The sequence below is a fragment of the Symsagittifera roscoffensis genome, chromosome 1 (genome assembly GCF_963678635.1).
Source record: "Symsagittifera roscoffensis chromosome 1, txSymRosc1.1, whole genome shotgun sequence".
Classification (NCBI taxonomy): Eukaryota; Metazoa; Xenacoelomorpha; order Acoela; family Convolutidae; genus Symsagittifera; species Symsagittifera roscoffensis.
The window spans coordinates 35,283,443-35,355,531 of NC_087062.1; the positions used below are offsets into that span (position 1 = coordinate 35,283,443).

The 72,089-nt window shown below is 39.5% G+C and overlaps 1 protein-coding gene across 2 annotated transcripts; it reads left to right on the plus strand.

Annotated features, from left to right (window-relative positions):
* The first annotated feature begins 24,100 nt into the window (after window positions 1-24,100).
* LOC134843446 (uncharacterized) lies at window positions 24,101-57,194 on the plus strand. 2 transcript variants are annotated; one of them, XM_063859611.1, is made up of 8 exons: window positions 24,101-24,264; window positions 38,840-38,995; window positions 47,967-48,122; window positions 48,348-48,440; window positions 49,022-49,219; window positions 51,976-52,080; window positions 54,351-54,551; window positions 54,623-57,194. In XM_063859611.1, exons 1-8 carry the CDS (start codon window positions 24,214-24,216, stop codon window positions 56,975-56,977), a joined length of 3,315 nt encoding a protein of 1,104 aa, XP_063715681.1. In that variant the 5' UTR covers window positions 24,101-24,213; the 3' UTR covers window positions 56,978-57,194. The 2 variants fall into 2 exon arrangements, with proteins under 2 accessions (XP_063715681.1, XP_063715682.1); XM_063859612.1 differs by lacking the exon at window positions 24,101-24,264 and adding an exon at window positions 38,010-38,346.
* The last annotated feature ends 14,895 nt before the right edge of the window (window positions 57,195-72,089 follow it).

A 72,089-nucleotide genomic window follows, 5' to 3' on the forward strand; every position in this document is an offset into this window, starting at 1 on the left:
TAATTGGAACCCGGTACAGTTGGGACCACGAATAAAGAAAATTACTCGATAATTTTAGAGAACTGGAACAAGGTTTTTATAACGTTGTATATTTTCTTTTAAGAATTTGTTTCTACAAAATTTTTTTTATTCTTAGAATAGAATTGTATATAAAATAATATTGTAAATAAGAGCAATTGTAAATAGAAATAATGAGACGGAGTAGGGTACCGGTGCTTGAAAAAAGGTCAAGTGGATCAAACACGAAATATAACTCGTCGCTGCGTGGAACGACATCAAGGGGCCCAGGCAAAACAAAAAATAACTTTTCAGTTAGCATGGTCAGCACGAGAAGTGGCGCCGAGAGCAAGACGCGAGAAGATGCGAGGGAAAAACAGGTGGAGCCCACAATCGAAATCGACCTAGAGACACCAGACCAGAGCGTAGATGAAGTGGAGAAAAAGACAACGGAATCCACACCGATGCCCCATATGGAAGATCAAAATCCAAAAACCGTGGAGTTTTCGCCGATAGACGCGTTGGAAGACACAACAGGCGATCTTACCCGAGAAACGGTGACCAGCCGAGTGGGTCATCTTACCCGAGAAACGGTGAAAGATGACTCTCAAGTAAAGAAGACATCTTTTACAGAAAAGTTGGCGATGATGGTCGGAATGAAATCGAAAGACAACACGGCCGAGGAATCACAGACTGGAAGAGCACGAACATTTGGGACAGTGAGCACGAAGGCGACAGAAGCCGACCCAAAGGAAGAACAAGCCGGAAAGGAAGCGACAGCTGGAAACAAGACAACGGCTGATCATGAAACAGCTACACTTGAGCTTGGAGACCTGATGACAAAACTAAATCAGATCGACAAGAGACTGAAGTACAGTGAGGAAGATAGAGACTTAATAAGGAAAGAATTGAAATACAACAAACACGAGTATCTGGATAGTTATTTTAACCTGGCTAAAGGGGCAAACGGCAATCGACACCGTTGCCCTTAACCCGGGACACGGTGAGCATAGCACCAACAGCTGCTAAAACAATCATGAAGAATGGAACGTCAAGTACAACGACTGGCCCGGGGGACTCAACAGCTAACAGCAATGCAGGTCCGGATACTATGACATGGGCAAGCACTTGGGAGATGATGAACAGGACTCTAGAGGCCTTCGCCACGAGGAACACTGACTCGAGCGATAGGAGGGACGGAAAATCAAGAAAAACTTTCAAGAAGCCAAAGGAATTCAATGACGACTCCGATGGATGCATCGACACTTGGGTGGAAGTGATGAGATTACACCTAGAGCAAGATAACTTAAATGATGAAAGACAAGCATGCACGACCATACTCAGCAACTTAGAAGGCACGGCATTAAAATGCGTGGTCGCAAAGAAGGAAGAAGAACGCGACACCGCGGACAAGATCTTCGAGATTTTACTGAATCGATTCGGGTCAGGCATGAAGGGTCACCAAGCGATGATGCGATTTGAAAAGAGAAGGCAGAGGGACGACGAGTCAATAGATCGGTTCCTAGATGACCTCGAGAGCTTGAGAAGAAGGAGTGACCCAGAGGAGTCGACAAACAGAAGAAACTTCAGCATTGCCTCGAAGTTCATTGATGGGGTAAAAAGTGATGACTTAAGGACAATGTTAGCTACATACTACACATTGTCGAAAGACAGCGCACCAACCCCAGAGGAAATGAGACAGAAATCAAGGGAATACATGCTGATGAAGCCCAAGAAATACTCATATTCGGAAAACAGGAACACACAGGGGGGAAGCCAACCCCAGAGGTCATCATGGTACAAACCTAGAGATGATATGGATAAGCGCAGATCATGCGCGAACTGCGGGTCAGCGGACCACCACGTGGCTGACTGCACAACATACAAACAAGGCATGAAGAGCCTAGGATACGCACCGGATGAGGAGGACATGAGCCAGATGGAGGAACACGAGTACTATAATGGCTTAATCATCAAGATAGGCGCTAGATGCTTCTTCTGTAACCAGGAGGGGCACTTCAGAATGGATTGTCCCTTGTTCTGGGAAGCGGTCAAGGACCAGAGTCACCCCAAACATAAGTTGGCATTAGCGGCGGTGCAGAATCAGCGGAACAGGCAAAACGAGTTTGAATCGAGGAACTTAGGAACACCAAGCACGGAAATGCCAACGAAGACAGTGAAAGCTGTAACACATGTTAATGGTGCGATAGAATCCGCGGCAGGGAATTCTCTAGAGATAAATTATGAGAAAGCGGCGACGGAAGCAATTGCCAAAGTGAAACAGGATCTGGCTGCGAAAGAAATAGAGCAACGACTAAAGCTGGAGATCGAAAAACAGAATTTTAACGAAGCATTAACCGGATCGAACCCAACACCAGAGGCTGTACCAGGCTCAACAAAGACCGGGAATTGTAACACTGTAAAAATGGTGACAGGTAAGCCTTTTGGCATATCGAAAATCGGGGCAAGAATAATGTCGATAATCACAGTGGGCGGCCACGAGGTAACCAGAAACTTGAGCGAGCCGAGCGACCAGACAATAATGCACATTGACGTGTATGCAGACTATTTGAGTGGTATAAGCCCACAAACCACTTCTAGAGCACTGAGAGCACTACTCATGAGAGGGGGCAGCAAGTCGGTACGTGTTGATAGCAGATATTATGAAGCTTATGGTCCACACGAGGTGATGCTAAATATAGATGGGATTAAAATCTATACCAAGACGATGATAACATGTGACGAAGACCTAATTGGACAAATCTACGTCGGGAAAGAAGAATTGAAAGTGAGATCGATTGGAAACTGCGCCATGCTTGAAGAAGATGCAATGCACATCGGGACGGAGGCAGATGTGACAGGGCACGTGCTGGATATAAGTGGCAAAAAGACTCAGTTGCGTGGGTTGCTTGACACGGGAGCAGTCTTGAGCGTCATACCAATCGAAACTTGGGAGAGGATGGGCTTTGACAAAGGTGACTTGATAGACTCGAGAATACGGCTGTCAGCTGCAAACAAAGGGGCCCTTCGGGTGCTGGGCAGGACGCCGATAATAGCCCTCAATTTGGGGGAACGTAACCTGTGGATGAGCTTTATCGTGGTAGAAAACCTAGATGAATCTGACCAATTCATTTTGGGCAGAGACTTCATCAGGAATTTCGACGTAACGATTGATCTAAATAACGCAATGTTCAGGATACGGAACCCGGATAGGAGGTACGCAATCAAACCGGTAAATTTAATAATGGCAAATGAAAACAAAGCACCGGTATTCTTGAGTAGGAGGGTGAGGCTAAAAGCTAATGAAGCGGCAATCGTAAGCTTGAGGATGAAAAATTACAATGAACTAAGTGACAACAAGCAAGTGTGTATAGTTCCAAATCCTAATAGTCAAAGTGCTGCTGTTTTAGGAAGATCATTTTCGATAACGAAGAGCGGCCTCTGCGTCAGTGTCTTGTTGAATACCCTTGATATACCGATCACGATACAGAGAGGGAGGAAACTAGGATATGCTTTACCGGTTAAAACTCGATATGAAACAATTGAGAACTCAAAACAAAATGAAGTTGTTGATTGTCCCAATCACAGGGACAAAATTTGTATCTTGAGACGATTGCAGAAAATAAAAGATTCTTCAGGTCTTATTAAATCACTTAAGTCAGAAACGGATGATGGGCTGTCGAGCTGTTCGAACTTTCCAGAGCGACCCACACTAGATGAAATGCAAAATGAAAAACCGGTCCTGCCGGAGATTGAACATTTGAGGGGCAAACTCAAAGATGAACAGCTCGAAGCCATCAAGGACGTACTAGAGCGAAACGAGGAAGTTTTTTCGAGGCATAAGGCGGATATCGGGTGTTGTAATTTCGTTGAACATGAAATAGAACTTGAGGAAAACGCGGTACCACACAGGGAGGGGGCGAGGCGCATGACCCCACACAAATCGGACGCGTGTAGAAAAGAGATTGAGACGTTACTAGAGTATGACATGATAGAACCATCCAAGTCACCGTGGGCGTGTGGAGTAGTGATGGCCAAAAAGAAAGGCGACCAGTTGAGGTTTTGTTGTGACTTTCGATACCTGAACTCCGTCACGGTGAAGGATGCCTATCCCATACCTAGGATTGATGAGAGCCTCTCGAAGTTAGGTGATGCAAAATTTTTTACGACTCTTGATTTAGGCTCGGCCTTTTGGCAAGTACCACTAAGGAAGCAGGACAGGGAAAAGACAGGGTTTGCCTGCGAGTTGGGTCTGTTTCAATGGAAACGGATGCCGTTTGGACTTTGCAATGCCACAGCCACGTTTCAGCGGTTGATGGCACACGCGCTGATAGGCGTAACGAAGAAATATGGCAACCTGGTAATGTGCTACGTGGATGACGTGGTAATAGCGACGCCAACACTGGAAGACCACATTGAGAGACTAGACGAAGAGTTTGCATGCATGAAGAGGTCGGGGCTAAAGTGTAAACCATCAAAGTGCGAGATACTCAAGGACTCAATAAAATACTTGGGCAGGATGGTAGACAAGCATGGCATCAGACCTGATACGGACGCCGTGGAAGCAGTCCTGACCTGGAAATCACCGAAGACAGAGCACCAGTTGATGAGCTTCCTGGGTTTCGCTAACTATTATAGAGAATTCATCAAAGGCTATGCAGACAAGGTATACCCGATGCAACAATTAATGAGACACAAGGGCAAGAAGTTCACATGGAACAACGCAGCAGAAGAGTCATTCCAGAGAATAAAGAAAGAGCTATGTGAGGCACCAGTACTGGGTATGCCGACGGAGAAAGGGATGTACGTGCTGGACACGGATGCGTCGGTAGTCGCGATTTCTGGGATTCTCCACCAAGAACAGGAATGGAATGGGAAGACAGTCTTGAGACCAATAGCGTACGGGAGAAAAGTCCTGAGTGACACGGAAATGAAGTACGGAGCACCGAAAGCAGAGATGTTCGCGGTGGTTACCTTTGTCGAGAAATACAGGGCATACCTGGGCAGTGAGCCATTCAAGTTGCGAGTCGACAACAGAGCACTGAGCTGGCTGAAAACGTACTCAATGGACCAAAGTTACATTGGGAGGTGGATAGTTCGCCTAGACGGATACAACATGATAATTGAGCACAGAACGCGAGATAAACATCAGAATGCCGACAGCTTGAGTAAGAAGACGGAGTTCTATGAGAGACAAGAACAAAGAGAAGCAGACAGACCTGAAATCAAAGATGGCTTCTCATTCATGGACAAGGAAACGTACGACAGTCTTCCACTCACGAGATGGCTGGACAAGTCAGGCAAACCGATAGAAGATCATCCTAAATTGCCTAAAGAGCCTCCAGAGAAGACCATCTTGAAGAAGAGCAAGGGGATTCCGATTGAGATTATACTCAAGTCGAAGATCGTGAAGGAGACGCTCAAGGCAAAAGGCTATGATCTTAACCAAGTGGAAGCAGGAACTGCACAGATAGATGATGACTTAATGAGGTTGCTCGAGAAACTATCAGATGATAAGCCCGTGATCCAAGAGAAGGGTCAAGAGAAACCGGAATTCACTATACTTCGGAGAAAAGAGACAGTGAACGATACTGACTCATCAAGAGGAAGCGTCACTGACAGCAAAGACGTCGTGCGGTCACTAGTTGACAAAATCCCCGAAGACATTCTGGAGCAGACCAAGGTTAGGAAAAAGAAAGTGACGTTCAACGAAGATACTGAACACCTGGGACTAGGTCAAGAGTCCGGGGAGTGTTCCAGGTTCACGGAAGAAGGAACCGGAGAAGGAAAATTGTCCGGGGAGCGTGAAGGATGGGATGAAGACTCGAATGGGAGCAGCGAAAACCAAGACAGTCTGTGCATGATATTGGCGGAAGAGAAGACAAGGCACCACGACAGGGAGTTACAGACGGATCCATCTTCAGGAACATACAACATGGACATACAGGAGATGCGAGGTGGTGAGGAACTTGAGAAAATTGCGGTTGCAAGGAAACCATTCAGGGAACTATCATGCAACTCAAACATCAGAACGAATCTGGTGCCAGAAGATGATATGAAAATCGTGAAAAGGATGATATGCGTGAAACTGAGTGATGACATCCACAACCCTGGTGAGATGAATGGACAAATCGTGGCGCTAAAGGAGCATGTCAAGGCGAGATATAGGCTGTCAGACCTAATAAGAGCCCAGAAGAATGACAAAATGACAAGTAACCTCTCCAAATGGATCCAGTCGGGGGTCAAGGAGAAGGGGGAACTTGAGGAAGACAGCTACAAGATCTTGAGCCAGTTCTACAAAGAAAAGAAAGACTTACTTTATCACACAGCTGAGGGGGTGGTAGCGTGCAAGAGGAGAGATGAGGAAAAGATATTACACAAACACAACCTCATCATACTACCACAATTGTACCAGACGGAGGTGCTTTTCAGATCACACGACCAGATGGGCCACCAGGGGATAGACAAAGTACAACAAAGGATACTTCACAGGTTTGATTGGCCAGGAATGAGAAAAGCTTGCGAGAGATGGGTGAATGCCTGCCTGGCATGTCTCCAGGTAAAAGACCCAAGGAAGATGAAGTTTCCACTCAAGTCAGTTGAGAGCTCAGAGTTCAATGAAGTGGTGCAGATAGACCATCAAAAAATTTGCATGACAGAGTCGGGATATAATCAGATACTGGTTATAATAGATCACTTCACAAAGTTGGCGGAAGCGGTTCCGTGCCAGACAGCCTCGGCCGAAGAGACATGTGATCATCTGATAACGCATTGGATATCGCGGTATGGTTGTCCAATGACTTTCCAGTCGGACAACGGCAAAGCTTTCGTGGGGGACTTGACAAAAGAATTGATGAAGAGATCGCACATTGCTCAAGCACACTCGACGACCTATCATCCACAGACCAATGGGTTGGTAGAGAGACAAAACAGGACACTGGTCAACATGTTAAGGGTGTACTGCTCAAGATACATGACGGACTGGGACAAATACCTGCCACAGGTAGTAGGAGCCTACAACAGTACACAGCACTCAACTACGGGCATCAGTCCTTTCATGATGTTGACGGGCAGGGAGAGAGCAATGCCTCTGACATTCTTTTACCCGGAATATGAGGGGAAAAGGACGTCGCCTCAGTCATACGTGAAAGAAGCGATCAAAAGACAACAGGAGTTGAACGAGCTATGCAGGAGGAACACGGCGCAAGCGCAAATGAGGCAACGCAGGAAATATGACGAAAAAATATTACAAGCAAAGCCATATGAGGTGGGCCAATACGTGTGGGTCTTTCAAAATGTCATACCGCCCAAGGGAACGAAGAAACTACTCAAGAAGTAGAGGGGACCATTCATGATAACGGAAGTTCATCAACAAGGACGGTTTTACCGCTTGAGTACTGGGCGAGCAGCACATTATGAAAATCTGAAGCCTCACGTTCCGTCTCCGGAGGACTGGTGCATACCGAAGGACATGGGGGGTCTCGAGTACCTGGTGGTAGAGCCAGCGTGTGAAGTGAATGAAAAAGGCACCAGAGAGAAAAATGATGGTAATGAGAACTTGAGTTTGGACGACAATGAAAAGATAAAGGTGGAGTCTGAAGCAGGGTCGTTTGTAGAAGAAGACTGGCACGAACCGGAGCAAGATGAGGTGCCGAAGTGGATGGAGCCGGATCGACCAACACCACCGGAAACCAGGACTGGCAATCGCAAACGCACCGGCATGAGGTACAACAGGTACGGGGATGACTTCTTGATCGATAAGATACAGCCAGACAAATTGGGCGAGGAATTACTGAAGGCAGGCGAACTGGAAGCCGGAGAGGAATGGCAGGTCATTGACGATGGTGGTCATTATCCGCAGGATGATTACTCGACGCCAGAATTAGAAACGGATCTCGAACAGAGTGAGATAGAGAGGAGGGAGAACACGAACTTGAGGATTCTAGAGTGGATGCGTGATGTCAAAGACGAGAGCCGCGAAGGACAAAGCATTCAGCAAGTCGATGTATCAGCAGCAAATTACATGAAGACAGAGGACCCTCTTTTCGGATGGACGGCAACAGACAGGCCACTGGACATTCCTCAGGACAATTCAGACCCGACAACATCGACGGGGACGTCGATAAATATTTTTGTCCGGGGAGTGGGGGTAGGACTTACCCACACCGAAAATTTGATGATAAAGAAGCTCAAGGAAGTGAGAGAAACGAGCAAATTGGAACTGGAGGAAGAAGAGCCAGAGCCTATTATAGGTCGGAATTTCAAAACGAAATTCGAAATACCCAATGAATACTCGGAGAACATCATGATAACGGATAGCGACTTCATCCTGTCAAACAGGACCAGCGCGATCTGCATCACGGCGGACATGAGTTTCAAATCAAGATTGGAAGCTGACTTCAAAAGAGAGTACCAGAATGTAGAGTTTCTGTTCAGACAGAGACCAGGACTGGGAGGGATGGCAGCGCTTCCACCGTCAGTGGCACAAGTCCCGGGCAAATATCTGTGCTTCCTAGTAACGAGGGTCAATGACAGGAACACAATTGATCCCGAACACGTGATATTGGCACTAACGAGACTTCATGATTGAAAGAGGGATAACAGAGGTCTCAATGCCGGTGTATGACCCAAACAGGGGCAAACTGAGCCCAAGGGAATTGTACGCTATGCTACATGTGGTCTTTGCAGAAACTGAGATAATGGTGTATCTTCATAAGAAGTACTACTTGAGCATCGCCTGAGTCGGGTACACGGGGGTATCGAGTCGGGTGTGAGGGAGGAGTCTTGAGTTAGGTACTGGGGTGCGGCGCAGGTAAAGGGATCTTAAGATGTGATTGGCATGACAATTAAAATTTTAAAAAAGAAAGGAATTAACGGTGCTAAAACATAAAATGAATCTGCATGCTTTTAAGGAAATTCCAATTGAATTGTTTTAAGTGAAATGAGAATGATAAGATTTTAACCATACTGGTAGAAGGGGGGTCTCTAGGTTAGGAACGTGACATGCTAAGTTTTAATATGCTTTCTGTTTTCAGATCAAGTTTGAAAAACAAAGTTGAAAATCCAACTATACTCAAGCGAGAAACAGAAAGAGAAATCTTGATTGAACTCGCGATAATCCGCACCTACAGCAAGTATTTGCAAGGGAACATTTCTAGAGAATTCTTGAGTTGGGTAATACTTAAGTCGGTTAGGTAATTCTTGAGCTGGTTAACACATACCGATATACATCCCGAAGTCACGAAGAATGGCAGACCGATTCTGGAATTCCATGCCCGCGGCCCTGAAGAAGCCCACTCTTGATGAGCTGTACAGACGCCTGAGGGACCTGGACTATACCCAGATAGACGAGAGAATGGCAGTAATGCTGAATGCCATCCTCCAGTTGGAAGACCAGGGTGAGTGCAGGGAGTCTGCAACGGAGGCTGTCTTGATGATCGGGTACACCACCGAGGGTATATCAAACCAAGAACAGACCAGATGGTTGTCTTGGAACGTGGATGGAGGAGTAAGGGGCTTTGACTTGGCAAGGAATCCTGGCCTGAGCAACAACACTGAATATGGCGCAGGGGAGTTCCCACTACCGGCTAGGCCAACAGCAAGATCTACGAGCCAGGGTTCGAGTAGGGTGCCGTCGATGACGCGAGCGCAACAGAAGACCGAGGCATATCCGGATCTGGGTGTTCTAAAGAAAGAGCTCGAGAAGGCGCAGAAGGAAAGGAACAAGGCGAACCTCGATCGGGATCAGGCGAAGCTGGATCGGGAGAAGATTCAGCTGGAGAGAGACCAGGCAGTCAACGAGCGAGATCAGACTCTGAGGTTACTTGAGATGCTAAAAGTTGAACATCAGCAGGAACTAAGAGTGCGGGAGAGCGCCGCGAATCGTGATCAACTGAAGTCGGAGTTGGAGAGAATAGAACAGCGACAACGTGAGCTTGACGCACAGAAGGGAGCCAGGCCAAAGGAGCGAGTAGTGACCAGCTCGAGGCCAGAGTCGCGCATGGAGGTGGATGAAGCTCCCAGGGCAAGAGGACGGTTCAACCTTGACCGCGAGGCCAGAGAACACATGAGTGAAGGGTTGGAAGTCTGGATACCGAATGACGCAACGCCTTCCTTGCGTAGCCTAGAGACACAACCTGTACGTCCACTAAGGGATGTGGTGCTGCCGGGATATACCCCAACCTCGACCTCGAGCGACAGTCAGGTGAGTGGCGGCTCATCGCGCCTGAAAGAGCTAGGCGAGAAATTACAGCAGAAAAACCGTGAAAGATCTGCAAGACCGGAGCTTCCCCCAACTTGGAGGGAACAGCCGGTCAGGAGCGTCGTGATCTCGAGTTATAAAAAAAAATACAGAGGGGAGGTACCACAGGCACAATCGACTGGATTGGAGTGCGGAACAGGGAGCCAGGAGGGCCTGCTTCCATGATGCGGCCTGGGTGGAGTATCTCGCGCCACCTCGTGTGCCAGAGGGTGCAGTTCACCTAATCATAGGGGACAGCCTGGTGCGGGTGTTGACCCGGATCCAGTCGCATTGGCAGACAGGAATCTTGAGTTTCGCTGGAGCTGCCACGCCACAGATGTTGGCAACCCTGGACATGCTAGGGATGACTAAAGTATATACGGTGACCCTGATGATCGGGACCAACGATGTGTCAAGGGGAGAAGCGAGGAAAATAACGAGGCTGTACGACAAGATGAGCTGCCTTCTTGAGGAGCTGAGGATCCAGATGGACCCCGTCCTGCTGACGGTATGCACGGTCCCCTACAACATGATGTTTGATCAGCACGCCTTGGAGATGAACGAGAAGGTGCGGAACCTAAACAAGGTGATCCGAGACATACACCGGAGAGTGTGCTTCCTGTCAGACTGTTGGACATAGCGGAGCGCATGGAGAAAAAGGGATTCCCTGAAGACACCTCCAATGATGGAATCCATTTCGATAGGCCAAGGGGAGCGGAGTGGCTGAACGACGTCTTTCAGGAACACGTAAACACGCTAGAGTCGGATCTGCTAGAGACAGCCCAATTCACATTAGGACCACCTCCGAACCCACCATTCCTTGCCTCAAGGGCCTTGTCTGGTCGCTTGGGAACGAGAGTTGACACTAGAGACGGTTCGAGGAGCAACCAGACCCGATTGCAGAGTGCCACGCCAATGGAGTCTGAGGAGGTGACGTCATCAACACCTCCAGGCTCGGCGATATCCTCACTGGTAGTGGCAGAGAACAAGCGGGAAAAGAGGTCTATAGAGACCGCTCGCTTGAGATATCCTGAGAAGGTGAAAGAACTGGACCTAGGGAGTTTGGAATGCAGGCGAGAATTGGCGGAAACCCTGGGGATTGAACGAGTGTCGCACGAGGATTTGAATAGACATCATTGCGTGGACTGGTTGAAAGCTCATGAGGCGCACTTCTCGAGAACGAAATTGATGGAGACCACAGACCTGACTGGAATTCCCACAAAAGCGATCATGGGACCCATTAACTACCGACCTCTCAAGCTGCTGGGGAGTCCTGGATTTATAACAGAACCTCCCAAGCACCGAACGAGCATCGCCAGGATCAGGTTGGCGACCCCGGCACAGTTAAAAGTGGTAGACAAACTACTCAATCCAGGGTCGATGGAATTGCCGGATGCCGCTTACGAAGGCTCGAAATTGGCGGAAGATCCCAGGTACGGGAAGCCCTGTGGCAGCACCCAGCTGGCCAAAACCCTGGCAGTTTATGATAGAGCAGATCCGGCTGCTGCGAGAGTAGTCATTGTGGCGGGGTCGGACTTCGAAGGAACGTCTCCCAAGTTGTTCTGGCCGGAGACTCTGATATACTCTTTGCCAGGAGCTGAATTAAATCAGATGTTTACTCTGGTGGTGGCAATAAAGTCGGAGATGCCCTGTGAACCTGAGCTGCTATTGTTTGCAGGAATGAATGATCACCTTGCACGCGGTGGGACTTCTTGAGCAACTGAAGGGCGATGAAAATCCGCCATCGAGGAAAGATATGGGAAGCCATTTAGGCGTTGTTTGCGGCGATGAATGAAGTGCAAGAGAATGTTGTCTCGAGATTTGGGTCCAGAGACGAAGGTGGTGTTTACCACATCCCCTGGATACGCGAATATGCCACCCGCCCCTACAATTCGTGTACGCGGTCTTGATCCTGATAGCAGAAGGGAATGAATGGCGGATTCTAATGGCAGCCCCCAATCGGGGAGTTGGAGCCATCGAACCTGAGGCTTCGCAAGTCAGAATTGGCGGCGGCATGGGCGGACATATCTCATGCACTAAGGGGCTTTTATGGACTAGCCGACATCCTGATCGTATTAGATGAGGTGCTCTTGCTAGAGATATCGAACTTTGCCAGGCAACTCAAGTTCAGCCCAGTCATCAGAGACAATCACCCGGCGATAAGCCAATTGACGGCCAGATTGTGGTTTCGGAGTATGGATGTGAAGATCACCAAACTCCACCAGCAAGTCTAGAGGTCCCAGTAACGAGAGAAGAAAATGTGGCCGAGACGGAGAAGCAATTAGAATCGATGAAATATCGATTGACTCAAGAGAATGGCTGGTGGCCATTTTTGACACCAAGGCTGGAGAACGCCACGAACAAGACGAGGGAGGAAGCACCACCCCTCGTGAAACAAGTCTGGAGTTTTCTGGAGAAACAACTGGAGCTGGCCGAAACAAGAGACATGACGTTGGCTAGATTTGTCTCAGCCGCCAATGAAGTGACGATTGGAGGTTCTGGAGAGAGCACGCCAAGGGGTGAATTGAGGACTAGGAGGGATTATGAGATTCTCAAGTTCTTGAGTCCTTGCTGGAGAAGGAATTCATGGCAAGGAATGTTCGGCACCGCGGCGACTATCTTTGGAGGCCTTCGTGCAGGAGATACTGGGGCATGCCCATCAGCCTGCTCTTGGCCTTGTATTTGGTTTACCCCAGATACTTGTTCAACATGGGCCCCAGCATACATGTTTAGTCGAGGAGTGGAGACACTTCGAGTTGATGGGTACCTGGCACTATTACTCTTGACCCATGGGGAATTGGTGTCGTTTCATCGATTAATGGAATATGGAGAGCCTCTGTCTATGGGGAGAGTCCACTCGATTATTGAGACCAGCTCCTACAAGTGTGCCGCAGGGTTGAAGACGTTGTTAGTGCAATACCTCATGATGCAGAATCGGCACATGACGGGTGAAGATGAGAATCCAACCTCGAGAGAAGAATGGAAGAAGACGAATAGAGGGATGCCTCTGCTGACGGACCTATGCCTGGCAATGAGGTCGGACCCAATGGGGATAATCCGGGGCCTAGAGGAGGTGGTGACCTGCATTTATGGTCCAGCGGTGACGTACGCGTTCCCAGATCCCCTGGTGACAACGTATCGTCACTCTGTAACGCACTTGAGTCTTATCAGTATACTGGATGGGACGGCGTTAAATTGGTGTCAGCAGGAGGTGCTCAGAGCGCGAATGAGCAACACGGTACTCTTTGGAAAGGTGAAAGATGCCGAGCTAATAGTGTACAACTTCAGGGGGCAAATGCAATGTAGAATGGGAGGCAAGCGAGAGGGTCCCATCGAAATGTATCCTAAATTCTGGAACTTGAACCCATTGACGGCAGACGGACGAGAGATCTTGAGAATTCCTGCCTGGAAGGAGTGCTTTGCACTGGTGAAGAGGGAGCTGGAAACCATAATGGAGAAAGAAATCCTCCCAGCCACCATGCCTGAGTTCCCAATAGTCAGGAGGATGACCTTAGGAATGAACAGTTCCTTGGTAGTTCCCTCCATAATGGCGAGGATGACGACGGAGGAAATGCAGAAGTATTTCACTGATGGCTGGGACCCCCTGTTCATCGGCTACACGGCGGCGGTCTACTTCCATACTAGCGAGGCGAAGGTAAATTCGTGGACGACGCAAGCGAAAAAAGAGGAGAGGTTCGCAACCCCCCGGATATGAGGTGCGAAAGGTCTTGAGAGCTCTTGAGCAGGAGGGACTTGAGAACATGCTACCCATATGGGATGATGGCAGGATGATCATGATGGAGGGGCACGTCGCATTGGTGGACAATATGAAATTTGCAACGAGAAAATATAAGGCACCCTATGGCTTAGAACAGGTGGAAATGAGACAGGAGGGAAAAGAACTAGATGCCGCAGGTCAACTGCATGTAGCTCTGACGGAATACAAGAAACTGGACCCTACGACACCATCACCACTGTCAGTGGACACGCCTGGAGACAAGAGGAGTGGACCCGTTGAGGACCGATTCAAAAGAATTCTCGAGAGAAGGAGAAATGAATCAGAAGAAGAGAGTATGGATGAAACTCTCAGTGAAGCCGGTGAAGACATGGAAGTGGGGAATACGCCTGAACCAGGGCCATCAGGGGAGGAGCTCACCACTCAAGAGCTGTTGAAAGACTTGAGCGAGGAGAATTGGGCAGATACTGCCACCCCACTTCTGAATCCGTCCCCCCGGAAGAAACTGGAATTGCCATTAACAGGTGAGACTTTCAATATGGGGATGTTACTCTTGAGCTCGGAGGAAAGGGAAAAGAACATGTTCGAAGGGAACAGGGACATGTTCCTGGGATCCCTGAAGGACGATGCTTGGCAGGAGTTCTTGGAAGAATTCAATCAAGAAGTGGGCAGCGAGACGACGCTGGACAAATTCAAGGAGGAACTGTGGGACACAGTCGTAAGATTTGGAAAACCGCTTCTGATAGGAACGGGCCTGGATGAGAAGGCGAGAAAAGAGCTGCTGAGCAAGCTGGTAGAGCTGAGGAATTCGCGATCGAAGACTAGAGAAGAAAAATGTGAGGACAGCTCTACTCTGAAACAAAAAACTGTAGATAAAAGAGTTGATGATATAAAAAGGGATAAGGTTGGGACTAGTAATATAATTAAAAGTACTAATATCCTTAAGGCTCGAGCAGGGGGGAGGCAAGAGTTGGAAAGATTGGATAGAGAGGTCGAATCAGTGATGGTAGCTACAACACCCTCAAGCAGAAATGTGAAGACTCGCAAGAGGAAGAGAGAAGTAGAAGGATTGGGTAGTCCTTCAGTGGATGCTGTTTCGGAAGGAAACTTGAGAGAGACGGCGCCCATGGTTTTGGCTCGATGCAAGACGGCGGCATACAAGAACAGCTCAGAGCTCAGAAGACCACTTGAAGTAGAAAGGGAAATATAGACTTCCACCAGTTCGACATCGGAGGAAGACTTCAAGCCTCAGAAGATAAACGTAAAGAGAGGTTCAACGAACGGACAGACATGGGAAGTGGATATCGGCAAAGAATGGATCTCGAGGGCACATCAGGACATGGGCAAACAAGTGACGAGTGACCCATTGGAGAGGAACAAGACGAGGAACACTTCTCGGACGTGGTGGGTGGCCCTTGAAACATTGAAAGAAATGGAGGACTGCTGGAAGAAGTTGGACAGTGGAGTAGCTCGCAAGCGACGCAATTGGGCCACCCAGCAAAAGGCCGAGGTTAATAAAATAGAAATGGCGAATCATCTGAAGAGGTCCTGGCAGAGTTTGTTGAAGGATCATTTTGAAGAAGCAATGAGGACACCCTCATCAGCACCACCATTAATGGCGAATCCCTTCGTTAGAACCGCAGGACAATTAATGTTCACCTGGAGTCTGGTGGGGATAGAGTTGGAAACACTGACCTCGTATGACAGGCTGAAGTTGGGAAGCAAGAAGCTAGATGTGTATCAGGCACTGATGCAACACGTAGCCAGGGACAATTCAGGCTTGAGCCTGGCTAGAAGAAAGGATGCCACGTGTTTCTTGAGATGGATAATGTCGATGATGTCTGATAGCACCATCCTGGCATGCCAACAGAGAGCAAGCGTAAGTAAAACCATGGAAAAAAGAGTCTCAACGATCATCTTGAACGTGTATCAGAGTACAGGAATAGAAAAGGAAGATGGTTCCAGACAATCCCTAGAGAACCACAGAAAGCTAGACGAGGTGCGGAGGTTTTATAATAAGAAGTTCGAAGAAGAACATGATGTTCACCGTAACCTGGCCTCGTCAGAGCAGTACTCGAGACCCAGCGAGAAGGGGGAATACCAATACGTGTCAGGAGTGATGGGAATAGCCTACAACCCCTTCTTAGACTCAGAAACAGGAGGCGCTCACAGGAACCACGAGGTGGCGGAGCTACTGAAGTTTTGGACAGAAAGAATAATGGAAATAGAAACGGTAGAGAAGGAGGGGCCGAGCTTGGGCCTGATTCTTGAGAAAACACCAGAGGTGGTAAGCATACCGCGCTCAAACAAGAGAGTTGAAGTGAACATGGGCGATGGAAATGGCTTGTTAACCACGAACTTGGGAGTGGTATGGAAGCTACTAAGACCCTCCTGGTGTCCACATCCCCACGCGAGTCTGATCGAGGAAACCACCGAGCGAGTGAGGTTAGCACCAATGGAAGATGAAGATCTGGCAAAGTTGAGTGTGCTGCATAAGCTAATCTCACCTCAGATGCAAGAGCCAAGCGAAAAGACGAACAATCCCGGGTCAGCGAAGAAATTGGAGCCGGGTAGCTGTCTGGATTCGACGTGTGGAAACGGAGAGCACACCTGCGATGGACGGTCATGCGTCAGAATACTGTCCTTTCAAAAAGAAGACCTGGTCACTTGGTTCGAAGACATCACAGAAAGGGAGAGAAGTGAAGTGCAAATAGTAGCGGAGTGTTACGCGAGAACCACGGTGAATATAGCGACAGCTCTCGGATTCTTCTCGAGAATGTGTAGTTTGCAGTCATTGGAAAGACTAGAGTCTGAACACCATTGGGTGACGGCGTTGAGCGTAGAATCATGGCCTGGGGTGTTGCAGGTGACTCAAAAACACATCCGGAGCTGGAAAGTTGGTCTTGAGGCAGAAATGGGGTTTCCCATGAGCGAAGCTTATGGCCTGCCATTGAACGCAAAATCCCTGATAGGGTCAATGATGGCCAACTTGTGCGGAAGTCACTACCCACTGCACATGGCAATGGTGGAAGCATCCAGCCAGAGAGTACTGGTGGACAAGGTCTTCTCAGTGCCCAAGTGCGTGAGGTTGGCTAGGATATCGCATCACTCGCACAAGTTGTTGAGAAAAATCAGAGGGACAGTACCAAAAGAATTGAGAGATGACTTGAGTGAAATCTGGGGAGAAGAACTTTTGAAGTTGGAGAGAGAGAACACAAGCGATCACGAGAGACAAAACGTGATCGGAAAACCTGTGGGAAGTGCTCCAAACCTGGAAGATAACGACACGATGCATGAGAAAATGATGGAGCTTGAGCCTCTCTTGGAAGCCTCGGGGGAGCGTAACCTCAGGAGCATTGAGATTACCCATGGAGAATGCCCATGCCACTGTTTAGCGCAAACGGTGTGGTATCCAGATCACAAGAACCTTTGCCTGGTGTGGGATATGGAAGAAATCCGGTCGATCGGACTACCGGATCACCGACAGAAGGTGACGCTCTTGGTAGTGAGTACGATGTTGGCTCTGAGATGGATAGAAGAGAATATAACGAAGTATCGGGAAGCGGGGACGCCAACGGCTGAGTCAATATACGCGATAGACTACAGTAGGAGACTCGAGTTGTTTGAGACTGCGTGCAAGGTATTCGCCATACCAACGGAAGTCAGACATGTCTGGAGCCGTTTGAGGTACTTCCCATGGTTTCGGGCGACGCTGACGTCTTGGTTGTACATGACAACGAAAGATCACATGAGAAAACATCAAAAGGAGTATCGACAGTTCCAGGCCGAGATTGGGCCGGAAGCTTTCAAGAGACCCCTGTTAACCCATCGTAATGCAATCACGACAGGATGGAAGAGAGTGGGTAAAATGTCTAGAGACAATACCAAGGCGAGGGAATCGATACTAGAGGAGGACCTGGCGAAGAACGTGAGCTTGAGCCTGCACAACTCCTTTTGTTTGAACCGGGAATCTAGGGTGAAGGCACTACCCAACCAGGCAAAGAGGTTGCAAGAGCAAAGAGAATGGATGCGATCCTACGAACAGCTGAAGGCTTGGGAGGAGATTGTGATTAGCTCCGATGATGAAGAGGAACTGTTGAGGCAGTTTGCCGTATCTAGTACTTCAGGGTGCAGTACCTCCAAGGCGAAGAGTGCGAGATGAGTAGGTGGCTCGAATAGATCTTGAGTCTTGAGAGGGAAAGGGGGCTTGAGCGTGGATCCGGGTGAAACTTGGATTCACGAAAAAGAAGTTTTAGCAAAGCAAATATTGTTATTAATATACTATATTTACTATATAAATCAAAATGCTGCATGACAATTTCCTGATTGAATAGGACAAAAGAAATTTTAAATGATTGGCTTGGAAAGCGAGAATTCTAGGGTGCAGGTGTGTGCAGATTTTGATTGCTGTTTAGCGATAGTGTGAAAATTTTACATGGCTGTGAATTTTGGGGTGTAGATAAGCTTAAGTCTGCTGCAAACTTCTGTAAATGACCACTGGCACTGTATCTTGAGTAACACTCGGTTTTCTGGGACTCACTGGCAGAAGACAGCACGCGATGAGGACATCGATCTCGAGTCCGGGGAGTATGTGCCAGTCGGTCATATTTGGAAGTTTGACCTTGAGAGAAGCAAAAAAAAACACTTAATTTTGGAGTGAAATTTAATTTTTCAAAATTTCGAATGGAACCTGTCATGCAAGATTTTCTCGCGATAACTGAAAATCAGAAAAAGAGAAGTCAGAACAATCGAGTGACAATCGCGGGAAAGTTGCTAGAAAAATCAGTGGGAAATTGCTATTCGCAATTTCAGTAGCGATAATAATCTAGAGTAGAGCTGTCCCATCTAGAACAGAGACGAGCGCATCCCCACGAACTGGATTGTTGTGATTGGAGTATTATTCTAAACTGGACTAGAGTGAACCTTCGGTGGAAAGGTGGACAGCTAGAGTGTCCCAATGGTTCACGAGAACTGACATTCTAGAGTACAAACTTGTTCTTGTTATTAAAACTGACAAACATTAAACTCATTTTAGTTACTTTATTGATTCTTGAGTTGCACACCGACTTATTTACTTCCTGGTTCTTGAGCGTGCTACAATGTGAGTACTAATTTAAATTTCTAGAGTGTGTTTTATAATTGTTATGTTGAGGTAAGGCGAGTTTTAGGTTGATCCATCTGAAATGGATCAAAGTTCCACTGTCTAATAAAAAGTAACTTAACGGATTGTTCCGACCCGGTTTTTAACGGCGTTCATGTATTTTGGGTATCTAGAGACCTGAGTATGGGGACGTTATTAATTCTAGAGTGGGGGGGGGATATTTTAGTAGTAGCCTTTAGGCTGTAACGGGTCGTGGTCTCGTGTCACAAGCGAACCGAATTGGCTCCGACTGATTTGAGGTGGAAAAACACAAGAGATAGTGTCCCTGACTCTTGAGCCAATAGTTATAGGGCCTATTTTTCTTAAGCCTCATGTGTGACTGCAGTAGACGAATGTTACAATTGTTATTAATATGCTAGATCTATTATATAAATCAAAATGCTGCATGACAATTTCCTGATTGAATAGGACAAAAGAAATTTTAAATTACCAGCTTAAAAAGCGAGAATTCATAGATGCAGGTGTGTGCAGATTTTGATTGCTGTTTAGCGATAGTGTGAAAATTTTATATGGTTGTGAATTTTTGAAGGTAGATAAACTTAAGTCTGCTGCAAACATCTGTAAATGACCACTGGCACTGTATCTTGAGTGACACTCGGGCTTCTGGGGATTCACTGACAGAGACAGCACGCGATGAGGACATCGATCTTGAGTCCGGGGAGTATGTGCCAGTCGGTCATATCTGGAAGTTTGACCTTGAGGGACACGAAAATACGTAATTTTGGAGTGAAGTTTTAATTTTCGAAATTGTTTTCCATAAGCCTCATGTGTGACTGCAGTAGACGAATGTTACAATTGTTATTAATATGCTAGATCTATTATATAAATCAAAATGCTGCATGACCATTTCCTGATTGAATAGGACAAAAGAAATTTTAAATTACCAGCTTAAAAAGCGAGAATTCATAGATGCAGGTGTGTGCAGATTTTGATTGCTGTTTAGCGATAGTGTGAAAATTTTATATGGTTGTGAATTTTTGAAGGTAGATAAACTTAAGTCTGCTGCAAACATCTGTAAATGACTACTGGCACTGTATCTTGAGTGACACTCGGGCTTCTGGGGATTCACTGACAGAGACAGCACGCGATGAGGACATCGATCTTGAGTCCGGGGAGTATGTGCCAGTCGGTCATATCTGGAAGTTTGACCTTGAGGGACACGAAAATACGTAATTTTGGAGTGAAGTTTTAATTTTTCCAATGGTTTATACAAAAACTCCAATTCTAGAGTCAGAACTTACTTCTGTTATCAAAACTGATTAGTATTGAACTTAATTAGTTATATTATCTAATTCTTGAGTTGCTTATCAAATTAATTACTCCTTGTACTCGAGTGCATCAACATGTGAGTCTCTAATTTAATTTTCTCGAGCGTGTTTTATGATTGTTATGTTGAGATAAGGCGAGTTTTAGGTTGATCCATCTGAAATGGATCAAAGTTCCACTGTCCAATAAAAAGTAACTTAACGGATTGTTCCGACCCTGTTTTTAACGGCGTTCGTGTATTTTGGGTATTTCGAGACCTAAGTATGGGGAAGTTCTTATTTTCTAGAGTGGGGGGATATTTTGGTAGTAGCCTTTAAGCTGTAACGGGTTCTAGTGTCATGTCGCAAGCGAACCGAATTGGCTCCGACCGTTCTTGAGGTAGAAAAACACAAGAGATAGTGTCCCTGACTCTTGAGCCAATGGTTATAGGGCCTATTTTTCTTAAGCCTCATATGTGACCGAAGTAGGCGACTGTTACAAAAATGAATAAGTTTTATGATCGCATGTTTCGTCAAGCCAGGTTTCCGTAAGACCGATAATTGTGTTTGAGTCAACTATTTCTGACAAGAAACGTGTTTCCATGTGTTTGTTCTTTACGCTTCTACAATTTAGAGTTATATATTTGATGAAGTTGTGGTGTTCCTTTGCTTTGTTTGCCAGGATTTCATACGAAAGTGCGGGACCTGGATTGACTTCGATGTCCCCACATTGAAGAAGCAGGATTTCCAACATTCCAATCTGAAAGGTTAGTATCACAACTGCGCAATAGATGCCAGCTGTGAATCTAAAGTGGCGGTTAGACGTCATGTTTCTAGTTTTGAGTAGTGCGGTGCAGCAAAATCAATAGGTGCTCTGAGTCCTTTTGGGTTTTGATTACTGTTTGGAGGATTACTGGATGTTGCTAGTACATTGACAAGGTTATATATTTGAACGTAGTACTTATTTTTTTGTTCGGGATTGAGTTTCGTGAAGTCGTCGGGCAGCAACAGAAGCATTGGTGTTGACATTGTGTGAAGCCAGGAAAATGCCAGGAATAATGGTGCTGGTGGTGTCAAGGATAATATGCTGAAGTTAGTAGTCAGTGCCCAAAGAATTGCAACTAGTGTTTCATCACTCTCTATTTAATAAGTTTATCACAACAATTATGCTGTTCCCGGTTCCGGAGACTGGCTTGCTGCTATTCCGTCAGATACGCTCGGTCTTCAGCTGACTGGCGACGCTTTCAATTCGCCTTGGTGCCACTCTCCTTTTTTCATGCTCTTGTGCATTTGGCTTACAGTCACCTTCGGACTTTTCTCTGGCTGCTTACATTTCTTCAACACTCGGCACCAGTGAAGACGACTTCAAAGTCATCTCGTCTCAACACACCAGCAAGCCCTTCAAGAATGCTATTGAACTATGATCTGAAACTGTTTCTCCTGATATGCCACCCGAAGACAATCAAAAGTGTGTGCCAGTCGGTCATATTTGGAAGTTTGACCTTGAGAGAAGCAAAAAACACTTGATTTTGGAGTGAAATTTAATTTTTCAAAATTTCGAATGGAACCTGTCATGCACGATTTTCTCGCGAGAACTGAAAATCAGAAAAAGAGAGGAGAACAATTTCAGAACAATTGAGTCGAAAACGCGGGAAAGTCGCAAGAAAAGGCAGTAGGAAATTGCTATTCGCAATTTCCATCACTATAATAATCGAGAGTAGAGCTGTCCCATCTGTGACAGAGACGAGAGCATTCCCTCGGATTGGATTATAACGACTGGAGTATTATTCGGAACTGGACTAGAGTGAACCTTCGGTGGAAAGGTGGACAGCTAGAGTGTCCCAATGGTTCACGAGAACTTACAGTCTAGAGAAAGAACTTATTCTTATTATTAAAACTGACTAACATTAAACTCATTTTAGTTACTTTATTAATTCTTGAGTTGCTTACCGACTTATTTACTTCCTGGTTCTTGAGCGTGTTACAATGTGAGTACTTAATTTAAATTCCTAGAGTGTGTTTTATAATTGTGATGTTGAGGTAAGGCGAGTTTTAGGTTGATCCATCTGAAATGGATCAAAGTTCCACTGTCTAATAAAAAGTAACTTAACGGATTGTTCCAACCCGGTTTTTAACGGCGTTCATGTATTTTGGGTATCTAGAGACCTAAGTATGGGGACGTTTCTAATTCTAGAGTGGGGGGATATTTTAGTAGTAGCCTTTAAGCTGTAACGGGTCGTAGTCTCATGTCACAAGCGAACCGAACTGGCTCCGACCGTTCTTGAGGTAGAAAAACACAAGAGATAGTGTCCCTGGCCCTTGAGCCAGTGGTTATAGGGCCTATTTTTCTTAAGCCTCATGTGTGACTGCAGTAGACGAATGTTACAGTGGTAGAAAAGCTGGTATACTCCGATTGTTTCTCGTAGACGCTCGTCTCTTTTAGCTAGCACCACCTATGACAGTGACAAAGTTCGTTTACAAGGATGCTCTGTTCCCGGTTCCGGAGACTGGTTTGCTGCTATTCCGTCAGATACGCTCGGTCTTCAGCTGACTGACGACGCTTTCAATTCGCCTTGGTGCCACTCTCCTTTTTTCATGCTCTTGTGCATTTGGCACTCAATGCGACAGTCATGGCATACATCCACTTATTTGCCCGAAAATCAAAAGCCGTTTCTCCAGACATCAACTTGGTAATGAAGTTATCAAAGACGCGCAGAAGTCAGTTGGTGTACATAGCAAACTCGAGCCGACCGGAATGCTACGTGACGATGGTAAACAACCAGACGGTGCTACTTCAGTTCCATGGAAAAGTGGCGCAGTTTTAGTTTGGGACTTGACTTGTGGAAACCGGCAAGCACACTCAAATCTATCGACAGGCCTTGAAGCTGGTCCCACTGTTGCTAATCAAGCTGAAACACGTTAACGTCAACACTATTCTGCTCTGCCAGGCAACTGTACGTTCGAGCCCATTGCTGTGGAACACCCTGGTGCCATCGGAAGCTCGACGCACAAAACTCTATCTTCTATTTCTTATAAAATCAAGACGACCACCGATGAGAAGAGGTCATTCACCTTCCTCAAACAAAGTTTCGGTATCGCACTACAATGCGGCCTGCTTAGAAGTGAACAACTAAACGGGCCATAAGCCAACTGTTTTTTAACCTTTTGTTTGTATTTAAAACTACTGAATTAATTTGAGCTGTTTAAACTTCGAAAAAAAATTTTAATCTTGAATGTTTTAATTATGAAAGTTGTCTATTTTTTGGTTTCAACAATTATTATTTAAATTGATGATTTTATATATGTAGTAATTTTGTCATTTTTAATGAAATCTTTTGTTGAAGTAATCTGTACTTAAGTAGCAAATATACTATCTGTAACCAATCTGTCGTTTGAACTAATTTTAACTATTTTGAACTAATTTCATTTAATTTATACGCTTTATTGATGCTGCGGCTGATTAAAGTGTTCTTTCGTCTAGTGTTTTTTTCGAATTGGTGAACCAAGAGTTTGGAACCTTTCTAGTTTTTGGTTGGAATTCAGATTAGATTTCACCAATCTTAGGCAGCCGCCTTTTATGTGATTAATTGTCAAAGTGTCCGTGTTTACAATCTATTTTATTTTAAGCTTATTTAGCTGCGATCTTTCTTTCATTTTTTTTCTAAAAAACTGCAGCAGTTTTTGAAATTACTGTTTATGATTTATGCTTTTATTTCAGAAGTATGAAATTGAAAGTGTATTCATTTATGTGGAGATCAATTGACTGACTTCTGTGGACCTGATTTTTGTGTTTTCTGAAAAGTAGCTTTCCTGAATTAGAAGAAAAACAACGAAAATGTCCATTTCAATGCGACCGTTTGGTGATTCACCAACAAGCGCGTTTCTGGTGAGTTAAAAAAACAAATAGTTAATCTTCACTCGTCGACAAATGTAGTGAATACTATTGTAGAGGTCTTCGTGTTATTTTTTTGTTTTTATATTTAAAGAAAATTTTGAGCCCTTTTCGTCCCCTCCCCTATCTGCGAACTTTAACTAGTTTTTTTGCTCGAATTGTCGGATTGTTACAAACATTGGTATACAGACGAATTAAAGTATGACAAACGTATTGGGTCCTCATTATTAACCTTGTAAAACTCCTTGTTACGTAAAAAAACGGATGCATACGTGAGGTGGGGGGAAAAAGAGCCAAAGTCTGTTCACGCTCAAATTTGAATTGTTGTGGTTTCTTTAAAAAATTTTTAAGCGCAGTTCATTTTTTTAATCCATTGATGAACAGCAAAAGTGTGAAAGTTTTTGGATTTTATTTTTCAGATTTCCAGTGGAATGAAACTTCAACTATTGATCTAGTTTTCTCAGCTAAAAAAATGTAATCAGCAAAATTAATCATAAATTGTTCTTGCATTTTCAACAGCCTTATGGCTATATTTTTACCACGTGCGAGAGCAAGTTTCTTGTAATCGAAAACTATACTTTTTTCACGTAATCAACTTTTCTTACTAATTCTGCTGACATGCTCAATTTCTTGAAGAAATGAATTGTCTTAAAAATTACCCCCCAAATCTGAGATATTGGGTTTGGTGGCTGGAACAGATTAAAGGGAAAATCTGACACCAGCGGCTACCTCCAGTTTTTTTACACGAAAAGTTACGGCTCTCATTTTCGATTTTCAAGTTTTCGATTTTCTGAAACTTTTTTAAAACCTAATATTACAAAGCTCGAAAAAAAACGGGATGAAGGGGCTTCCTAAGGATGTCGGATAACCTCTATTTTTCAGGAAACAAGTATTGATCTTCGGAAAAGTCAATTTTTGAACTTTGATTTGGTTTTGAAAATGTTGATTTTTCTCAAAAATAACACTGCTAACTCTTATATTAATGGTTTAATCAACAAACAGATTGTGGGCTTCGTCTTTTTGACCTTTCTTAAAAACTGCTCAGAGAAATCTGCGATTAAAGATTGAGTCGAATGAAATTTAAGCAAAAATTTTTTCTGCAGAAAAGGCGACTTCTTATTTGAGAAAACTTGTTGTCTCATTGGAAACTTTCTGCATTTTTTTTCCACTCAAATCTGAATCATTTCAGGATTCATTCGGAAAAGCAGGTTATGGGATTTTTCCCGGTAGTGATCTGGACACTTTAAGTCACTTTTGTTGAAACTGTTGTGCGGTGCGTATCATGGGAATCCTAGAAATTATCGCGAATTATAAAATCATCAGACGGTGCACGTTCAATCAGAAACTTCACCAAGCGTTCAATTGGGCGCTTCACGTTAAGAACGAGTCATCTCGGTGCCGATGTTGCTTGTTTTTGCGAGTTGTTGGTAGCAAGAGGCAGGCGAGCGCTAGTCGATCATGCAAAAAGACCACTGCCTGTCAAAAATGAACAAGCTAAAAAGGATCATCCGACGGAAAAGTAGCTGGTAAACGCCAAGGTTGACAAGAAGGCTATTGCAAATAAAGCTGTAGCTCTGCTCGTGCTGAAGTTAGTTTTAGATGGTTCTCCATTCGGGACGAGCGACTGTTTCAGTCGTTGGAGAGATCTGTATTCAAAAATGGTTCCGGACTCAAATTACACAAAGCTGGCTTGTGGGCCTACCAAAGCAACATATATGCTTGTGCATGACCTTGTTCCATTAATAAAATCCAAGATCACCAAAAAGCTTCGGGGCGAGCGGTTCACCATACACCTAGACGAGTCTTTTACAACGGTAAAATTCGTTTAGAAATCTGGATTGCTTATCACGATTCATTTTCTATTGTTTGGCACTACTTGTCTTCGAAGGAGTTGGAATGCTCTGTTTCGCTGAACGATATATCATCTCTGTATAATATCCATCAATTTATTTTGATTTGATTGACGGAATCCTCAACGAACTTAAGCTGAAGAGTACAAATTTCGTTGCATGACTGACAACTGCGCAACAAAGCGAGGCCAGCGAACTGGACTTGTCAGTGTGTTCGTCACCGGGTTTGTCAGGGTGTGGAACTCATCAAGCTTATTTGGCTCATCGAAAAATTTGCAGGAGTCTTATTATTGCAAATTGCATGCCCGTTCTTACAAAGTTCTTTAATTTCATCCACAACACCTCGAAAGTTTAGTCGGTACTCAAGCAGCAGTGGACGTTTCTAAAAAAAAACCTTTGACATTTCATTGAATTTGATCAAATTGTATCAGTTTACGGTAAAGAACAAGAGTGTTAGATCGCCTGTAGAGTTTACTGCTAGGAGTTCGGAGAAAAACTTGAAAGTTTTAATGACAAATCAGGAATTAGTGAAGTATTTGCATACTTTTGCAGAGAAATTACTTAGGTATAGTCCCAAATTTTCTTGCGTCTCCGATAACGCAAACAGTTTACGTGTTACACGATAAACTGGAGTCATTGAGCAACAGCCGAACGTTTTATTCCAAACTTGAAACGTTAACTTTGAGTTTTAATTCAGATGTTGTCAAGAAGAAAGACGAGGTTGCCACATTAGCGGTTGTGTTTGGGTCTTTTTCGCTTATTGAACTGTTCAATCAAAATAAAGTGGAATCGCTTTCTGAGATGTATTTGCTTTACGAGTCGTCGCAGCTCTTGATTCCACAGAACATGCTAGTTGAACCATGGTTCAGCGAAATGAAGACTGCCGAGAGTCTGCAACAGAGTCATTTCTCTCCAGAAACTTACAATGATGTTAGACTGGCAAGAAGCTTCTTCTCGCGTTCAAGTTTTGAAGATACTGAGATTTTAGCCGAGTTGTTGTTCATGTCGAAAGCTGCAGAGAGTTACGTGAAGAAGGTGAAAGCTGCCTCTGAGGCAAGTCGTATCCAACATGAGATTGCAGCCAGTGCTCGTGAACATTTGGGAGTGTTCAAAAGTCACACGCCTAGTGGGCTCAAAAAGAAAATCACCGATACCGACGAGTTGGAAAAAGCTCTTGGTCGAAAAGCTCCAGAAAAAAAGAAAGCTAAAGTGGAACTAGAGAAAACAGGTGTTGTTGAACATGCCGATGCTATGTCTGCAAGTGTGCAAAAATTAAAGGTTCTAAACAGTCACTTGTTTTTGTTTTTCTTAAGGGAGATACTCTGAAAGTTTTCGTAAGTTACGCATTTCATCCCGCATTAGTAAACCATATTCTAAAAAATGTGAAACAGGTACCTCCAGCTTTAGATGGGCCCCTAGTTTTAACTATAATTGAAAGTCAGTTCTGTACTTTGTATTTTAATAACTCGCTTTATAAAAAATTTATTGATTTGTTTTTGTTTGAACGGGTTCGTCTTATGTTATATTGGCTTTTTCAAATTGCTTCAGGAATGGGTCTTAAAATTTCTGATTTTGAAACTTTAAAAGCTTGACTTTTTTCAACATACTTTCATTTTTGGCTGAATCAGGGTCGACTCAATTTTTTCACCTTAGTTGAAGCTCGTTTTTTGATATTCAATGATTGTTAAGGCTGCTTTGGAACACATCCGAGCAAAAATATGAAATTTCTGTAGAAATAGTTTTTCAGTAATTTTTTCAGTTTAGTTCTTTTCAAAAAAAAACTGGCTTTTCTTTTTTCAAGGAAATTTTTGCAATGCACTGTTTTTATGGTATCGGAAGAGGTGCAAAGCATCGCTCTGCCTCTGTATTAACTTTGAAATTTAAAAAAATAATTTTTCAAAAAGGTCATTTTTTTGTTAACTTGCGTTTTGTGACTCCTTTCCCAGCATCTGTTGTCAATGTTTTGTTTCCTTGCGTTCATGTCTTTTTTCCAAGACATCGACGTCCAGTTTTCGATTTTCTGAAACTTTTTTAAAACCTAATATTACAAAGTTCGAAAAAAAGAGGTGAAGGGGCTTCCTAAGGATGTCGGATAACCTCTATTTTTCAGGAAACAAGTATTGATCTTCGGAAAAGTCAATTTTTGAACTTTGATCTGGTTTTGAAAATGTTGATTTTTCTCAAAAATAACACTGCTAACTCTTATATTAATGGTTTAATCAACAAACAGATTGTGGGCTTCGTCTTTTTGACCTTTCTTAAAAACTGCTCAGAGAAATCTGCGATTAAGGATTGAGTCGAATGAAATTTAAACAAAAATTTTTTCTGCAGAAAAGGCGACTTCTTATTTGAGAAAACTTGTTTTCTCATTGGAAACTTTCTGCATTTTTTTCCACTCAAATCTGAATCATTTCAGGATTCATTCGGAAAAGCAGGTTATGGGATTTTTCCCGGTAGTGATCTGGACACTTCAAGTCACTTTTGTTGAAACTGTTGTGCGTATCATGGGAATCCTAGAAATTATCGCGAATTATAAACCCTCAGACGGTGCACGTTCAATCAGAAACTTCACCAAGCGTTCACTTGGGCGCTTCACGTTAAGAACGAGTCATCTCGGTGCCGATGTTGCTTGTTTTTGCGAGTTGTTGGTAGCAAGAGGCAGGCGAGCGCTAGTCGATCATGCAAAAAGACCACTGCCTGTCAAAAATGAACCAGCTAAAAAGGATCATCCGACGGAAAAGTAGCTGGTAAACGCCAAGGTTGACAAGAAGGCTATTGCAAATAAAGCTGTAGCTCTGCTCGTGCTGAAGTTAGTTTTAGATGGTTCTCCATTCGGGACGAGCGACTGTTTCAGTCGTTGGAGAGATCTGTATTCAAAAATGTTTCCGGACTCAAATTACACAAAGCTGGCTTGTGGGCCTACCAAAGCAACATATATGCTTGTGCATGACCTTGTTCCATTAATAAAATCCAAGATCACCAAAAAGCTTCGGGGCGAGCGGTTCACCATACACCTAGACGAGTCTTCTTACAACGGTAAAATTCGTTTAGAAATCTGGATTGCTTATCACGATTCATTTTCTATTGTTTGGCACTACTTGTCTTCGAAGGAGTTGGAATGCTCTGTTTCGCTGAACGATATATCATCTCTGTATAATATCCATCAATTTATTTTGATTTGATTGACGGAATCCTCAACGAACTTAAGCTGCAGAGTACAAATTTCGTTGCATGACTGACAACTGCGCAACAAAGCGAGGTCAGCGAACTGGACTTGTCAGTGTGTTCGTCACCGGGTTTGTCAGGGTGTGGAACTCATCAAGCTTATTTGGCTCATCGAAAAATTTGCAGGAGTCTTATTATTGCAAATTGCATGCCCGTTCTTACAAAGTTCATTAATTTCATCCACAACACCTCGAAAGTTTAGTCGGTACTCAAGCAGCAGTGGACGTTTCTAAAAAAACCTTTGACATTTCATTGAATTTGAGCAAATTGTATCAGTTTACGGTTAAGAACAAGAGTGTTAGATCGCCTGTAGAGTTTACTGCTAGGAGTTCGGAGAAAAACTTGAAAGTTTTAATGACAAATCAGGAATTAGTGAAGTATTTGCATACTTTTGCAGAGAAATTACTTAGGTATAGTCCCAAATTTTCTTGCGTCTCCGATAACGCAAACAGTTTACGTGTTACACGATAAACTGGAGTCATTGAGCAACAGCCGAACGTTTTACTCCAAACTTGAAACGTTAACTTTGAGTTTTAATTCAGATGTTGTCAAGAAGAAAGACGAGGTTGCCACATTAGCGGTTGTGTTTGGGTCTTTTTCGCTTATTGAACTGTTCAATCAAAACAAAGTGGAATCGCTTTCTGAGATGTATTTGCTTTGCGAGTCGTCGCAGCTCTTGATTCCACAGACATGCTAGTTGAACCATGGTTCAGCGAAATGAAGACTGCCGAGAGTCTGCAACAGAGTCATTTCTCTCCAGAAACTTACAATGATGTTAGACTGGCAAGAAGCTTCTTCTCGCGTTCAAGTCTTGAAGATACTGAGTTTTTAGCCGAGTTGTTGTTCATGTCGAAAGCTGCAGAGAGTTACGTGAAGAAGTTGAAAGCTGCCTCTGAGGCAAGTCGTATCCAACATGAGATTGCAGCCAGTGCTCGTGAACATTTGGGAGTGTTCAAAAGTCACACGCCTAGTGGGCTCAAAAAGAAAATCACTGATACCGACGAGTTGGAAAAAGCTCTTGGTCGAAAAGCTCCAGAAAAAAAAGAAAGCTAAAGTGGAACCAGAGAAAACAGGTGTTGTTGAACATGCCGATGCTATGTCTGCAAGTGTGCAAAAATTAAAGGTTCTAAACAGTCACTTGTTTTTGTTTTTCTTAAGGGAGAGACTCGGAAAGTTTTCGTAAGTTACGCATTTCATCCCGCATTAGTAAACCATATTCTAAAAAATGTGAAACAGGTACCTCCAGCTTTAGATGGGCCCCTAGTTTTAACTATAATTGCAAGTCAGTTCTGTACTTTTTATTTTAATAACTCGCTTTATAAAAAATTTATTGATTTGTTTTTGTTTGAACGGGTTCGTCCTATGTTATATTGGATTTTTCAAATTGCTTCAGGAATGGGTCTTAAAATTTCTGATTTTGAAACTTAAAAAGCTTGAATTTTTTTAACATACTTTCATTTTTGGCTGAATCAGGGTCGACTCAATTTTTTCACCTTAGTTGAAGCTCGTTTTTTGATTTTCAATGATTGTTAAGGCTGCTTTGGAACACATCCGAGCAAAAATATGAAATTTCTGTAGAAATAGTTTTTCAGTAATTTTTTCAGTTTAGTTCTTTTCAAAAAAAAACTGGCTTTTCTTTTTTCAAGGAAATTTTTGCAATGCACTGTTTTTATGGTATCGGAAGAGGTGCAAAGCATCGCTCTGCCTCTGTATTAACTTTGAAATTTAAAAAAATAATTTTTCAAAAAGGTCATTTTTTTGTTAACTTGCGTTTTGTGACTCCTTTCCCAGCATCTGTTGTCAATGTTTTGTTTCCTTGCGTTCATGTCTTTTTTCCAAGACATCGACGTCCAGTTTTCGATTTTCTGAAACTTTTTTAAAACCTAATATTACAAAGTTCGAAAAAAAGGGGTGAAGGGGCTTCCTAAGGATGTCGGATAACCTCTATTTTTCAGGAAACAAGTATTGATCTTCGGAAAAGTCAATTTTTGAACTTTGATCTGGTTTTGAAAATGTTGATTTTTCTCAAAAATAACACTGCTAACTCTTATATTAATGGTTTAATCAACAAACAGATTGTGGGCTTCGTCTTTTTGACCTTTCTTAAAAACTGCTCAGAGAAATCTGCGATTAAGGATTGAGTCGAATGAAATTTAAACAAAAATTTTTTCTGCAGAAAAGGCGACTTCTTATTTGAGAAAACTTGTTTTCTCATTGGAAACTTTCTGCATTTTTTTCCACTCAAATCTGAATCATTTCAGGATTCATTCGGAAAAGCAGGTTATGGGATTTTTCCCGGTAGTGATCTGGACACTTCAAGTCACTTTTGTTGAAACTGTTGTGCGTATCATGGGAATCCTAGAAATTATCGCGAATTATAAACCATCAGACGGTGCACGTTCAATCAGAAACTTCACCAAGCGTTCACTTGGGCGCTTCACGTTAAGAACGAGTCATCTCGGTGCCGATGTTGCTTGTTTTTGCGAGTTGTTGGTAGCAAGAGGCAGGCGAGCGCTAGTCGATCATGCAAAAAGACCACTGCCTGTCAAAAATGAACCAGCTAAAAAGGATCATCCGACGGAAAAGTAGCTGGTAAACGCCAAGGTTGACAAGAAGGCTATTGCAAATAAAGCTGTAGCTCTGCTCGTGCTGAAGTTAGTTTTAGATGGTTCTCCATTCGGGACGAGCGACTGTTTCAGTCGTTGGAGAGATCTGTATTCAAAAATGTTTCCGGACTCAAATTACACAAAGCTGGCTTGTGGGCCTACCAAAGCAACATATATGCTTGTGCATGACCTTGTTCCATTAATAAAATCCAAGATCACCAAAAAGCTTCGGGGCGAGCGGTTCACCATACACCTAGACGAGTCTTCTTACAACGGTAAAATTCGTTTAGAAATCTGGATTGCTTATCACGATTCATTTTCTATTGTTTGGCACTACTTGTCTTCGAAGGAGTTGGAATGCTCTGTTTCGCTGAACGATATATCATCTCTGTATAATATCCATCAATTTATTTTGATTTGATTGACGGAATCCTCAACGAACTTAAGCTGCAGAGTACAAATTTCGTTGCATGACTGACAACTGCGCAACAAAGCGAGGTCAGCGAACCGGACTTGTCAGTGTGTTCGTCACCGGGTTTGTCAGGGTGTGGAACTCATCAAGCTTATTTGGCTCATCGAAAAATTTGCAGGAGTCTAATTATTGCAAATTGCATGCCCGTTCTTACAAAGTTCTTTAATTTCATCCACAACACCTCGAAAGTTTAGTCGGTACTCAAGCAGCAGTGGACGTTTCTAAAAAAAACCTTTGACATTTCATTGAATTTGAGCAAATTGTATCAGTTTACGGTTAAGAACAAGAGTGTTAGATCGCCTGTAGAGTTTACTGCTAGGAGTTCGGAGAAAAACTTGAAAGTTTTAATGACAAATCAGGAATTAGTGAAGTATTTGCATACTTTTGCAGAGAAATTACTTAGGTATAGTCCCAAATTTTCTTGCGTCTCCGATAACGCAAACAGTTTACGTGTTACACGATAAACTGGAGTCATTGAGCAACAGCCGAACGTTTTATTCCAAACTTGAAACGTTAACTTTGAGTTTTAATTCAGATGTTGTCAAGAAGAAAGACGAGGTTGCCACATTAGCGGTTGTGTTTGGGTCTTTTTCGCTTATTGAACTGTTCAATCAAAACAAAGTGGAATCGCTTTCTGAGATGTATTTGCTTTGCGAGTCGTCGCAGCTCTTGATTCCACAGAACATGCTAGTTGAACCATGGTTCAGCGAAATGAAGACTGCCGAGAGTCTGCAACAGAGTCATTTCTCTCCAGAAACTTACAATGATGTTAGACTGGCAAGAAGCTTCTTCTCGCGTTCAAGTCTTGAAGATACTGAGTTTTTAGCCGAGTTGTTGTTCATGTCGAAAGCTGCAGAGAGTTACGTGAAGAAGGTGAAAGCTGCCTCTGAGGCAAGTCGTATCCAACATGAGATTGCAGCCAGTGCTCGTGAACATTTGGGAGTGTTCAAAAGTCACACGCCTAGTGGGCTCAAAAAGAAAATCACTGATACCGACGAGTTGGAAAAAGCTCTTGGTCGAAAAGCTCCAGAAAAAAAGAAAGCTAAAGTGGAACCAGAGAAAACAGGTGTTGTTGAACATGCCGATGCTATGTCTGCAAGTGTGCAAAAATTAAAGGTTCTAAACAGTCACTTGTTTTTGTTTTTCTTAAGGGAGAGACTCTGAAAGTTTTCGTAAGTTACGCATTTCATCCCGCATTAGTAAACCATATTCTAAAAAATGTGAAACAGGTACCTCCAGCTTTAGATGGGCCCCTAGTTTTAACTATAATTGCAAATCAGTTCTGTACTTTTTATTTTAATAACTCGCTTTATAAAAAATTTATTGATTTGTTTTTGTTTGAACGGGTTCGTCCTATGTTATATTAGCTTTTTCAAATTGCTTTTCCCGGTAGTGATCTGGACACTTCAAGTCACTTTTGTTGAAACTGTTGTGCGTATCATGGGAATCCTAGAAATTATCGCGAATTATAAAATCATCAGACGGTGCACATTCAATCAGAAACTTCACCAAGCGTTCACTTGGGCGCTTCACGTTAAGAACGAGTCATCTCGGTGCCGATGTTGCTTGTTTTTGCGAGTTGTTGGTAGCAAGAGGCAGGCGAGCGCTAGTCGATCATGCAAAAAGACCACTGCCTGTCAAAAATGAACCAGCTAAAAAGGATCATCCGACGGAAAAGTAGCTGGTAAACGCCAAGGTTGACAAGAAGGCTATTGCAAATAAAGCTGTAGCTCTGCTCGTGCTGAAGTTAGTTTTAGATGGTTCTCCATTCGGGACGAGCGACTGTTTCAGTCGTTGGAGAGATCTGTATTCAAAAATGTTTCCGGACTCAAATTACACAAAGCTGGCTTGTGGGCCTACCAAAGCAACATATATGCTTGTGCATGACCTTGTTCCATTAATAAAATCCAAGATCACCAAAAAGCTTCGGGGCGAGCGGTTCACCATACACCTAGACGAGTCTTCTTACAACGGTAAAATTCGTTTAGAAATCTGGATTGCTTATCACGATTCATTTTCTCGTGTTTGTCACTAATTGTCTTCGAAGGAGTTGGAATGCTCTGTTTCGCTGAACGATATATCATCTCTGTATAATATCCATCAATTTATTTTGATTTGATTGACGGAATCCTCAACGAACTTAAGCTGCAGAGTACAAATTTCGTTGCATGACTGACAACTGCGCAACAAAGCGAGGTCAGCGAACTGGACTTGTCAGTGTGTTCGTCACCGGGTTTGTCAGGGTGTGGAACTCATCAAGCTTATTTGGCTCATCGAAAAATTTGCAGGAGTCTTATTATTGCAAATTGCATGCCCGTTCTTACAAAGTTCTTTAATTTCATCCACAACACCTCGAAAGTTTAGTCGGTACTCAAGCAGCAGTGGACGTTTCTAAAAAAAAACCTTTGACATTTCATTGAATTTGAGCAAATTGTATCAGTTTACGGTTAAGAACAAGAGTGTTAGATCGCCTGTAGAGTTTACTGCTAGGAGTTTGGAGAAAAACTTGAAAGTTTTAATGACAAATCAGGAATTAGTGAAGTATTTGCATACTTTTGCAGAGAAATTACTTAGGTATAGTCCCAAATTTTCTTGCGTCTCCGATAACGCAAACAGTTTACGTGTTACACGATAAACTGGAGTCATTGAGCAACAGCCGAACGTTTTATTCCAAACTTGAAACGTTAACTTTGAGTTTTAATTCAGATGTTGTCAAGAAGAAAGACGAGGTTGCCACATTAGCGGTTGTGTTTGGGTCTTTTTCGCTTATTGCACTGTTCAATCAAAACAAAGTGGAATCGCTTTCTGAGATGTATTTGCTTTGCGAGTCGTCGCAGCTCTTGATTCCACAGAACATGCTAGTTGAACCATGGTTCAGCGAAATGAAGACTGCCGAGAGTCTGCAACAGAGTCATTTCTCTCCAGAAACTTACAATGATGTTAGACTGGCAAGAAGCTTCTTCTCGCGTTCAAGTCTTGAAGATACTGAGTTTTTAGCCGAGTTGTTGTTCATGTCGAAAGCTGCAGAGAGTTACGTGAAGAAGGTGAAAGCTGCCTCTGAGGCAAGTCGTATCCAACATGAGATTGCAGCCAGTGCTCGTGAACATTTGGGAGTGTTCAAAAGTCACACGCCTAGTGGGCTCAAAAAGAAAATCACTGATACCGACGAGTTGGAAAAAGCTCTTGGTCGAAAAGCTCCAGAAAAAAAGAAAGCTAAAGTGGAACCAGAGAAAACAGGTGTTGTTGAACATGCCGATGCTATGTCTGCAAGTGTGCAAAAATTAAAGGTTCTAAACAGTCACTTGTTTTTGTTTTTCTTAAGGGAGAGACTCTGAAAGTTTTCGTAAGTTACGCATTTCATCCCGCATTAGTAAACCATATTCTAAAAAATGTGAAACAGGTACCTCCAGCTTTAGATGGGCCCCTAGTTTTAACTATAATTGCAAGTCAGTTCTGTACTTTGTATTTTAATAACTCGCTTTATAAAAAATTTATTGATTTGTTTTTGTTTGAACGGGTTCGTCCTATGTTATATTGGCTTTTTCAAATTGCTTCAGGAATGGGTCTTAAAATTTCTGATTTTGAAACTTTAAAAGCTTGAATTTTTTTAACATACTTTCATTTTTGGCTGAATCAGGGTCGACTCAATTTTTTCACCTTAGTTGAAGCTCGTTTTTTGATTTTCAATGATTGTTAAGGCTGCTTTGGAACACATCCGAGCAAAAATATGAAATTTCTGTAGAAATAGTTTTTCAGTAATTTTTTCAGTTTAGTTCTTTTCGAAAAAAAACTGGCTTTTCTTTTTTCTAGGAATTTTTTGCAATGCACTGTTTTTATAATATCGGAAGAGGTGCAAAGCATCGCTCTGCCTCTGTATTAATTTTGAAATTTAAAAAAATAATTTTTCAAAAAGGTCATTTTTTTGTTAACTTGCGTTTTGTGACTCCTTTCCCAGCATCTGTTGTCAATGTTTTGTTTCCTTGCGTTCATGTCTTTTTTCCAACTGTCTGTTGGCTATGTTTTATCATTAAATCCTTTTTAATTTATAATAGTCTTTTTCCTAGCTTTTTTGTTTTTGGGCTTTGTCTTTTTATCTGATTTCTTTTAGGAAGCCTTCAGAAGAGCGTCTACATTTTAAGCGAGTGTATATTTTAAAATAAAAGTTAAATAGAAACTTGTAACTTGATAATGCTGAATTTTTATAATGAGCATTGGCAAGGATTTATCTTCTTTTTTCTATCATTTTTTTCGGTGGTCTCTTTGTGGAATTTATTGGATTACTCGGATGTTTCCAAACACTTGGGAGGATGGCTTCAGCGATACGGTCGTTAGTCTTTGGGCTGTTTTTTCTTGAGAACACTTTATCTGATGCAGCAAAGCTTAAGAATATTGTTAGGAAATATTGAGCCTCTTAATCTGAAATTGACGTGCAGTCTGCTCAAAGAGCCTTACTTTGGCCTTTTTTAAATCTATCACTAAAGCGCGACGAAAATAAGGTAAACCCCAATTAATTGAAATCGTTTGCGCGGAGACTTCATTTATGGAGTTTCGTCAATTTTTTTAAGGCAAGAGAAGTAGCAGATTGAACAGCAAAAATCCCAGCGCTGATGAGTTGAATCAATGCCGGAAACTACTTGAAGTTCATGTCTTGTTGTGTCATGTGATTTTTAAAAAGCAAAAAAAAACAATTCGTATCAGCATTGTACGTGTTCATCTAGATTCTGCCTTTAGATTTTAATCTTTCTGTCAAATTTTCACTCACTTTGGTTGGTAAACAATAACTTAATTGGAGGCGTTCATAAACACTTCTGAATGTGAAAGCCTTTTCTACTCTGCTACCAAATTATAAAAGCTAGATTTATTAGTGAAAATTCATGTTTTGAATGCGCGTGTTGAGGCCTGTCGACTAAATAAATAACTTACCATTTTAAGAAAACTTTGAAGAACAAAAAAACACACAAGGGGATTCGGATTTTCTATTTTTATTCGTTAAAAGTAACTTAATTGTTAAACGTAAAAATCACCTTGTGACTTTATAAAGTGACGCAGCATTGCCAATACATGTCATAACGCATTCTTTTATTGTGGCCGGCAAGCAAGATGACCAAAGTTTATTTCAAGCAACAGACTATTAAGACAAAATTTTTCGAGAGATTAAGAAGACATTTTAATCTGTACATGTCCTCAATCGAAAATGGTGTTCAAATTTCAAGAATTTGTAAAGCTTTGATGCGAGCTTAGATGGGGTTTCAATGATCAGTTCTGGATTACTCGAATCTTATGTACTGGAAAGTGTATGTTAGTTTGAACTGAATGTATTGTTCAATGATTTTGGGATAGTTTTTCTGCAATTTGTAATTATTTTGCCAGAAAGTTTTTAAAGTTTCATTTTTTAATGAGCCAATAACTTGCATGGAAAGTCTATGAATTTGAGCGATTGCTACAAATAGTTTCCGGTACCAGCCTATACTCTACGACATTTATGGTATATGAGACGTCACTTCTTGATAATACGGCGCGAGCCATTAGATCATATTGCTCAGTATTTAGAGGCCGTGCACTGTCACCTTTTAATAATACGCGAACCATTAAATCATATGTGTAATTTTTTGGATGGTGTGTACCGGCTTCATTTGTAATTGGTAGACGATTGAAAACCAAAATATTGCAAATATCTATCGAAGTTGCTAGATTTTGACCTGAGACGAGACGTGCATTAGCAGATAATAGTTTTTGGCGACTATCGCAGTAGTTTGCTTTTGACATTTTGAGATTAACTTATGCCATAAAATGTGCATTGTCATAATTTGAGTCCATTGTATTTTTCGTACCATATTTGATTAATAAAAACATCAAGAGCGTATATTGTTATTGTCGCCTTGCGAGTTTAGTCCTGGATTTGAATTCAACTTTATCCAAATTGGTAAGTCAATTGTTTCATTTTCAAGCTTTTTATCGTCTAGTTTTCTCTAGTTCTCTGAATGCAGAAACGTGATTGCATGGATACCTTTTTTCTGTAGCCTTAATTTTCCTGCATTTTTTTTACCGTTCTTAGACCTTTTGGCGTTTTTTGTTTGTTTTTATAAAGTGCTTTTTCGCCTGTGCTGATATAGTTTTTGTGACATAACGATACTATATTTTCGCAGCAGTCCGCGGTTTTTTATGTGCAGAACTTTCTCAAGAAAGTAAATTGCTTAATTTCAACGGTTTGAAGAGAAAAAGAAATTTCGGAATTTTTTCAAAACTGTAATTTTGCATGGTATTTTTTAAAAACAAATCTTTTGAAAATTCAGGTCCATAACAGTTGCAAATTACTAGATGTATCCTTGTGTTTCATAGTATAGGGTATTGTTAAAATTTCTTCGTTGCAAATTTGAGTTCCCTTTGAGTTGTGTCAAAATTTGAATTTTGTTTAGTCTAAGGAAGAGCAAGACAATCTATTGCGGCAGCGAGAAGACGAGGTGAGAAGACTGAAGGCTCAATTGGAGAGATACAGAGGTCTCAAAGGGGCTAACAAAGACAGCATTGCAGAATCCGAATTGTTCGAAGAGAACACGAAACTACTTTCACAGGTAGATGAAATAAATGACTTGAATTAAGTCACCGCAAAATAGGCTAACTTTGACAAGAAGCGGGTTAACTTCGACATCGTAAAATGGTACTGCAATTATCACCCCTAGTTCGCATGCAGAGACTGAAACCAAAGTGCCCTTCTGTATACTGTTTATTTTGTCTTGCATATGGATACTACCTTTTAACTCCTAACAACTCAACGCCGTTCAATTTCTTTCCCGACCATTTAATCTTTATCCTTTATATTAAATGAATGACAGAAAATTTAAAGCCATCTTTTAGCTGACATAAGGCGCAATGGTTAAGAGCGATCATTGAGCTCAACGTTTAAAAAAATCATCACAACTAAGAATTTTCTAGAATTTTTCAGTCAATATCAAATTGACGCTTCAAACTTTTTAACTCGAACTTTCACCATCCAAATTGCTTCATAAAGTAACTCGAAGTATTTCAAAGTTTCATAGTGGGAAAAGTTTGCTGAAAAAAGACTAAATTTTTGCGAACCGATTCAGTCTATGAAATAGTTGAAGTAATTGAAAGTTTCATAGCTTGCTTACAAAAACAAACTTTTCGCGAACCAATTCAGTCTTTGAAAATACTTGAAATACTTCAAAGCTTGAGTAGCTTGCTTACAACAACTCAAACCTTTTCGCGACCCGGTCTATGAAATAACTTGAAATATTCAAGTTTCTTCGCTTGTATAGCTTGCTTAAAAGAACTTTTTAAAAATGGATTTGTTCTATGAAACAACCTGGAATGTTTCAAAAATTCTTGATTGAGTAGCGTGCAAAGACTTTTTGTGACTTAATTTGTTTTACGAAATAATTTCAGTTTCATTGGTTGAATAACTGGCTGACCAAGACTGAAATATTTTGCTCCATGAAAATTTTTTTATTTTTGAGAAAGTTTTATCAACTGTTTCGCTCTATAGAAAAATTGTTAATATTTGAAAAAGTTTTGAACTTAAAGTTTTCGCAAAACCCTTCGGTTTGGGAAACAGATTAAAATATTTGGAGGTTCATCCTTGGAATAGTTTGCTCAGAAAACCTTTATTTTTTTTGCAATACAATTCGGTCTATGAAAATAACTTTTTGCAATCCGGTTCGCTTCATAAAAAAATTGAAAAGTTCAATTGCTTGAATAGAAAACTTGAATTTTTTGTGAACTCAATTTGCTTTACAAAATAAATATACATATTTCAAAGTTTCATTATATAGCTGGCTGCAATAGAAAAACATCAGCTTTCCACGACCTTCATGAATTAACTTAGTATTTCAAAATTTTTTAGCTTCCTTAGAAAAAGTTTCAAGATTTTGTGACCACATTTGGTCCAAAAACAACTTTTTTCAAGGTTTCATAGCTTGTATGGCTTGCTTAAGAAAAACTAACTTTTAACAAACCGATTCAATGTTAGAAATATTTCGATTTTTTTATGGGTCTTAACTTTGAATTTTTCAAATGGCTGCAATACACAATTTAAATTTTTTTTTGCCATCCAATTTCCTGCTGGAAATATCTTGGAATTTTTCAAAATTTTGTAGCTTGCTGAGAAAAAGTTCTGCGAACCGATTTGGTCTAAAACAACTTGAAATTTTTCAAAATTTCATAACTTGAATAGCTTGCTGAAGAGAAAATTGACATTTCCCCCATCCGATTTACTCTTTTCGCCATCCGATGTCCCATATGAATCAACCCTTCACATCTTTCAATCACTCAAAAATTCTCGCATACCTATTCGGTCTGAAATAACTTTAATTATTAAAAAACTACATAGCTTGAATATTTTTCTTCAGAAATACATGATTTTTTTTCGCGGAACGATTCGATCTAGGAAATAAATTGATATACTTAGTTTCTTACCTTGAATAGTTGCTTAAGAAAAACTTGAACTTTTGCCTATCAGTTTGCTCCATAAAAATAACAAACGTTTCAAAATTTTTTGCTTGAATAGCCTGCTGAAATTCTTTTGACTGTTTGCCAACCGATTCGCTTCTTGAAAGAACTTGATTGTTAAAGATTCTTAGCTTGAAAAGCTTGCTTAAGAAAAACTTTTTTTTTCTCGAACTGATTAGCTCTATGAAAAACTTCTAATATTTGAAACTTTCATCACTTGAATGGCTTCAACTGAAAATTTGAAATTTTTCGCTAGCCGATTGCTTCATGAAACATGGATAGCCGGTTACTGTGCAAGTAGCACAGAACGTTCCGACCAGTCTCAAAAAATTAGAACAAAATTATGTTTCCAATTAGGGTAGTTTTTTTTCGTCTTGGTGTGATAAAAGAATCTTGTAAAATCATGCAAATTCTTAAACTCAGTCATCGTAAAATATGCAAATTTTCAAACAATTCTTGAATATAAAAAACAAGAAAAACAAAAAAACTTTGAAAAAAGTAAAAAAAAAATTTTTAAAATAATTTTTGTATTTTTGATTCCTAAGATGAAGCTAAAAACTCCAAAAACCAACATCAATTGAGTAAACCTAAATTTTCAAGGCTGAAATTAAGCATAACTAAGCTAATGTAAGCCTCCTCTTTCGCTCGAAGTTAGACGAAAAATCAAAAAGTTCAGACCCGTTTTTCTCGCTTGCTAGTTATATGTTAAATGAATGACATGTTTTCAGCAAATGAATGACATGTTTTCAGCATAAGGCCTAATATTTAAGAGGCTATCGAGGGCAACGTTTTAAAAAAAACTTTACACTTAATGATGAAGAGAAGGCCAAGAATATTCTAGAACTTTCAAACATGCTTAAGACGCTTTAGAAACATGCTCTCGAATGTTCTAGAATTGTTTATGACAAACATTCAATTCTTCAGACAAGATGAACTCGGTTCAATTTCAAGGGTGGCATTATCTGTCGAATTTAGTTTTTCTCCCTGCTAGAAAAACTAAATTTTTGCAATCCAATTTGCGCGATGAAATAACTTCAAAGTTTCATAGCATGAATAGCTTGCTTTGAAAAACTGAAATTATTTTATACTGAAACAACTGGACATACTTTATAGTTTCATCGCGTGAAAAGCTGGCTCAGAAAAATTTTGAATTATTTCAGGCTGTTTCTTAGACCGAATATATTTTGCGAAATTTTAAAGTTTTCTAAGCAAATTTTCTTGCTCACTTTTTCCTAGCAAAGTTTTCGCAAATGATTTGCTCATTGAAATAACTTGAAATGTTTCATCAAAGTTTCATAGCTTAAACAGCCTGCTTAGGAAACTTAAACTTTTCGCAAAACGATTTTAAACACTTAAAATTGTTTCAGAAATAACTTGACATCATTCAAGATATGATAGCATGAGTAGCTTGCTTAGAAAAAATTAACTTTTTGCAAACCGATTCGGACTATGAACTGACTTGGTCATTAAAGTAACTTGAATATTCGAAAGTTTTTTTTTTAGCTTGAATAGCTTGCTTAGAAGTTAGATTTTTCGCAAATTGATTTTTTCTATGAAATAACTTAGTTTGTTTAAAGTTTCATGACTTGCTTAAAGAACTTGCTTAAAACGACTAAAGCTTTTCGCGGAATGATTTGGTCTAAAAATCTATTGAACTTTTGTATCAAAATTTTAATGGTTGAATGGCTCCAGCAGAAAAACTTAAACGTTTCTTAATCGATTCCGTTCCCAAAACAAAATTGAAATTTTTCTATTTTTCTAAGTCCTAAAGCTGGAACAGCTTGCTTAGAAGAAAATTAAACTTTTCACGAACCGATTCGGTCTATTATATATGTTGGAAATATTTCAAAAACTCAAAGCTTGAATAGTTACTTGAAAGTTTAAAACTTTTTGCGAACTGATTCAGTTTTTCATAAATCAAAGTTTCATAGCTTGATTAGTTTGCCTGCAAAAACTTTTTTTTTCGAACCGATTCGATCTATGAAATAACTTTAAATGCCAAAGTATCTTTGCTTGAAAAGCTTGCATAAGAGAACTTTTCTTGAACAGATTCGCTCTATGAAACAACTTGAAATATTTCGAACATTCATTGATCGAGTAGCTTGCATAAAAAACTTGGTTTGTTGTAAAGTCATTTGCTTTGCGAAATAGTTTCAAAGTTTCATCAATTGAATAACTGGCTGAGAAAGACTGAAATTTTTCGTAAAACGTTTCGCTCCATGAAAGAACTTTAACGTTTTGAATTTAATCGCTAGAACTTAAGTTTTCTCAAAAACCATTTAGTTTAAGAAACTGAATTGAAGATTGCAAAATTCATCGCTAGAATAGCTCACTCAGAAAACCTTTATTTTTTCGCAAAACGATTCGGTCGAAGAACCAACTTGAATTAGTTCAGACGTTTATCGCTTGGATGGCTGCAATAGAAAAACCTCAGCTTTTCGCCCTCCGATTAATTCATGAAATAATTGGTAGCCTCCATAGAAAATGGCTGAAGGTTATGCGACCACATTTGGTCCAAAATATGTAGAATTTTGGCAAGTTTCATAGCGTGCATGGCTTGCTTAAGGAAAACTGACTTTACCGAACCGATTCAGTGGTGGAAATGTTTCAAATTTTTATGAGTTGAGTGGCTCCAATTGAAAGATTAAAATTCATTGATTGAGTAGCTTGCATAAATTAACTTGAAATGTTTTCGAAGTTTTCAATTTGGCACAGCTTGTGTAGATAAACTTCAATTTTTCGCGCAACGGTTCGTTCTTGAGTTTTAATCATTTTCAAACTGATTCACGATATGGCTGAGCTTAAAATTGTTCTTTGTTTTGTTTATTGGATGGCTTGATAAGAATATCAACTAATTTTTTGCGAGTCGATTGGTTTTTGGTGACGGGCTTGCTAGTACCTTAGCAATTTGACACCACGTCATTTTCATTTTGATGCAACACCGTGTTAATCGAAAAACTAAGAAAACTTACTTTGACACTTACTTCGGTAAATATCAAAGAATGAACCAAGTCATATGTGCGCTACTTATAGAGAGTTGCAAAAAGTTCGGACAGACAGAATTGATTAAAAAGAGCAACTGTCTAGACATCAACGGAAATTAAAACTGAAATAAACATAACGTCGAAAGTTCATAAACCAGAGTTTTGTTCGAAAATTATAACCACGGCGGGCAATTGCATCCAAAGCGTCGAATAGTAAACCTTGAAAGAGGAAAACTTCTGCTCAGGGTGGCTATTGTTTTTCTGCGATTAGTTTCCCAATTTTAAATGATTTGATCATCTTCACTGCCGTTTGTTTTTTTTTTTGGTGCGCCCTAATCTGTTTTTTTTTTTCTGTGTTTCGGTTTCTAACTAATTTTGCTAACTGTTTTACAATAAAATCTGGATGTTCATTGCAATATTTAAAAATTAGGCTAGCATAATCTTCGGATATCCAACGGTCTTGCATTTTGAGTTTGGCCTGAAAAAAAATTCAAGGTTGTTCGGCTTCAGATTTTGCATGCAAAAAAGCGTCGAAAAGCACTGATTGCACATTTTAATTAATTCTGTCTGTCCGAACTTTTTGCTACTAATTATAATACCAGTGAGTTTTGAACAGCATAAATGACCTCGCCAATCAATAATTTGGATCGTTAAAATGATTCGAAGCAAAAACGAGCAATTTTTCAAACTTAAATGGCCTCTCAATTATTTAAACCTTCTTTGGCCAACTTGGTGTAATTTTGAGCCGGTTGAAAAAATTATAAATGTTTGATATCATGTTAAAAAGCTAAAAGTCATGTAATTTTGCATTCATGGTCGTAGTTGAACCGATCGCTGTTTGCAGCTTTTTTTCGCAGAAAAACGCAATATTCGAAGGGGTTGCCTGGCCCTATTCCCAACCCAGCATCTCATCAAAAGGGCGATTGTGAATAAATAGCTAATTGCACGAATCAAGTTATTGCGGTATGTACGTTTTCTGGATGTCTGCAAGATAGCGTTTTTTCAAAATATGCTGACAAAATTTATTTAAATTAAAAACTGAATTTTAAATTAAAAGCAAATCAAAAACATTTAAAACAAAATATGCACTGGCAAATTTATAGATAAGTTCAGTCTTTATGCACAGACAATGTTTTGAGCCCTTTCATTTAAACTGCGATGCCTGTTTCTTGTTATGGCCACTGGACGCACCGAAGAAAAAAATTTTATGGAGAGGGGTCTTTTTGCATTCTGGCCTTTACTTTACTCAGAGTGAGCTTCGCTGAAGTCTGATTGTATGCCGAAATGCCATCCTTCGACAATATTTGTCCTAGTGAACCCTCTCACGGCCGTTATTCGCTGGTTCCAAATGATGGGAATAAAATACCAAGATTAGGTATTCTGCTTTTTATAAAGGCAGAGCTAAAATACAGAAGGCTTGTCATTGTTTCGAGTCTAAAAAATTGCAATTGCATGCATTCTGATTTCTTGAAAGATCGTATTGGATTAGTCGATCTTTAAGGCCAAGGCTGAGTCGTGATTTGTTTCCTAGATCACTTTAAGGCGCAGTTCAACATCGCTCATGCGCCTCTGTGAGATATGAAAAACAACTCGATTAATGCTTGACGGTAAACATTTTTAGGAAGAACTGAATGTGAGACTGCTCGCAATGTAGCAAAAACGTAGCAAAAAGCTTGCAGTTAGGCTCCAATACAATCAAAACGTCCAAAAACCGATCGCAGATTTTTTTGTTTTGTTTATTTTGTAGAGGAAGGCGTATATGCAAGCTTGCAGTTCCAGATAAATTAGTTTAAATTGAGTATCAGCGAAAGAATTTTTGGGAGTAGTTTTAAAGGTGCCATTGGTCAACCAGATATACAATTTTTTCCGGAATTTTTGTGTCACCGCTCAAAATGTTTCGCTCTTAATCATTTGCCCATTTCTTATACAGGATAAATTTTTAAAAAATGCAGGAATTTGGAGGTTTTGCTTAACAGTGATGGTTGACATGATCACATCTAGCTGCATGCATTTACGTGCAGCCATTCGAAATGTTTTATTTGTAGTTAGAAGAGCAAATTGATTGGCGGTACTCTGTTACTGGCAAAGCCGCGCTGGCAACTGCGGTAGTTGGTGTGACTGTCTGACGGCTCTTTCAATTGTTTAATGGCGTTTGGGGCCGCTGGTTATTCGCGAAAGCGTTGAGTTTATGCTCTCCACGCGTCTCGGTTAAATCTTTGTTTTTTAAGAGTAATGAGCGTAGTGAGTACTCTTATATAGGTCTTGCTGATTTTTTTTTGTGTTTTTTTTTCCGGGAAAAAGTCTTAAAATTTGTTTACGCTCATTTTTGATTTTTCGCGGTTAAACTTGTGATGTCTTTTTAAGTTCAGTGTATTTTCAGTGTTAAAAGGAAGGCAAACTCCACTATTAAACAGCCAAAGTGTAAAGGTCACAAAAATGTGATCGACTTCTGATTTTGAAATTGGAAATTAATTATCAGATTTCCCAGCGAAATAAAAGTTTTACCTATTGATCCAGTTTTCTCAATTTGGGTTAATTTAACAAAAAAAAAGTGTCCGTCATAAATTGTTTTACAAATTCAAGGAGATCTAAGGCCATATATTTTTTTCTTCGAAATTCAAAAGTTGAAGGCTCATGAACAAACGAGTCAGTTTTTTTTCAGTTTCCTTGCGTTCATTACTCTTCTCCAACTGTTAGTTGGCTATGTTAATGGCAGATGCCCCTATTTTGCATGTGGTACTTTGAGCAAATCCAGTTTTCAGTTAATTTTTTTTTCGCTGGAAAAGTTATTTGTGGCCCGACGCTCCAATAGTTGGCTTGTTACAAGCTGAAATTGAACATTCGAAACAAAACCCACTCGTTTTTTGTTTTTGATATTTTTTATGTTTGTCACTTGGTTCATTGGAGCATGACTCTGTCACAAAAGAATAAACAATGCAAGGTTTTGTTAGTTCATTATACCGGTTCAGTAAAAGGTTGAAAATCAATTAAGAGTTGTCAGGCTTAAGTGAAAAAGACAATTTTGAAATGTAAGGTGTTAAATTTAATGAATTTAAATTGTAGGACAACCTTGAAAAAATCTGGTTACCAATTCGACTACAGAGTAAAGGTGTTTTTGTATTTTGGGGTTCTTTTGTATCAAATCAAATGACAACAATACATCGGATTAAAACAATAGTTTTTTTTTGTTGAGGGAGCCATATCAGTCAAGTTTAAGGCTGCACCTGATTTCTGAACAAATATCTTGGCGGAGTAGAAAATCAACAGTCAGAATAATTTTTCTGTTCTAAATTTATTTTGATAATAAAATACAGGATTGTTTCAAATCGGGGTGGATCTAGAAATGTATCGAGGGTTGTCCACATTTGTGGACGTTGTTTTGAAAATTCGATGACTGTCGATCTCTTTTAGGTTGACAAACACGCAAAATTGTGTCTTTTCTGATAAATATTTTAGGTACGTGTTCATTTTCTGTTTCCTTGCGTTCATTGAATCTTTTCCAACTGTCTGTTGGCTTTGTTCTGTGTTCAATTCTTTTGGCTTAAAATGTTCCGGCTGATTTTAAATTGGGTTAGTGGCCTCTTATTGGGTCGTTTGATGAGTCAAAATACGTTCCCATCTATCTTTCGATTGGGGCTTGAATTTTTTTGTGAGAATATCTTTATAGGCTCAACTGGCGTCTGCTTAGGTATGTTCTGTTTTGTTATCGCTTTTTAAGATTTTTCCGATGCTAATTTAACATTCATTTGACTTACTTGGCATATTTTTTTGCAATATGAACTTCATTCAAAACGATTCGAGCGAGACAAAAACTTTTTTGGTATATCAAATTTTTGTTCGACATACAAAAAAATTCGACTAACCAGCTTTAGTCTCACTTTCTTTCAGCCAGTTTACCATGTTATATTTGTGTTGAGTCTCAAGTAGCGCAAAGCTCCGCTTTGCTTCTGTGTGACAAAGTTAATTGAATTTTTCTAATTTGAAGTAGGGTAGGGGAGTGATTTTTTTGTTGCAGTAATTGTTTTAAAAATATATCTGAAATAAAGTGCGAAACCTCTCCGACCTTCCAGCCGTCTTGTTTGTTATGTTTCAGATCTCTGAGTTACAGAAAAGGTTTGAGGACCAAAAATCATTGGAGATGATGGCGAGAAGAAGAGAATCGACGGAGCGGGAAAAACAGCAGAATCATCCCCCGCCTCCTCCAAATCCAGGACAGAATTATAAACCTAAAAATGGCTTTGACCCCTCTGTAAGAACTGATATCTTCTAAATTGCTCGTAATTTTAGTAAAATATTGACTATACCTGAAAGTGTGCGTGATAATACTTTTTGTATGTTTCAATTTAATGAAACACGTGAATGATTTCCATTATTGGGAATCATCAGAATTTCTAGCTCGCGGATCACCGTTCTCGGAAGCGGGCGGTCCACGAGAATTTGGCGTAGAAAACTGGAAAATTGATTTTCCTTTCAGGTCTTGGACAAGCTGAACATGCATATTGATGCACTCGAGAGAGAATTAGAAAAGGAGAGAAAAAAGTCACAGTTGCTGAAACAGGACAAAGATGTAAGCGGTTAAGAATGATAATATAAAATATTTAAGCAAACGTGTATTTAACGTCTTTTGATTTCTGAAAGCATCCATTTCAAGCAAAAATACAAAAAGCCAAACGCAAGGAGGATTGAATAACTTGGTAGTGTGATTTATTAGTTATCATATTCATTAGTTATCATATTCATTAAAGCGTAATTAAAACTTTGATCTTAATTTTTCATACACGAGAAGCCGACTAATCGTAATAGGAAGACATTCCTAGCTAATTTGCAATGATAGCGAGAACTAATTTCAATTTCTAGATTCAATATTTAAATTTGTTGAATGATGTGCACGGTGAGAATTTTTTGTAAAGTTTTTGGGGGTATATTCTGTTGTACTACGTAAAATTGCTAAGTTGTCAGTTGAGCTTCATTTATAAAGCTTCTCGTTTCAAATGAAAATATAGATTCTTTTTTGCAAGAGTTAATTTCAACATCAAGCTCGAGCATGCCGAGTTTTTCCAAATATAAAAACGCGAGCAATTTTGGACCCATTGTTTGGCAGTTTCTTTCCAAAGCAGATAGAAACTAGTTGTGGGTTTTGTCTTTTAGCGACTGAAAGAAGCCGTCACTGAGCTTCAAATGAGAGAGAATGAGCGAATGCACAATGGCACTACACAGTCATCTGGGAGTGACTCAGATGAAGTGAGTCAGCTCAAGGCGGCACTGGAGTCAGCCAAAAAGGAAAGAATGGCATTACAGGAAGACAGAGAGCGGGAGAGGAAAATGTTCATTGAAAACAACGCTAGAGTAAGGATTTTTTTTCGATCTGTCTTTGGGGGGGGGGGGGGGGGTACTCAGGATGTTGAAAAAGCTCGAAAAACTGTGCTACCTTGAAAACATTGAGAAATTGGGAACATTGATACAAACACTGCTTATGATTATACTTGCGAAGCGAGTGTATTAGTACGAACCTTCTTTTTTTCCAATCTAAGTCCGAAACATTGGTGCCACTTTTGGGGCACCTTTACAGCGTTTTCATACCATATGCGTTGACATTCGAAATGTAACAAGTTAACACAGTTGATGCATTTTTAATTCATTAAATGAACCGAAAAAAGTGATTTGTTTCAAACAACATAACAATAATCAAAACTCGATTTCAGAAAATTTCTAACTCATTATATTTCGCAATTTTTAGAAATGCGTAATTTATAGATAATGCGGCTTTATGCTTTGCAATTTGGTTCATGCAAAGTTAGTGTGGATGCCTTCGTTTGTTATTTTCAGAAAACTTATATCAACTTTTTTTTCGAAATTCTCAACCTTGTTGTTGGGTTCTGTCAGGGTAATCTCAGGGGTTGCGAATCTTGCCTCCAAATATGGCTGTTCAAATCCTTGTTATTTCGAGATATGACGTTTTTGAGATTTTTTCAAAAAAACTTCAGAAAATTAATTTTTTTTTTTTAAATTTGAAATTCCTGACTTTGTAGTTGTGTGGTGTCAGGGTACTCTCAGAAGTTACAAGCCTCTTCAAAATTAAAAAAAATTAACCTACAAAAAAATTCACAAAATATGTAACTACTCACTTGATGAAGATAAGCGTACACCCAAGCGTCGTCAATCTTGCCTCTAAATGTGAATGCTCAAATCTTTTAAGTTTTCGAGATAGCGTTTTTTTAATGATTTGTTCTTTTTTTCGGGAAACTTAGGTTCAAAAAAACTCACTAGATTTGACATTCCCAGTCTTATATTAGGGTGGTCTCAGGGACTCTCAGTGGTTGCAAATCTGGCCTCCAAATTTCTCCAGAGGCCGTTAACGTTTTCGAGATGAGGCTTTTATGGTTTTTCAAAATTGGGTTTCAAAAAGTTTTTTTTTAAAGTTTAAAATTACCAACCCTGTAATTGGGCGCAGTCAGAGTACACTTAAAGGTTGCAGATCTTGTTTCCAATATATGCAGTTTTTCGTGAGTTGTCGAAAAATTCGAAGGTGCGTTACGCGCTAGTTCTTTTTCTTTCTTTGTTTCTTATTTGTCTGCACATTTAAAACGGAACAATTTTTCTTCTAGGTTACCGTAATCGCTAAGCATCAAAATGACTTACATAATCTCAATTGTAGTGATAGTGTGTTTTTTATGTATGTATTGTATCGCAAGTGCTGCGAAGCACCGCTTCGACTCTGTGGGTCAATTTTGCTCTGACAATTGATTTCTAAAAAGTTATCATAGAAGGTTTTTTTTTCAATTCGTCAATTGAACCGAAAACAAAACAATTTGTTTCATACCACAGTATAATAATTAAAATCCCATAAATTTTCCAACTCAATATATTTTGCGAGGTTTTGGAATGCAGAATTTATACGCAATTTGGTTGAATACATTTTAAATTATTACATGCAAAGCTTTTCGTAGTTGCCATTTGTTTGTTACATTCCTAATTAATTCATACAAACAGACAATTACGTGTTAGCATGAAATATTTCTTATAATCTGGAAATTGTAATTAAAAGATATATTAATCGAATACTCGCAAAAAAGTTCTTCTATCAGCCAGTCCCAAGCAGTTTTTCATCTCGAAAGTGTGAATTAATTTTTTTCGTGTCACCCCGAGCCCTATCGTCTACATCACGTAAACTGTTAACTTAAGTTAATAAAAGGAATAAAAATTTTGTTGTAATCAAAGCATTTTAGAGTATTGAACGTTGTGGGTGCTCTTACATAGGTCTTGGTGATTTTTTTTTCAGGAAAATGTCTTAAAATTTGTTCACGCTCGTTTTTGATTTTTGGCGGTTTGACTTGTGATTGCTTTTTCAGTTGATTTCTTTGGTAAAAGGAAGGCAAACTCCACTATGGAACAGTGAAAGAGTAAAGGTCACGAAAAACGTGATCGACTTCTAGTTCAAAAGTGGAATTTAATAACTTAGTTATCAGATTTCACAGCGGAATTGATCTAGTTTTCTCAAATTGGGCTATTTTTATCAAAAAATTATCAATCATGAGTTGTTCTTGAAAATCAAAGAGCTGTACAGGCATAATTTTTTTCGCCTAAATTCGAAACTTGAAGTTTTTTCAAAAAACAAGTCAGATTTTTTTTCTGTTTTTTTTTTAGTTCATTACTCTTTTCGATCTGTCAGTTGGCTATGTGTTCAAATTCAGTTCAGTTCGTTTGTTAAAAGGAAGGCAAACTACACTATCGGACAGCAAAAGTGTTAAGGTAACGAAAAACGTGATTGATTTTTAATTTCGAAAAGGAATTTGACCATCAGATTTCTCAGCGAGGTAATAATTTTACCTATGATCCAGTTTTCTCAAATTGGGTTAATTTTATCAAAAAAGTGTCGATCATAAATTGTTCTAGAAATTGAAAGAGCTTTAAAGTTATCTACTTTTTTCGGAAATCTTGAAAAAACATGTCAAGTGTTTTTTTTTTGTTTTGTTGCGTTCGTTGACTTTTCCAACTGTCTATTGGCTATGTTTCATAGTTTTCAGGTGGTTTAAACAATTCTGTCCAATGGCAGGCATTAGGCATCTTTATTTGATCTCTTAAATGGATGGATTTCTTTATAGGGTGACAGAAATAGAGTTGAGATGATGGATCTGAAAAAGGACTTCGATGACATGCAAGCTGCGGTGCTTCAGTTACAGCACGAGCTCAAACTCAGAAACGAAACGGTGAGACAAATTTATGGAATTACGTTTCTTCGAAAGAGAGAATCTATCAAAGGCTGGCTGCTAGGCTGTGTTAAGAGATAGGATAGTCCAATTGGTATGATTTAATAAACTGAGTGATGGTCTTTTTTGTGACTCAACGCGGTTCACAAAAATGTATCATTGAATGAAGTGTAGATTTCCCATCGGAATAATACTTTTTGACCCAGTTTTCTCAAATACGGCTATTTTCATCTATAAAGTGTCAATCGTAAAAGATTGGCGAAATTCTAAAAGGTTTCACTTGAAGGCATTGACACTTTTCCAAATGTCTGTGGCTTTGTTTTTTTGCATTAAGAGCTTCAGCGTTATAATCCTTGTTGTTTCACCAGGGGTGGATCTAGGATTTTCAAGAGGGGGTGGATTTCAAAAAAATCTTCGAAAATTGTATCGACTCTATTTTAAAGCAACCAAATTGATTTTCTAAGCTCTCACAAATCACTATATAGACCCTATTTTGGCCACATTTTCTGCGCCGCATGCACAATTTCGAAAAAAAGGTTTTTGAAAATCCCGAAATAAGTCATTTTTGGGCTTTTTTTTGGAAAATGTTGACCAAAAAACGCGTTTTTGCGGCACGTGCTTCCTTCCTCTGCTAAATTAGGATATACTGGCGCCGAAATTTTAGATTCCGTCAGCCATCTTAAAAAGGGACACTTCGGATCGGCGGGGGGTCGAATTCCTGAGGCGGGAAGCGTTAAGCGTTCCCCCACACCTAAATCCGCTACTGCATTTCACTACTTAATTACAATTAATATACCAGCCAACAAGAGAAGAAAACAACCAGTATTTTACATTGTGTTCGGTCCAGTAGTTCAGAGGTATTCTAAGCACTAGAGCAGTTTAGTGAATATGAAAGCGATGTAAGGTATATACAATTTATGACCTGTGAAAACGAAAAAGGTCCATTTTATTGAAACTTCTCTGAGCCGTTTTCTGAAGTTGATTTACCAGTAGTCTCTAGATATGACTTCAAATGATCATGCTGTTTTTTTTTGACATGATCGCAATTGAAAACTAAGTTGCTGATGCTTATCATCTTGAAAACGAAGCTAGTCTAGTTAATTGAAACTGCTCTGAACCGTTTTATCTCGTTGATTCGTACTCTTCGCATTTCATGTTGAAACAGAAACATGGAATTTATTGTGCACACAAAGCGTGAAGCCGATACTAAAAACAATCTGTTAATATCCATTTGCAAAATGAATGAAAACAAAAACCTAAAGTATTTGGAATATCTCGTATAACGTTGGCAAAAAACGACTCTGTTCGTGAAATATGAACGTACGAACACCTCTACTCGTAACATACGAATATACGATCGGCCATCACGAGACATAACGAAGCTAAAAACTAACCTCTTATTTGCAACGACAAATAGAGAGATTTCCAAATGAAGTATAAATAGATGAAAGCTACTGAAATTCATTCCAACCTTTTTCTCTAAAAGCACCAACCAATTTCACTTAAAACCTCAACCCAAACATCTCCAATCCAACCCTTAAAATAAACATAGAGTCTTAAGGCAAACTTGTAGTAAATTAATACTAATTCTTTTCTAATAAAATATTTTCAAGCTTATTTTAGATTTCCTTTATTAGATGCAAGCGTTATGTCAGACTTACTAAGGAAATACTATTACTTGCTAAGGTAATAGTACCCGCATTCTCCAGATATGATTTCAAATGATCATGCGGTTTTTTACTTGTTTAAGAGTAATAGTCGTAGTGAAGACTCTTAAACAGATCTTGGTTTTTTTTCAGGAAAAATTCCTTAAATGCTCGAAATACTACAGATGTGCATTCATATTCATACGTATTAATGCATTTATGAATGCAATTAGTTATATATGCTTTTTTGAGTTCAATTGAAATTCATCAGCTGAAATTTGCGTAAATAGCACTCTGCATATACGAACTTGGAAATGGTGCAAAAAACGGGAACAATTTCTAGATCCGAAAGTGGAATTTAATTTATAGATTTCACAGCGGAATAGAAACTGTACTGATTGATCCAGTTTTCTCAAATCGGGTTAATGTTATCAAAAAAGCGTCCATCAGAAATTTTTCAAGAAATTCAAAGAGCTTAAAGTGCATCTATTTTTTCTTCGAAATTCGAAAGTCAGTGTTTTTTTTTCTGCTTACTTGTGTCCATTACTCTTTTCCAACTGTCAGTTGGCTATGTTCACTATTATAAGCCAAGTTTGTGATGCTTATCATCTTGACTTTGTGTAGATTGTGGATCTGCAGCAACAATTGATTTTCTTCCAAAACCTGGACAAGAAGAAGAGCGACCCGAGGTACAATGAATCAGAGTCGGGTGGTGGAAAGCCAGGTAGGCCGACTGCATCTGCGAAAGAGGAAGTGGGAGGAGAATCCCCGGTGTACGAGTGCTCTCGATGTCATCAGTATTTCCAGGACATGTCTCAATTTCAAGTTAGTATTTCAAGTTAGTATTAGTTGAACAAGCAAGTGGATGATGTATCAAAAATATATTTTCGTTCTAGGGTCACATTACGCATTGTCTGGAGTTCCGACTCTTCCATTCGAAAGGACGAAGTAAAAGTGTGGAGCCTCTCTCCCAACCGAAATCCCAGTTGTCGACTGGAAATCTATCCAAACCAAGTCCTTTCCCTTCTTCGACTCTGGGCACAGACAAAGACAGTGGGTCGGCAATTTTAACCAAGTATTCGTACGACAGTTTGAGATTATCAGGATTGACTAATAGCTCGTCACAATTGAAGATAACGGCGATCGATAGTCGCCACGAGCATCCAGGGAGCGACAGAGGTCGGGCAAACTCAATTGGAGGCCCCAAGGTGAATAGACGAGGGCCTGTTCAGAAAGGAATTAACCAAGCTTTTGTTTATGACCAGGATAGAGGAAAGGCATTTTCGAATCCTCATCTATCGAGTCACCAGAAACAAAACTCAATGGGAAGTTCAATGGGAGGCTTTGATTCGGATTGGTCCGATTACAATTCCGCAAACAATTTGAACATTTCAACTGAGCCTGAAAGCAGCGAAGTTAAGGACATGCCACAAATTAGGCTCGAATTGGCGGGAAATATGACATCAAACAGTTCGGTGGATCCCGAAAACGATGAGATTATAAAACCGGTGGTACGCTTGAAAGTTTCGTCGGCACCTAGAGCAATGTCTTCTCCGGTTAGTACTAGCCTCGACCGACAAAACGGAAAAGGAAATGTACAGCCTGTTCGAGAGCAGACTTCACGATATGATATCGACAGATCGAGAAGCCCACAGGCTCACCCAGCTTCCGACTTCCCAAACAACGTAAAGTTCCCCCCCGCGCAAAATAACAACCAAATACGTCATTTGGGACATGTTAATCACAATTTAAAGGCAAGAAACTCGCCAGCAATTTCGAGTTCTTCAAGTGATGGAGTTAGATCAGCGTCTATCAATTTAAGAGAAGAAGTTTTAGTTAGAAAAGACCAACCGGACTCGGCCTTTTCACAATTTTCTGAATCGATGAGTTCGATGCCCTTGCAAAAGCCAATACCTGGAAACAGAGGAGCAATTCAAAATCCGTTGCCTGTTGATGATGATGTCAATAGACGTAAGCTAATGAGTCCAAATTGTTCGAGCGACGAATCAGACAGAAACGGAGTGGCACATGAAGACAACAACGCTGAAGCCCGTCGGATGTTTCTGGAAGCGAGCAAACCGGGTGCTGCATTACAGGATCGGATCAATCGCAAAGAAGCACAAGTAGGAAGGCCCCTAGAGCCGCTGACAAGAGGGAGCCTGCTTGCGGAACCGTTAAACGTGGAAAAAGGCCTGATTCCGTCGATGCAAATACCGGGCTTTTCCCCCATTGAAAACCCAAATCAACTGGATACCGCGCGACATATCATTAGTCCAACTATAAACAATGTCCTTGAAGATTCACAGCTACAAGAAATAGAGCCCCATTGGCCTGGCGAGAGAAGATACGAACCAGCGCATTCTTTTCAAGCTGACATGCACAAAAGATTATTGCCACCAAAAATGGATAAAGAGAACCCGAATGCTCCGAGGAGTTCAAATGAAAGAAGACGAAGTATAAAATTCGAAGAAAATGAGAGACTCGTTAAGGGGGCGGGGTATTCCGGCAGCAGACCTCCATCAGGAGGCGATGTGCGGCGGCCTAATGGTAGCGAAAATCCAAGCTCTATTTTGAAAAACAAGGCACCGGAAGGAGGCATGCAGATAGTTGACAACTTGGGCCCTGTTGAAGGGTCATCTGAAAATGGAATGGATCCGCCCAAAAGAGGGCAAAAGAATAACAGTTTTCAACGTGGTTATGAGTCCGATTCGAATAACAGTGGAAAGATGAGCAGCGACAAGGAGAACTCATTAAACCGATCTAAACAATCGAACAGATCGAAATCTCCGTCGTTTAAGAATTTCAGAAACAGATTTTTCTCTAACTCAGATGACAAAAAGGAGAAAGATAAACATAAAGATAAGAAAAACAATACACAGGCTGGGAAAAGTCGAGACAAACGGGGTTCACGACCTTCAGTAATGGCTCAGTCACCATCGCCGGTCAACGACAGTTATGCTTTCTCGGGCCACGAGCAAAGAGGACGCCCTATGAATAGCGAGAATAGCGACAACCGAGGAAGGTATAGGGGACCACAAGGTCCTGCACGAGAACAGAATGGATTCCAGAACGGTCCAGGACCAGAACAGCAAATCTACCCTCCGCCTCAGCATCGCCCGCAGTTCAGTGCTGAAATGCGAGTCGGAATTCCGACAGGACCTCAGTACAGGCCATCGCGAGTCAGATCCCAGCCGCCTGTTCACCATGGACCCACACGACCTCAAAATGCGGAAATTACGACCGATGTATAAAATTGTAATGTTTTGTAACTATTTCGATTTTTAGAGACTAGACTCTTTTCTAGAAATATTTATCACTGACCATATCAAATAACAGTGAATCTATCGCGCAAATGCCTTTGAGCAAATGCTTTTTATCATTGCACATATCGGTTGCTTTTAGCGTTTATATAATCTATACTTAAAGTTTTACTGACATTTTTCTGCTAATTTAGTTTTTGATTTTGTATTTTGATCAAATTCTTGAGTCTTCAGGTTTGAAGAAAAAAGTGGGAAACATTAGCCGGAAAATCCATCAAGTACCAATATAAAAAGAAATTGACTATGCTGTATAGCCTTTCATAGGTCCTCTGCGAATATCAGAAACCACAATTATCATTAATTATTAGATAAAAGCAACAGCTTTGTAGAATATCATACCTCATTTAGTAAAGAACCTTTGCTCCGCTGGTTTTTTATTCGAAGCGTGTGCTGTGCCATACTGCGCGGAATAAGGGGAACCTCTGGTTAAGTGTCAAAAACGCAACGTAGTCTCATTAACTTATTAAGGTCGTGTTGATTTATTTTCATAAAAAATCGTAGAATCTACTATTATTGCAATTACCCAAATGATTTTTTATTTCCCTTGCGATAAGTAAGGGCCTTACAATCGGGTACTAGACTTTTTCCCGTAATTTATCAAGTTCTCAGAATGGTCAATTTTGTAGGAATGGTAAATTTCAAGACATGCGCAATTTCTGACAATTCAAATAAAACTACCTCATCTAGCTAGAAAATAATTGTTTGCGGCTCGGGCCCTAATTTTTTTTTGAAATAAATATTTTGGAAAAATTGTTGTTTTGTCGGATTCGTGGTTTTCTGCCTAGTTTCCGTGGGTTCATTTTCCGTTTTTTAACTGGCATTTATATTATCTGGTACTAATTTTTATCGTCCTACTTGTAAAGCATGGATTTTATTGTGGTTTTAGATGTTTTTTTTTACTAGTATTGAAAGTTCTGTGATTTGTCATTTTACCAAGGCTAATTTTGATTTTTTTTTCGGTTAAACGGTTTGGGCTTATGTTGTATCGGCTTAGTGAACTTAAATTGTGTTGTTTCGATGGCCCGAAAATTCCTGCCGGACAAAATCAGTTATTTACTCTAGCGAGCTTTAGTGTATTTGTACGAACCTTCTTTTTTAAGCCTAACTAGCAAATAAAAATTTTCATTGTTTGGTGCCACTTGAAATAATGATGATCTGTAGCATTGGAAATTTCATAGCATCTGTTCTCTGCTTTATTTGAAGCTAGTGTTTGTTAATTAAGCGTCCACTGAGTTATAGTGAGTGAGACTCATATTCTCTAGGTCGCAGATCGAATCCGAGACTAGCCGATCCTTTTTTTTTTACTAATTCGAGGCTTCTCTGTACTTTTTATAGCACTTAAGAAGAGCTGATTTTTTTTCGTTTTCTCACTATTGCGAAGTGCAGCTTCGCCTCTGTGTATGAAAATGGGAGGCACTGGGTTTTTTCTTTTTACTTTTTTGAATGCTTTCGAAATTTCATTTTTTTTGCAAAACTTATAGTACTCTACTTTAGCTTTTTTCTCAAAAAAGGTATCAGTGGGAAGACCGAACACTCGTCTGTGTATCTGTAATCCTTTAGTATGTTTTTTTAATTTACCCCACTGTCTACAGCCTTTGTAAAAGTCTGGAATGTTTTACGCTCATTTTTTTCATCGTTTTCTCAAAAACTACTCACCAAATCTAAGATATGGGTTCATTGAAAAGAACGGTTTGTAGGAAGTTCACCTGCATTTTAATCGTTTTCTCAAAAACTACTCACCAAATCTAAGATATGCGTTCATTGAAAAGAACGGGTTGTAGGAAGTTCACTTGCATTTTAAATCGTTTTCTCAAAAACTATCCCCCAAATTTGAGCTGTTGGTTTATTGAAAAGAACGGGTTGTTGGAAGCTGCCCTGCTTTTTGTACACTGAAAGTCCTCGGAATAGTCAAATACTTCAATTTTTACCAGTCGAAAACTACGTGCCCAAATCTGAGATTTAGGGTTCAACCCAAAGAACAGTTTGTGAAAAATTATAGTACACTACTTTAGAATTCTAGAACACGACTTTCTTTTCTCATAAAAGATATCAATGGGAAGACTGACCACTCTTCTGTGTGTCTGTATATTCCTCTAGTATGTTTTTACTTTACTCTACTGTCTACAGCCTTTGAAAAAGTCTGTGGCGTGTTTGAATCTCTTTTTTTTCACCGTTTTTTCAAAAACTACTAACCGAATCTAAGATATGGGTTCATTGGAAAAAAACGGCTGTTAGAAAGCTCTCCTTTTTTATCGTTTTCTCAAAAACTACTCTCCAAATTTGAGCTGTTGGTTTATTGAAAAGAACGGGTTGTTGGAAGCTGCCCTGCTTTTTGTACTCTGAAAGTCCTCGGAATAGTCAAATACTTCAATTTTTACCAGTCGAAAACTACGTGCCCAAATCTGAGATTTTGGGTTCAAACCAAAGAACAGTTTGTGAAAAATTATAGTACACTACTTTAGAATTCTAGAACACGACTTTCTTTTCTCATAAAAGATATCAATGGGAAGACGGACCACTCTTCTGTGTGTCTGTATGTTCCTCTAGTATGTTTTTACTTTACTATACTGTCTACAGCCTTTGAAAAAGTCTGTGGCGTGTTTGAATCTCATTTTTTTAACCGTTTTTTCAAAAACTACTAACCAAATCTAAGATGTGGGTTCATTGAAAAAAAACGGCTGTTAGGAAGCTCTCCTTTTTTTAAATCGTTTTCTCAAAAACTACTCTCCAAATTTGAGCTGTTGGTTTATTGAAAAGAACGGGTTGTTGGAAGCTGCCCTGCTTTTTGTACACTGAAAGTCCTCGGAATAGTCAAATACTTCAATTTTTACCAGTCGAAAACTACGTGCCCAAATCTGAGATTTTGGGTTCAACCCAAAGAACAGTTTGTGAAAAATTATAGTACACTACTTTAGAGTTCTAGAACACGACTTTCTTTTCTCATAAAAGATATCAATGGGAAGACCGACCACTCTTCTGTGTGTCTGTATAATCCTCTAGTATGTTTTTACTTTACTCTACTGTCTACAGCTTTTGAAAAAGTCTGTGCCGTGTTTGAATCTCATTTTATCACCGTTTTTTCAAAAACTACTAACCAAATCTAAGATATGGGTTCATTGGAAAAAAAACGGCTTTTAGGAAGCTCTCCTTTTTTATCGTTTTCTCAAAAACTACTCTCCAAATTTGAGCTGTTGGTTTATTGAAAAGAACGGGTTGTTGGAAGCTGCCCTGCTTTTTGTACACTGAAAGTCCTCGAAATAGTCAAATACTTCAATTTTTACCAGTCGAAAACTATGTGCCCAAATCTGAGATTTTGGGTTCAACCCAAAGAACAGTTTGAGAAAAATTATAGTACACTACTTTAGAATTCTAGAACACGACTTTCTTTTCTCATAAAAGATATCAATGGGAAGACGGACCACTCTTCGGTGTGTCTGTATGTTCCTCTAGTATGTTTTTACTTTACTATACTGTCTACAGCCTTTGAAAAAGTCTGTGGCGTGTTTGAATCTCATTTTTTTCACCGTTTTTTCAAAAACTACTAACCAAATCTAAGATGTGGGTTCATTGGAAAAAAACGGCTGTTAGGAAGCTCTCCTTTTTTAAATCGTTTTCTCAAAAACTACTCTCCAAATTTGAGCTGTTGGTTTATTGAAAAGAACGGGTTGTTGGAAGCTGCCCTGCTTTTTGTACACTGAAAGTCCTCGGAATAGTCAAATACTTCAATTTTTACCAGTCGAAAACTACGTGCCCAAATCTGAGATTTTGGGTTCAACCCAAAGAACAGTTTGTGAAAAATTATAGTACACTACTTTAGAGTTCTAGAACACGACTTTCTTTTCTCATAAAAGATATCAATGGGAAGACCGACCACTCTTCTGTGTGTCTGTATAATCCTCTAGTATGTTTTTACTTTACTCTACTGTCTACAGCTTTTGAAAAAGTCTGTGCCGTGTTTGAATCTCATTTTATCACCGTTTTTTCAAAAACTACTAACCAAATCTAAGATTATGGGTTCATTGGAAAAAAACGGCTTTTAGGAAGCTCTCCTTTTTTATCGTTTTCTCAAAAACTACTCCCCAAATTTGAGCTGTTGGTTAATTGAAAAGAACGGGTTGTTGGAAGCTGCCCTGCCTTTTGTACACTGAAAGTCCTCGGAATAGTCAAATACTTCAATTTTTACCAGTCGAAAACTATGTAACCAAATCTGAGATTTTGGGTTCAACCCAAAGAACAGTTTGAGAAAAATTATAGTACACTACTTTAGAATTCTAGAACACGACTTTCTTTTCTCATAAAAGATATCAATGGGAAGACGGACCACTCTTCTATGTGTCTGTATGTTCCTCTAGAATGTTTTTACTTTACTATACTGTCTACAGCCTTTGAAAAAGTCTGTGGCGTGTTTGATTCTCATTTTTTTTACCGTTTTTTCAAAAACTACTAACCAAATCTAAGATGTGGGTTCATTGGAAAAAAACGGCTGTTAGGAAGCTCTCCTTTTTTATAATCGTTTTCTCAAAAACTACTCTCCAAATTTGAGCTGTTGGTTTATTGAAAAGAACGGGTTGTTGGAAGCTGCCCTGCTTTTTGTACACTGAAAGTCCTCGGAATAATCCAATACGTAAATTTTTACCAGTCGAAAACTACGTGCCCAACTCTGAGTTTTTGGGTTCAAACCAAAGAACAGTTTGTGAAAAATTATAGTACACTACTTTAGAATTCTAGAACACGACTTTCTTTTCTCATAAAAGATATCAATGGGAAGACGGACCACTCTTCTGTGTGTCTGTATATTCCTCTAGTATGTTTTTACTTTACTATACTGTCTACAGCCTTTGAAAGAGTCTGTGGCGTGTTTGAATCTCATTTTTTTCACCGTTTTTTCAAAAACTACCAACCAAATTCAAGATGTGGGTTCATTGGAAAAAAACGGCTGTTAGGAAGCTCTCCTTTTTTTAAAATCGTTTTCTCAAAAACTACTCTCCAAATTGGAGCCGTTGGTTTATTGAAAAGAACGGCTTGTTGGAAGCTGCCCTGCTTTTTGTACACTGAAAGTCCTCGGAATAGTCAAATACTTCAATTTTTACCAGTCGAAAACTACGTGCCCAAATCTGAGATTTTGGGTTCAACCCAAGGAACAGTTTGTGAAAAATTATAGTACTTTACTTTAGAATTCTAGAACACGACTTTTTTTTCTCATAAAAGATATCAATGGGAAGACCGACCACTCTTCTGTGTGTCTGTATAATCCTCTAGTATGTTTTTACTTTACTCTACTGTCTACAGCCTTTGAAAAAGTCTGTGGCGTGTTTGAATCTCATTTTTATCACCGTTTTTTCAAAAACTACTAACCAAATCTAAGATATGGGTTCATTGGAAAAAAAACGGCTTTTAGGAAGCTCTCCTTTTTTTTATCGTTTTCTCAAAAACGTTTCTCCAAAGTTGAGCTGTGGGTTTATTGAAAAAACGGGTTGTTGGAAGCTCCCCTGCTTTTTTACACTGAAAGCCCTCAGAATAGTCAAATACTTCAATTTTAACCAGTCGAAAACTATTTGCCCAAATCTGAGATTTTGGGTTCAACCCAAAGAACAGTTTGTGAAAAGTTATAGTACACTAGTTGAGAATTCTACAACACGACTTTCTTTTCTCATAAAAGATATCAATGGGAAGACGGACCACTCTTCTGTGTGTCTGTATATTCCTCTAGTATGTTTTTACTTTACTCTACTGTCAACAGCCTTCGAAAAAGTCTGTGGCGTGTTTGAAGCTCATTTTTATCACCGTTTTTTCAAAAACTACTAACCAAGTTTAAGATATGGGTTCATTGGAAAAAAAAACGGCTGTTAGGAAGCTCTCCTTTTTTATCGTTTTCTCAATAACTACTCTCCAAATTTGAGCTGTGGGTTTATTGAAAAAACGGGTTGTTGGAAGCTCACCTTCTTTTCTACAATGAAAGCCCTCGGAATAGTCAAATACTTCAATTTTAACCAGTCGAAAACTACTTGCCCAAATCTGAGATTTTGGTTTCAACCCAAAGAACAGTTTGTGAAAAATTATAGTACACTACTTAATAATTCTAGAACACGACTTTCTTTTCTCATAAAAGATATCAATGGGAAGACGGACCACTCTTCTGTGTGTCTGTATATTCCTCTAGTATGTTTTTACTTTACTCTACTGTCTACAGCCTTTGAAAAAGTCTGTGGCGTGTTTGAATCTCATTTTTATCACCGTTTTTTCAAAAACTACTAACCAAATCTAAGATATGGGTTCATTGGAAAAAAAACGGCTTTTAGGAAGCTCTCCTTTTTTATCGTTTTCTCAAAAACTTTTCTCCAAAGTTGAGCTGTGGGTTTATTGAAAAAACGGGTTGTTGGAAGCTCCCCCGCTTTTTTACACTGAAAGCCCTCGGAATAGTCAAATACTTAAATTTTACCAGTCGAAAAATACTTGCCCAAATCTGATATTTTGGGTTCATTCCTAAGAACAGATTGTGAAAAGTTTTCCTTCATATGCATATATACAAGAAGTTATGGCCCTCGGAATAGTTAAGTTTTTCAATTTTTGACCGTAGTTTGATTCCCTACGATTTCATGAAAACTACTAGCCCAAATCTAAGATTACAGAAAGTACTTTCATACATTTTATTGCATTTATTAACGCCCATAGGTTTATGTGCACTTTTTGAGTTAAATTCGTTTGCTCAAAGATGAGAAGTTTTCGCTTTCCAATTCAGAAAGAAGAAAGGGCGCGAAAAACTTGATCGACTTCGAGTAAGGTTTTAGATTTTCCAGTGGATTAGCAGTTTACTCAACTCTTTATTTTTCTCAAATTGAGATAATTTTAATGAAAAAATCTTGAATTGGTCCTATATTGTTGTTTTAGATGCGAAGATTGATTTTTTCACAAGTCAGCGTTCTGTTTCTTTGCGTTCACTGATTCGTTTTCAAACTGGGTTGGTTTTGTTTCTGTTTTTTTTTCTCAGCAGAATAAAAGGTTTGCCATCTGGATTCAGTTTTTTTCGAATTGAGTTAAATTTATTTATTGATCTAATTTAATTAAATTTTGTTTGTTTCCTTGCTTTCATTGACTCTTCTCCATCTGTTCTTGGCCATAGTTTTAATACAAGCTTGTATGCTTTACCACGTATCTTTTTATAAAAAGTTAAAACATTTGCTTGCGCTCAATTTATATTTGCTGCGGTTGAGTTTCTTAATGTTCTGTTTATTTGTTACTTGAAAAGAAGGCAAATTACATTTCCGAACAGCAAAAACTAGTAACCAAATTTAAGATATGAGTTCATTGAAAAAAAACGGCTTGTAGAAAGCTCTCCTTTTTTTATCGTGTTCTCAAAAACTACTCTCCAAATTTGAGCTGTGGGTTTATCGAAAAAACGGGTTGTTGGAAGCTCCCTTGCTTTTTTTACACTAAAAGCCCTCGGAATAGTCAAATACTTCAATTTTTACCAGTCGAAAACTACTTGCCCAAATCTGAGATTTTGGGTTCAACCCAAAGAACAGATTGTGAAAAGTTTTTCTTCATATGCATATACACAAGAAATTATGGCCCTCGGAATAGTTAAGTTTTTCAATTTTTGACCGTAGTTTGATTCCCTACGATTTCATGAAAACTACTAGCCCAAATCTAAGATTAAAGAAAGTACTTTCATACATTTCATTGCATTTATTAACGCCCATAGGTTTATGTGCACTTTTTGAGTTAAATTCGTTTGCTCAAAGATAGGAAATTTTCGCTTTCCAATTCAGAAAGAAGAAACGGCGCGAAAAACTTGATCGATTTCGAGTAAGGTTTTAGATTTTCCAGTGGATTAGCAGTTTACTCAACTCTTTAGTGTTCTCAAATTGAGATAATTTTAATGAAAAAATCTTAAATTGGTCCTATATTGTTGTTTTAGATGCGAAGATTGATTTTTTCACAATTCAGCGTTCTGTTTCTTTGCGTTCACTGATTCGTTTTCAAACTCGGTTGGTTTTGTTTCTGTTTTTTTTCTCAGCAGAATAAAAGGTTTGACCTCTGGATTCAGTTTTTTTGCGAATTGAGTTAAATTTATTTATTGATCTAATTTAATTAAATTTTGTTTCTGTTTCCTTGCTTTCATTGACTCTTCTCCATCTGTTCTTGGCCATAGTTTTAATACAAGCTTGTATGCTTTACCACGTATCTTTTCATAAAAAGTTAAAACATTTGCTTGCGCTCAATTTATATTTGCTGCGGTTGAGTTTCTTAATGTTCTGTTTATTTGTTACTTGAAAAGAAGGCAAATTACATTTCCGAACAGCAAAACTCAGGATTACGGACAACTTGATTGCCGTAAGGTTTTAAAACGGACTTGAATTTTTTTATTTTTCCTACGGAAAGGAAAAAAACTGTCTATTGGTTCAGTTTCTCAAAATGGGACCTTTCGAAGTAAAAAGTGCCAGTATTATTCACTTCTTGAATTAATTTTTGCAGCGTTCACATGATATTTTCTATTTTCAAAATCCGGAAGTTGAAAAACCCTGAAACATTTTCAATCTATTTTTTTTTCAGCTTCCTTGAGTTTTTAAACACTTTTCAATTTGTCTGTTGGCTAGGTCTTAAAGGATTTTCAAGGTTATTATCATTACGTCTGGGATCGGTTCTGGGTAGTCTCAAAAACGAGAAGTCAAAAACGAGAAGAAAATTATCAGCAATTTGGGATTTTTTCTTTAATGTCACGACCTGAAGAAGCCACTTAATTTTACAACAATTTACTTTGCCTCAAAACATTTCCTCCGAAGCATTCTGGCTGAAAAGGTGGTACTTTATTTATAGTTTATTTCAAAAAAATTCTGACAAAGTCTAATTGAAATAGTAGTAGCCTCATTTTGTGAATGTTTTTTTAATTGCCTGTATTTTTAAACTAATAAACGTTGTGTACACTCTTTGGGTTGCAAGGTAATGTCGGTGGTGTATCTGCTCGTATTTTTAACTGGAAGTTTTCTTTGCTTTTAACTGATTGGGTTGAGTAGCTTAACAAATTATTTTGTGTAGTAGTAGCTATTGATTATACTCTTTTTTTGTAGTTATTATCTCATCCGATATTTTGCTTTTTATAACTGGCAAAGAACAAAATGAAGGCACTCATTTTTTTTTCTTAAAAAAAAACTCTAATTTCGCCCTGAAAGTTGAATTTTTTGCGGTTTTGTTTTTCTGAAGGGAAATAACGTTTTCGATATGAGAATGCGAATTGGGCGAGAAACAAGAATGGCTTTGCTTTCAAAGTGCATTTCAAATTTGAAATTCCCCAGCCCCCTGTAATGAGCTAGTAAATCTATGGCAGTTTTTCGATTGTCTTGAGGTCACTGAGGCTAAAAAGTTTTCTAGCCTATGTTTTTACGCAAGCAGAGCGTAGTGTGATACTACACAACCACTGTTTTTCAACAACCTAAGTCGCAAGCATTCCTGCTCTACATTTGTTGCCTTTTTGCTGTCCATGCACCATTTGCAATTCAATAGACTGTGATGTGAATGTTGACTTTCAATAAATTAACACAGTTTTTTTTTAATTATCGAATGAGCACAAAAAGCAATTTGCTTCATGTATCATGCTTTGAAATTTTCTTTTAGAACCTGTCCAAATTAATATACTTCGCGGTTTTTTGACATCGTAGGTTGTACACAATTTGGTTCTATACGCTCCAATTTGTTACATCGAAAGCTGACGTTCGATTTCTTGAAAACTACCAGCCCCAATCTAAGATTGCAGAAAGTACTTTCATACATTTTATTGCATTTATTAACGCACATAGGTTTATGTGCACTTTTTGAGTTAAATTCGTTTGCTCAAAGATAGGAAATTTTCGCTTTCCAATTCAGAAACAAGAAACGGCGCGAAAAACTTGATCGATTTCGAGTAAGGTTTAAGATTTTCCAGTGGATTAGCAGTTTACTCAACTCTTTAGTGTTCTCAACTTGAGATTTAGTTTTAATCAAAAATTCCTAAATTGTTCTTATATTGTTATTTTTAGATGCGAAGATTGATTTTTTTTCACAAGTCAACTTTCTGTATCTTTGCGTTCACTGATTCGTTTTCAGTAGTATTGTATCGCGTCGCGGATCCTATAGGTATATAGGATCCGGGTTAGGGGTCCGTCCTAAGGGGGGGGGGGGCTCCTTACGTAAAGCAAAATCCTAGGAAAGGGGTCCTTAATTTTTTGGAGGACCCCTATCCTAGGGTTTTGTAAATGAACGTAAGTTCGCAACCCTTAAGTAAAAGACCCCCTCCATAGGATCTTGCTAAGCTGAGCTTAATAACCGGGACCCCATATAATAATTCCTTCTAATTTCTTCCTTCTTTAAAGCGGTCCCTTTTCCCGCGATATTTAAAGTTTATCTTCCTAATTCTTGAACTTTTCATTTTCGTCCTAGTTTGATGTGCATATCATTTTCTGGCTTTCTTTTTTTTCGTCGGAGATTTGTCATGCTAATAAAAGTTTGTTACTAAAACTGAACCAAAGGATTTCACACTTTTTTTTGAACAAACACTTGGTTTGCGTCAACTAGTTTATTTGCCTGAAGCTCTATTGTTTCAGTTGGCCCACTCGGTGTCCATGTAAATGTCTTCTAGAAAAGCATTTTTTACGGCGGCTTTATGGCCAAAGGGAATTGTCGAAATCCCGTCGAAAAAGAGAGAACATTTTGAGTCGAATGGTGATAATGCAAGTTTTTTTTCACTGCCATATTAGTTTGACCATTCGAAACTATATTATAGTTTTACACTCTCATTGTTTTCCCACTGAATAATGTGTCTCTGAAGGTTTGGTGGACCAGTTCTCGCTGTGCATTCCGTTTTATTCCTTTGGCACTCAACTTTTGAGTGCCTTCTAAACAGAAGCAAAATTATTATGATTTTTTCTAAGGCAGGGGATAGTTTCATTTCACGTCAGCAACTCAATTTATACCAAGCAAAATTTCATTCATTTTACCAAAGAGCAGAAGACTCTCAATTATGATTAAACAGAGGAAAAGAGAAGAATTAAGATTTCAGATAAATCAACGTTTAGGCAACATTCTATGTTGCCTAAATCAGCTTAATGCCCATTGTTTATTGCAACAAATTAAGGGGGGAGGGAGGGAGGTTGGTGGTGGCGGTGGGTGTAATTTTTGTCTGTAAAACGGTAGGAATGGGGTTGGAAGGGTGGGTAAAGTTGGATTTTTTACTCACAATTAAGGACGAGCAAATATAGTTCGAGTTTTAGGGCGATGAATTCTTTGATCGGCTTCGCACCAGTCTCGTCTTCCAACTTCAGCACAACTTTCTTGTTGGTATCGTCGAACATGAAATGGTTCACATCATAATTCGAAAAGTCGGAATCAGTTTTTAATTTCTCTTAGTCTCGGTAAACGTCGTCAGTTTTTATGGCATAAATAAAACTATCCGTGTCAGTGTAGTAGTTCCAAGTTTAGATTTGATTTCAATTTTTGATAGTGAAATTGAAACATGAAACGCTTGGCGAGGTCCAGGATGGTCGCACCAATTATCATAGGTTTGTCCCATAATATTTTTCTTATCGAAAAGCTGATTGTGGTTAATTGATCGTCAATGATTCGAAAGCTTTTCATTGTGCTCAGAGCTGTTTTTTGAAGAAGCTCTCTCTCATTCCTTACAATCTCCAGCTTCTTTCTACCTAACTTCGAATCCATTGTGTTACCGAATGCTGAATTAACAATTAGCTTGTAAAAGTTCTGGAATTTATTTATCGCGGCTTTTCTTAAGCGGGTGTTGAGGTCGACAAAGGGTGCCATCCAGTGAATTTGGCGGAACTGAAGAACTTTTCCGAGGTGAGTTATTTTCATTCCCAGCTCGTGGTACAACTTTAGGGTAAAGTAATGCAAAACATAACCTTCTTTAGGATGCAAGGTCTGCAGAAGCTTTGTCACTTTTGGCAGTGTGGTGATTCCCAATTTTCCCAACATGTCGACTTGCTCGTTGCTCATTGCACCGATGTCCACTATTCACCAGAAGGGGCAAGAGGGTAATCAGCAAAAAGTCATGAAGTTTTTCGGGTATGGTCAAATTGAATTCAACTTTTTAACCCCACTCTGAGGTTTCACTGGTGAGCAGTTTGTCTTCCAGTCTTTTTTCAACTATTGAAAAATCGTTTGATGGCAGAGGGTAGTGTTTCATTATCCCTCGTACAAATTGTTTGCGTCAATGTTGAGGATGTAGCTCGATGGTTGTGAGGGCAAAAAATTGTCGAGGTAGTTATTGTTTGCTTTGAAAAATCGGCGCGCGTAAATCGGCGACATGCCTCCTCGTATCATTCGCTGCACAAGGTCCAGATGTTCACGATCCGTTGTTTTCAGGTCGGGCTTACAAACTTCCAGAAAGGCGTCACCGGAAAGGTTACTTGCCGTGAAGTAACCGGCGGAATCCAGCCCGTAAGTTTGATCGCAAACTTCACGAAAATCTTCGAAAACGGAAGCAAGCAGTAGCACATCTGTAGTCAAGTACAAACTGGTTATGGAGAAAGTCTATGAAAACGGAAGCAAGCAGTAGCACATCTGTAGTCAAGTACAAACTGGTTATCGAGAAGCAAAAACGAGAAGTGACTAGGACTAAAATCTTGTAAGAGTTTTGCGAGTAAGGACAAGTAGAAGTCATTAACAAGAGTTATACTTCGCCGTGAACTTGACAATAAGTACTTTCCTTTTCAAAAACAGGATTAATTACAGCTTTAAGCTCTATGTCTCATCACTTTGTTCAAGTGCAAGGGTTTTGTATATTAAAAAACGTATTCATTTATAGCCTGAATTTTTTGCTGTTAACTCTAAGGGGTAGCGATATTTTTCTCTAACGCTTGGCAACTTTTAGGGGACTGGTTAAGATTTTCAATTAACATTTCAGCACTAAGTTACAAAATTGAAAGATTAGAATGATTCAGAGCCCACTTCTTGGTTTGCTTAAATAGGTTTTTTAAAAAGTTGAAATATGAAATAAAAGTGTGCAGAAAATAAAGCCCCCAACTATTTAATTGAGTTCAAGTATCAGATATTAATTTTACTAAAATAAAATTTTGTAAATTGGGTATCTTGATAGTTGCAGATGCCTGATAAGCATAGATTGTTATTTGAGTATGTTTAAAAGATATCGATATCAAAGTTTCTTCCATGTGATTCAGTGTACCGTGAAACGTATATCATTTCCTCCGAAATAGTAAGGCGTGGCCGTTTGGTTTAAGGGGCAAATAACTAGCCCGGCGTTGCTCGTCGCTACGCTCCTCGAGAACGCCCCACGTTCGCTCAAGTCAAGTGAAAAAAAAATGTTTCTTACCAAATTAAAGGAAAATCTCAAACTTATTATGTTGTGAAAAAAATAAATGAACAAAAAATAACTTCAAAATTAGTTCAAATTAAACTAGTAAATTTTATATAATCTCGAGCACAGTTCTACTGGTCGTGTTCAAAACTTATAAAAAACATAATTTTTAAAGTTTTTTTCGTCATTTTATCGTAAAGTTTTCATTCTCGTTTTAAATTCGAGTGAATATGTGATTTGATGTTTTTGAGAGCTGTCTGATGCCTAATTAGGACAAGCGTAGAAATTAAAAAACGTTTAAAGCTGAATCAATGAGAGAAGGCGCTTAAAAAGTTGTGATTTTTTTGATAAAATCTGATTTTTGTGTAAGTAACAAAAAAATTGGGAAAAATTGTTTTTGTCTCCAAATCCATTGAAACTACCCTCAATCAATTTGCCATGATTTTCTCAGCAGGGTTAAGGGTCATATTCAATTTTCGATTAAAAAAATATAAACTTTTTTTTTCTCGTTTTTTTACCAAAAAAATGTCAGTTATACACGCTAAGCTTGTATATAAATGTAATCTAAAGCAGAATTTGGGCTTTAAACACTCTCTGTTACTTTGCATAAAACCTGGCGAATTCTTTCGGGCACAAAGTATTATGAGAGAGAGAGAGCGAGCAGAGTGTGTTTGAAAAAAAGCAATTAAATATGGTTGGACTACCAACAGAGAATATTGGACCCTTCCATTTTTATCTTTCTTTTGAAAAGAAAGCAATATCCTCAAAAGGATATTCCAAATGGGGTTCAGTAATGAGCAAGCATATTTATCTCTCTCTCCCTCTCATTCTTTCTCAACTTTTTGCTGAAAGCTTTACAGAGCAAATTTTAATTGGTCTACTAGGAGAAATAAAACCGGAGACAAGTAATATACACACGGTAATGTTAAAATTAGTTGAAAATCAAATCAAACAAAAATGAAAACATAAAACCTGTGAGTTAATAATTGAAACAAAAGAAAATTTTTGTTCAAGTTATTAGAACTCTCGAAACTGTAGTTCTCTCTTTTTTTGGAGGGCATAGTAAGCTGCATTTGGGGTGTTCCTTGAATGAGATCTGGGGTCACTAGATCAGTTGTCTCCGCACTCTGTGTCGATGAAACCCGAGCATCCGAATAGGAAGTTGATAGTTCTAGAGTTGAAACTGCTCCTCTAACAAACGACTCGGGAGACATTGCTGTAGGAATATCCCGATACGGATCGCGCTCTGCATAATCACGAATACATCCCTCCTGATTTTCATACAACGGGAATGACTCGCAGTCATACGAAAAGAGAATTTTTCTGGAAGACTACTCGAGCGAGGTTGTGTCGTTTACCTCAGTCTTTTCTTATGCCGGATAGCTCTCGTGAATAGTACAACTCTCGTACATTCTTTTTCATTTCTGTCGTAGATCGATATGATCAAGGAGGTAGTTCGGTAGGAATATATGACTTTTTGTAGTCCATTCCTCGTTTTGATTACCGTTTTTTTTTCGGGGAGCCAAGTCATTGAGCGGACTTGCTCTAGACAGAGAGACTGTTTTGATGGATGACTGCAATGGATTCTCTCGTGTATGTTTGGTAGATAATTGTTCTTTCTCGGTCAGACACTGATATTTTTTGTAAAGGACTAATCATGACTTGAAGATTTTTTAAGTTTTGTTAAAATAATATGACTGAATTGCCGAAATGAAATGGAGAGAATGAAAAGTTTATTAA

Excerpts from the sequence above, each read along its gene's own strand:
- LOC134843446 (XM_063859611.1), top strand. The coding sequence starts at position 24,214 with ATGTCCATTTCAATGCGACCGTTTGGTGATTCACCAACAAGCGCGTTT. Across the intron at positions 38,996-47,966 it reads ACACGAAACTACTTTCACAG|ATCTCTGAGTTACAGAAAAG; the intron begins GTAGATGAAATA and ends GTTATGTTTCAG. Across the intron at positions 49,220-51,975 it reads TCATTGAAAACAACGCTAGA|GGTGACAGAAATAGAGTTGA; the intron begins GTAAGGATTTTT and ends ATTTCTTTATAG.